Source organism: Mirounga angustirostris, unplaced genomic scaffold (assembly GCF_029215605.1).
Source record: "Mirounga angustirostris isolate CCGP_5_RB_7025 unplaced genomic scaffold, mMirAng1.0.hap1 SCAF_2, whole genome shotgun sequence".
Classification (NCBI taxonomy): Eukaryota; Metazoa; Chordata; class Mammalia; order Carnivora; family Phocidae; genus Mirounga; species Mirounga angustirostris.
The window spans coordinates 130,879,512-130,951,600 of NW_026991710.1; the positions used below are offsets into that span (position 1 = coordinate 130,879,512).

Sequence of the window (72,089 nt, forward strand, 5' to 3'; positions counted from 1 at the left end):
CTTGATCAATAAGTAAAGAGATAAGTAAAATATACAGTAAGTGTGATATCAAGCAAAATAAGGGTGCTGGGATGGAGATGGTATTTTACATGATTTACATGACTTTCTCCCAGTTTGTTCCTAGAATAAAGGTCTTAAGCCCCCAGTTCCTCACTTACTAGAGGAACTAGTTGGCATTAGGGAGAAATATCTTCTAATGTCAGAAATGTCACAACTGATCTGGTATTTACTAGAAACATGGTGTCCGGCTGGGTCTTCTGGTCTAGCTCTTATCTCAGGACTTTTTTAGCCATTATTCCTAATGTGTATCATTAATTCCAGGCACATGAGCTGGCATCAGCAAATAAGCTATTATCTTCTCTCACCCCAAGTTTCCAGAACCTCTAACCCAAAGGCCTGACTCTAACCATGTGCTGGATAATGTGGCCATCCTAATTTTCCTGAGGGAACACATCCCCAGTAACTTTAGCTTGCTCCCTTTCACCTCTTCTAAATCTGGCACATTTGCCTAATAATTCTAAACATAAAGTGTTCATACACTCCTTTTTTTCTGGTCAATAGCATTATACATGCAATCTTCAAGGACAAGGAAGTTACCTCAGCACCTCAGGAGTCATCCCCGCTCTTCCCACCCCGACTCCTTGGATAACCAAGGAGACTTTTCAACAGCTCACTAGCTGAGGCAGGAAAAGCAAGTGGTTAAAAAAACACATTTAACCTCCAGCAGGACACCTCTAGTCCATTATATGGCCCCTAGTATTTTTATGCTCTTCTAAAAATGTGACAAAACCTTGACATTTTGTAGATAAGAAGACTGAGGCTTAGAGAGTCTTGTTCAAGCCACATGAGTGTTAGTTAAGCAAAAGAACTGAGATATAAATGTGGGTCATTCTAATTCCAAAGTCCGTGTTCTTTGCAATTTTCATTTCCACTGTTACAAGCTATTACCAATCAAGTTTCATTCTTGGGGATAAGGGAGAAAAACCTAGATTCTATGGATTTTTCCCCCAGGGAAATTGTACGTATCTATAGTGATACTGAAATGAAACATGGAAGAAATATTATTCCAGCCTTTTGCAGAGTTTCTCATGAAGTTCAGTAATTATTACAGAGTTTTCTATTCAATTGTTCTTTTCAGTAATAGATCATTAGGGAAAAGGCTAAATGGTATAGATGATTCATATTTATTTCAACATTGAGAAGAACTGTTTTACTAGCTTATTATTTCCCTTTGTGGATTCATAAGCTCAATCAGTTTCATTCTCTTTAAAGATAAGAATATTGCAGAAAACAAAGAATACCACAGGGCAAATTCCAGTTAATTTGTAGAAGATGAACTATTTCACCTTGTGTTGGTTGTTTGCTTAAGAGAATTTTTTCTGATTAAAGAATTATAATTTAAAGTGCAGGAGTAGATTTTCCTTCCACATTATTTCACAATTTATCTCTTTTCTCTTTCACCTATTGTGCCATAAGCCTGACTCCCATCTTGGCTTAGGGACTAATAGTTGGTGCATCCCTTTGAAAAACTAAGCCATGCCTTTCTGTCCTCCAAATTCTCAACCTAGAATTTATTCTGCGGATCTCAGAAAATTCACAATACATCTGTAGAAAAATGGGTTTGAAGCATGAAAGTCCAAGGCACAGGTGCCGAGGGGCACTCCTAGAGATGGGACTGTGGCTGCTGAGTTTCTGATGATGCTCTGTCCTGTTGCTGCCATGAGCCTCCTGAGGCCATGGGCCCTTCTCTTTTTCACTGGCTCATTCCTACTCAGAGGGGAGGCGAGAGACATGAGAACCTTACAGCCACATAACAGTATGATTCTCCATCACAGGACCAGCTAGAGGAAAAGTGTGAAAACGCCCTATCTTAGGAACTATTTAAACATAGGTATTAGAGCTGTACATTTGGAAGGGTGGCCTGGGGGTTGTAGAATTACACAATCTTGCAGGGAGAAGGGGGCATAAAAGACCACATTGCTCACTCCTTGTCACACTTAGAACTACCTACGGATCACACAAGGATGTTTGTTGGGCACTGTTTTAGACTGTTAGATTCCTGTGTCACATCCTAATAACATTACATTTCTCTGAGTCGCTAACAAGCTTCCTAAGTATTACTTAGTTAGCTCTGAAACTCAAAAAGGATATGAGTAGGTGGTTAAATGGTGAGATGCACCTCTGAAACCATGGAATTCAAAAATGACAACAAATAATTCCTGAATGATAATTTTCATCCTAATAGTCTGGGTAAAACCTAGCCAGACTCTAACTCTTTTACAGATTAAAAACCTATTCTATTTTCTCCTAAATGGATGGATTGCAACCTGATTTGATTTTGCCTCTTGCAGACGTTCTGTGTCTGTGTCCCTGGGGAGAGACAAAAGGGCATGAAACAGAGGTCATCGTAGAGGACCTCACTCGGACTTGAGGCAGATATCAGTCTCCGAGGACCTCACTCGGACTTGAGGCAGATATCAGTCTTTAGGAGGCAATGAAAGATCTGCTCCTGGAGTCACTACTGCCCCGCCCTCCCAATTCATGAGAGTGCACCTGAGAAGTGAAAACAATGTTTCCCTCATGATTCCAGGATAGATGAAATGAAAAAGGATGGCTTTCTCCCAACTCCTGGGTAATTAATTTAGTCTAATGTGTCTGTTCTAGCATCCAAGGACTGCAGTAATAGGCGCCATGTAAATATACAGCTAGCTTGAGAGAGACCACTGTATTCAGACAATCTAATTACTGCTTGGTCTGCCCAAAGTTAACAGTGACTTAAAGCTCTCATTCATTCAGACTACTAGTATCTTACATGTTAGAGCAATTTTTAGTACTTAATGTATTTTTACATACCCTTTGAAGAAGCTAGTGCTTAATGAATGTATTAAACTTGTTTTCATGAGCTTAACATGTAGGGTGGGTCAGAGTCAGGATTTAGAGGCAAGCCTAGAGACTTCAAGTCTAGTTTTCTTTAAAAAACATGAGGGCAGGGATGCCTGGGTGGCTCAGTTGGTTAGGCATCTGCCTTCAGCTCAGGTCATGATCCCAGGATCCTGGGATCGAGCCCCACATTGGGCTCCTTGCTCAGTGGGAAGCCTGCTTCTCCCTCTCCCACTCCCCCTTGCTTGTGCTCTCTCTCTCACTCTCTCTCTGAAAAATAAATAAATAAAATCTTTAAAAAAAACCATGAGGGCATATATAATTAGTGTTCCCAAATTCCTCAGTTATAGGGGAATTTTAAAGGTCTGGTCACAATAAAAAGGTTATTTGGCTCAAACCCTCACCCAGATATTATAGGACTCTGAAGTCACTCTTACCTCTCATCAGGGCTTGGTTCCTCCTGGAATATACTCCACAATCTCCTTTCTCTGGTTATAGTTCAGGGACAGTTCATTGGATGTAACACTAAACCCTAGGGTCTTCATATGATTCATTTTCTTTAGTAAATCTCTCATTCAACTAATGTGTATTGAGCATGTACAAGGGGCTAGGCATGGTGTTGAGAACAAAATCAGGAAAAAGAAAAAGACTCATGCTTTCTTTGAGCTCACAGTAGAGTAGAAGATTCAGAAAAGCTAAACAAGATATTATGCATTGGATATGGGATATAGGGATATTTCAGGTTGAGATGGAAGCACAAAGATAAACAGTCAATCCAGACTAGCATTGCCAGGGAAGACTGCTTGGAGGAAGAATCTTCTAAGCTGGCCTGTAAAGGATGAGTAAGAGTCAGGTGACTAAATGGAGATGAGATGGAAAGAAATTTCCAGTCCAAAGGAAACAGCAAATTGAGCAAAATTAATCAGTTTACTGTCCAACTCTTCCCCTGGAAGTCATAAGCCTTCAACAGATTCTAGAATTCCAAAGTAGTTACATCAGACAGATTCTGCCAGCACAGTTGTTGTCTAAATGGAGAGACAGATTCTTGGTAGTTCCTATTCTGTCATCTTCCCAGAATCCTTTCCTGCACTCACAGGTATTTGCACAAAAGAAATGAAAACGTATGTCCACAAAAAGCCTTGAACAAAAATATTTATAGCAGATTTATTGATAATCATCAAAAACTGGAAACAACCAGATGTTCAATGGGCATCCAATCAACAGTCCAGTGGATAACCAGGTGTTATATATTCAACAATAGAATAATGAGTAGTATTCTACTCAACAATAAAAAGCACCAAACTGATGATACATGTAGCGACATAGATGAATCTTAAAAATTTAAAAATGTTATGTTGAGTCAAAGAAGCAAGAAATGAACAAGTGCGTACTATGTATTTCCATTTATATACAATTCTGAAACCACACAAATTAACCACAATAATAGAAATCAGACCAGTGATTGCATGGGAGGCAGAGGGAGGGTACTGGCTGAAAAAGGACATAAGAGAACTCTCTGGGATTATGGATGTGGGTGTCAGGAGGGTATGCATTTCTCAAGCTGACTGAATGATAATCTTAAGATATGAGCATTTTATTGTATGTACATTATATTTCAAAAGGAAATCATTATTTTAAGCTCACTAAAAATCACCTCTGTAAATTTTACTTGACCTTGTTTATCAGTTGATTTTGAAAATACATGTGGGGATGAATTGGAAACATAAAAGGGGTTAAAATATGATTTTATAAGTTTGAATTCAAGTCATTTAATATGTTTCATTCAGGTTCCATATGTATAAAGCTGAGATACTGATATTAACCAAACTCATTGGGATGTCTGGAGAATGAATTAGTTAAAGATCTCTAAAATACTTAGCAATAAAGGCAAATTATTCTTTACATGCTATGTAGTTTAATCTGACATGTAACATGAAAATCCATCATTATTTTCCATGGTTGTTACCATAGTTTATGTTTCATTTTATCTTTAGAGTGGTAAGATTATGTAGGAGGTAGGTAAAAGTGGGGAGAGGTCATTGTTACTTTGCATAATTGATATTGGGTCATCAAAGAACCTTCTTGGAGATAAATTTGTGTAAATATCATATTATTTTGGTTTTTATAAACAGGAGACCAATGTATTGAGTTAGATAGTTGGGAAAGGGGGAAACATGCTTCACTGAGCAGGCAGGAGATGGGCATTGACTGGAAGCTGGTGGAATTAAAGGAATATTTGGCCAAGTACCATTTCGTAGAGAACTAAAGGACAGAGCTGTCCCTAATAGCAACAATGCTTATCAAGCCATGGAAGAATATAGAGAAACTTTAGATCATGCCAGAAAGCAGAAAGGTAAAGAGGATCAGGTATGATGTAAACCATAGGGCACATCAAGGTATTGCCCAATTCCTTATGAATTACATTCAGATAAAGCAGATATATCAGGAGATGGCTGCTAATGCAAATAAATATTTAGAAATAAAGACATTTCACCTGAAAATCACTCCAGTTTTTAAAAGGCCAATTATAGTTGGCAGATATATAAACAAAGGAATATTTAGGAGGAAGGACCTGACATTTAGTCTATTTACACAGATGACATCAATACATATTGTCAAGCCTGTCACCGGATATGACATAATTTGTTATTGATACATTACACTTCCAAAAGTGTTCTTTAAAAACACAGTATGCGCCAGAACAAAGAAAAATTCCTTGTTCCAACACTGCTGACTATTTTCTTGGGCAAGTTATTTCAACTCATAGAGCCTCAGTATCCCCGTCAGTAAAATATGGAGAATGGTAGTGCCTACCTCACAGGGTGTATAGGAGGATTAATGATAAAATGCATGGAAAATATTGAGCGCAGTGCTTAGATTAAAGTGAGCATCTAGTAGGTGCTAAATTCTAATATGGATATACACACACATATAATATAATTAGAAATATTTGGCAAAAGAAGATATACATCAAACTTTACTTGTTACTCATGGCAGAGACTGGCTGAGGATTTATCGAACATTCCCCTTTCCTCCTGGGTCTACAGCTAGCTTACCTATGCTAACCTCCCCTGGAGCAGCGAGAGGCCAGGTCCTGAGTTCCTCCCTCTGGGATGGGTAGAAGGGGTGTGCATCACCACTTCCAGGCCTGGCGTATGAGATCCTTCCATGAATTTCTCTACATGTTCTTTTTCCCTCTACCAGCTGCATGTTGGAGCTCACTCGCTAAAGGATGGAAGACACTGGATCTCTGACTTCAGGGACTGAAGGCCACCACCACCAACATTCTCCAAACCCCCAACCCTGTTTCTCAGAGTTTTAAGTGCATAAAGAATAAACTTCTACTGCCTTGAGACCACTGAAATTCAGGACTCCATCTAGTGGAGCAGCTAGCATTACTTTGACTAATACACCAGTACACTAATAAATATTAAAGGCAAATATTATATAAATTATGGAACACTGGTTTCACCATTTTGCTGTATGACTAGCACAAAAGTGTATCAGTCAGAATTTTGTTTGGTTCCAAGTCATAAAAAGCCTGTTCCTAGCAGCTTTAAACATCCAGGGATTGAATTTCCTTACAAGAACATAGGTCAAAAAAAAAAAGAACATAGATCCAGAAGTAGCAATTATTGCCTTATTTTGGCAGCCAGTGTGTCTGGGAACCTCTTGCTTTTCTTGCAACGTGAGTGCTGCAGCTCACACCCTATGTTCAAGACGGGAAGAAAGTAGAAAAGCCCCCTGCGTCTGTCTCCTTCTATCAGAAAAGTCGAAACTTATCTAGACTTCTCAGCAAACATCAGCTCAAATCTCACAGGCTTCTGCCAGTGTGTCCTTTGTCACCACGAGCCATAGGAAGGATGGAAAATTTCTATTTAACCAGGTACTTTGTTGCCCTAGACATAATTATGGTTCTCTTATCAAAGGAGAACGGGAAAATAAATATTCGTTAGGTAAGTGACAATGTCTGTAATTCTATGGGTAATAATGAACTCCAAACTGTTAAGTTTTTGGTTCCACATATTTGTCGATATGGGGGATAAAAAGACCCAGAAAAAATTCAGAAAGTAGTCTATTTTTACCAAATGCCAAAAGTTAACAGAAATAATCGTATCTGTGCAAGGGCTATTTATAACTTTTGCTTCCAATGTGGAAGACCACTTGCTGCATGAAAACCCAGCTGTGTTCAAGTGGTTGGTTCTTATTCATGACACAATAAGAAAGAGATAAAACATAGATGTGTACAAATACTTTTAAAATGATGTGGGGAAAGAAAAAAGAAACAAAAAAGTAGTTATAAAAGTTTTCAGGGCTAAACCCTCCAAGTCTCCTGTATACTGGCTCATTCAATTAACTTTTGACATTTCAATTTAACTTAGTTTTAATTTTTAACTAATCAGATAACAACCTCCTTATTTAGTTTGAGTATGTGATGGCAGTTGAGGAATACAGTAGCTTCTTTTTTAAATTTATCTTGCTGGATGTTTCTAATTAAGCAAATTTCCTATATGACTCATAAGTAAACCTTTCACCCAGTCAAAAACATCTGGAAGCCACATTTATATATTTATGACAGATTTCAGTTGCTGTCATGACTCATGGCTGATAATAATTATCATTTATTTGAAGATTGACATTTCCTTCCTTTTCTTGATGTGGGGGTAGTTTAAGCTGAGACATTCAGCAACTAATGAAGATTTTGGTGTACTATACATGAAGACTCAGTATTCATATACTCTGTTAATTTTCCTTGCAAATGTTTCTTTCAACATAAAAAATAATTGTGTGTGGATACATTTAATTAATATATTTTCTGTAATTACATGTTAGTATATGAATCACAATTATTTAAATGAGTTTCCAAGTAGACATATTTGTTACCTAGGGAATTTTATCCAAAGCCATGCTTTTTTTTTTTTTTTTTTTGTCTGTAAATATTCCAAATAAACATTCATGTTGCCAGCTTTTATGACTGGTTAATTTTTTTTTCTTTTTTTTAAAGTGAGGGCAGACATGTGTAACATTGACCTGAAAACCTTGATGCGTAACAAATCTTTACTGTATGTAGGCACTGAATTTTAATTTTATTACTCAAGATATTTTCTCCTTATTAGATTGTGCTTGCTGAGGAGGGAAATACTAATATTGTGTGAATGGCATAGATAATTCTCAGCTAAATTAGTTGATTTCTGTTCTGCCTAAAAGGACATGAGGCATAATTCTTTTTCATTTTTGTTAAATAATTATTGCAAATAAGCTATAAATTCTCCATCTTAAAAACAAATAATCCCAGCCTTGACCCCACATCTCCTTCAGCAATGAAACCCACTCCCATTTCTCTGTTTCTGGTTATAGCCAAGCATATCGACAGAGTGGTGTATACTTATAATTTTATTTCCTTTCTTCCCTCTTTCTCCTAACCAGGTCTTCATCCCATCACTCTGTTGAAATCTTATTTTCAGGTTACACGGACTTCTGTTTTACCAGACAGGTCCATAGTTAGTCTCCTGATCACTTGATGTATCATAAAGATGTGACACTGTACATCATTCGTCTCTGGAAACACTTTATCCTGTTGATTTCCAGGGAACCCACCTCTCTTGGATTTGCTCTTAACCACACTGGCCCATGTTTCTCAGTCATATGGGCCATGTCCTTTTGTCTTTCTGACCTTGAAATGTTGGGTCACTCTAAGGTTTAGTCTGGGATCCCCTTTCCTTCTTTGTATAATGCTCACTCTCTAGGTGATCTTATCTAATCCCGTGACTTTATAACATACCATCTGTATGCTGCCAACGCCCAAATTTATATTTCTGGAGTTTCTTCCCTTTGATTTGAATATTCAAACTACACGGTCTCTCCTTTTGGAATTAGTATTCACAGAAAAACTCTTTGTTTCCCTCCCAAACTTGATTTCCAAGTGTCCCCAGTTTGATAAATGGCACCACCAATTGATAAGGGACACTGAGTTTGATAAATGGCATTGATTCTGTTGTTTGGCCCATTTTTTACTCTTCTGTTTTTTCGCACACCCTCCTCCAGCCCATGAGTAAATTGTGCAACATCTCCCTCAAAACACATCTGGAATTTGATGATGTAGCACCTCCTTCAAGCACTATCCGTCTTTCTCCTGAACAATTGTAATAGCTTCCCACATCTATACTCTTGCCTCTTAAAGTATATTTGTGTATTATCCATCCAAACACCTTAGAAAACTTTCTATATCATAAGAGCTTGTGATATTTACTGGTCTTAATTCTTCAATTCTATAGTATATACTCAGAATGGAAACAAAGTCTACATCATGCCCCATGAGATCCGACAGGTCCAAATCCTGTTCTACAGGTACTAACATGGTTTCTCATTCACTCCTTTTAGGTTTTTGCTTAAAATTATTCTCTTTAGATAGACCTCTGATAATCCTTCATAGTTCTATTAGCTTCTGTTATTCTATCTCCTTAACCTGCTTGGAGGTTATTATACTATGAAACTGATGGACATTACATTACATGTGTGCTTGTTTGTTTGTTCAGTGTTTCTCTTCCCTTCTAGAATATAAACTACATGAGGGCAGGAACTCTGCTTTATCCATTCAGGTAGACTCTATAACTAGACTCACACTTGGCACGTCCAATTCACTTACTGAGTTTCCATATTGTATAGAATCATTAATATTGCCAAAATCATTCCTCTATCTCATGACACTACATCCCCCCCCTTTGAATTTTTTAAGTAAGTTTATCCACTTAATGTTAATATTATGCATATTTTCTTTCTTCTTTAACAAAAGGAGGCATCATTAAAAATTTTGTCACCTAGCCTCTGTAACTCTATAACTAGCATGGAGAAAATGAGTTGACCTGGACAAAGATTTGTTCTGGAAGAATCACAACTTTGGTTATGTATTTCTGAGACATAAGACATCCATTCTTGGGGAACGGTGGAGCTGTGGGTTCAAGATGTTATATCTGACATCAGAAAAACAATGTTATTATTGACGACTCTGAGTGTTAAAGATTGCCTGTCTCAGGCTTGGCTAACAAAATTAATTTCATTTTCCATATATATTTAAAAACAAATTAATAGAGAACAAATTTCACAGTGAACTTGTATAACATTTCTTGGTGGAAGTGGAATACACCTATGGGTTCTAAGCCAAGTCAGTGTGTATTGAAAAACTAGAAATTAAATGTGATTTAGAGCTAAAGAAGAAAAGGTGGATATCACATTGCATAGGTAAGGGTGTCCTGCCTCTTCTCACAGTGGGTACAACCTTTGTGCAAGACAATATGGCAATAGCTTTCATCATTAAAATGCACGAATCTTTCAATCCAGCAATTCCAGTTGTCAGTGTTGTTGCTATGATGGTGCTTATCCATGTGTAAAATGACATGCCCAAGATTCTTCTCTACAATATCATCTGTAAGAAATGCCAATGAAGGGACTGGTACAGATCTGGACTGATTAAGACAAAGTGTTAACTAAAAACACTGAGGAGATCGCTTGGCAGGTATAGTTTATGGTTAAAAATCTCAAGGTTGGGGCACCTGGGTGGCTCAGTCGGTTAAGCATCTGCTTCGGCTCAGGTCATGATCCCAGGGTCCTGGGATCGAGCCCTACATTGGGCTCCCTGCTCAGCGGGGAGTCTGCTTCTCCCTCTCCCTTTGCCTCTCTCCCTGCTCATTCTCTCTCTCTCTCTCTCAAATAAATAAATAAAAATCTAGTAAAATAAAAAATGGATGAAAACATTAAAAAAAAATCTCAAAGCTTTTCAAAGACTGCATAATAGCTGAAATTGTTTCCTTCAATGACCTATCCAGCTGTCCAAGGCAGAATACCCCCACTGGCCCCAGAGAACAGCCAGCTAATCAGCAGTTTACCCAAGGAGAGGAAAGCAGAGGTCACATTTCCACATGGTTGGTGTTTTTTTCTTCTTTACTTTTCCTCTTATATAAATCCTGTTAGTTTTTTTTTTTAAGATGAAATCAATTTATTGATTGGTTTCCCTTGTATACAAATAAAATAGCATGTTAATGGTAATATAACTATATGTCTGATTTATTATTTGACACTATAATACCTGCAAAAGATTGGAAATAAATGGTCTTTTAAAAGGTAACTACCTCAGTAAATTATCCATGTAATATAATTGCATAAAACTATAAATAAGAATAAAGTATTTTTATATGCATTAGTCTGGAAAGTTTTCCAAGGTATAAGCACTGTGCAGCATAGTATGTGTAGTATATTATCATTTGAGGGTGATAACAAAGAACAGATAATTATATGCTTTTAATATTTATAATATTTTTGGAAGGACAAACAAAAAACTAATAACTGTTGCCTTTTGGAAAGAGACCTTGGTGGCCAAGAACAGCAAAGGGAGACATTTTTTACTGTGTACTCTTTTATACCCTATTAAATGGATTCTGTACCTTAATTCCAATGTGTGGAGGTTTTTCCACACCATCAACAAGAAATTCTGCAACACCAGCTGAGTGTTCTACAATTCAACTCAGTTCTGACACTCTGTACCCAGAGAGCATCAGATTCCACAGGTTAAGAGCTCCATCCTACATGAATCCCAACCCCTCCACCCCTCAGCCCCAGCCCCCACCACCTCAGATGCTAGTTGCAAACCCAGGTTATTATCACCTGTGCTTCTGATTGGAGGTTCCGACGGCCCCCTCCTTGGGTTCGATTAATTGGCCACAGTGGCTCATGGAACTCAGAGAAACATTTTACTTACTAGATTACTGGTTTAGATGTAGATGTAGTAAAAGGAACAGTCTGAGGATTCAGAAAGAGATCCATAGGGCAGGGTATGGGGAAAGGGCGCTGAGCTCCCATGCCCTATCCCAGTGTGTTACTCTCCCCAGATCTCTACATGTTCACCAACCTGGAAGCCCCCCAAACCCCATTCACTTGGGTTTTTATGGAAGCTTCATTACCTAAAACATGATGATGAGATCATCGGCCTCTGGCCCTTGACTCAACTTCCCGCCCCTCTCCCCTCCCTGGAGCAGGACTGAAAGTGCCAACCCTCCAATCACGTGGCCGGGTCTCCTAGCAACCGGCCTTCCTCCTAAGGTACAGTCACCTTATTAACGTAACAAAAGACACCCTGGTTGCTCTTACGCCTTAAGAGATTCCAAGAGTTATAGGAGCTCTGTGCCAGAAGTGAATACGAAATATTTATTTCTTATTACCACAATGTCGCACTTGTGAATCTAGGATTTTGTGAACCTACCAGCTATTAGCTCTGGAATACAATATTCAGTTTGCGTTTGTGCTTTGTTTGACAAACATTGATCTTCATAGGTATTTATTATTATGCAGAATTGGAGAATTGTTGGAAAAGGAGTGAGGAAAGTGGCACAGGGGCCAAGCAGCTTGCGGGAAGTGAAAACACAGAGATACTATTTTTTCATCACCCCTTGTCATGATGGACTGAAATGCCTCCTGCTCAATGTGGTGGGAAAAGAAGGCAAACAAGGCTTTCCAAACAGCAAGAGCAGTGCTGGTCGGCATCGAGGCTGGACTCGACACCGGGCATGAGTTGTCTTGGGATACCCTTGCTTCCTGGGACAGATCATGGCCCATACGAATAAACCTTCTGGAACTATGAGTGTGCCATGGGGTTCTGTATGGTGTGTGCTAGTTAAAGAGCATGTGGGGCCAGACACAAATTTGGGTCAGTCGGCCACTCCATTCCCTAATCTCTTCACTAGGCTTGGAGACTCCTGGCATCCATCCCTGCAACCGTATGATCCACCTCCATATCCTGCATCCCCAAATCCGTCGCCTTCAAGCCTATCTGAATAAAGGGCATCGCCATCCATCCATTCACTCAGGCTGGAATGTAACCCTGATGCCGCTGTTGATTTTTACTCTCATACCTCATATTCTATCCATTAGAAACGTCTATTTCTCTACCTTCCAAACATATATCAAATCCAACCACTTTTTATTACCTCCAGTGCTACAACCCCAGACCAAGTCTCCATCAGTCCTTATCTGGGCTAGTAAAGAAACCTCCCAACGGGTTACCCCTCACATAGTAACCTGAGAGAACTTTTTAAAGTGTATGTCACTTCACTTCACCTCAACTAAAACTCTTCCATTGCACTTGGAATAACATACAGACTTCTTAAAATGGCTCGGACTCTCTATATAACCTAACCTCCTCTCTGGCCTCATTTCCTTCCTCTCTGCTTCTTGTTCACCACCCACCATGTTGGCATTTTCCCTCCTCAAAGCCTCTGCACTCAATGTTCTTGCTGCTTGGACTGTTTTTCCAACAAGTCTTCCCAGGGTTGCCTTCTCATTTCAGGTCACAACTCACATGTTTTTTCTTCAGAGATGCCTCTTCTATCTTCCTGCTGAAAAGCAATCTTCCACAACGTGGTCATGCTCTATCACATTAAACTACTTTATCTTCTTCACAGTATTTATCAGAGACTGAAATTATTTCATTTGTATATTTGCTCAGGTGATTTTTGTTTGCCTCCTCCTGACTTTACTGTAAGTTCCTTGAAAGCAGGGGTGATTATTGCCAAATCCCTAATGTTCATAGAAGAGTCTCACACATGGCAGCTTGTTCACTGCTTGATAAATGAGCAGTTTTGCTATGGGACAATCAACATCTGGTAGCCTTGTGGAAATCACAATCACAAGCTTTAAAGGTGTAATTCTGAGATCTAAATCTAGTAATGAGATAAAAGTAGCCACAGAATGACCATGCCCTTCACTTACCCGGAATGAGGGCTCACTGTTGTGTCTAGTTTCAGCATCCACACTTGGTATATCTGAATTTAAGCTTTAGTTAATAGGTTATTCTACTGAGTTTCATCCTTTAGACTGAATGAGCCAGTGAGCCCTGGGCTTGCTTGCTTGCTATCTTTCCCCACTCCCTCCCTCCCTTCCTTCATTCCTTCTTTTTTGTTGCTGAATAGTACCATAGGAAGGATACCAAGAAAGAAAGAAAAGATTTCTCTTGATAGGGCTCAATCTATTTAATTGTGAATTCTAGAATATATATGAGGTTTTCCAACTTAATGCAGTCACACATACACATGCACACAGAGTTTCCATTTTTAAAATTTTTGTTTTGTTTTGGGCTGAAAAAAAATGATGTAACATTTATTTTAAGCTATTTGCAATAGTTATCATACTCATTTTAAAGCCATTTTAATTATATATAAAATAATTTATATAATTTTATCAAATAATAGGGTCCTTGTTCATATGTGTACTATATAGTCACTATAAACACATATGCAGTCTTTTATATTCTATTTTTAACATGCTCTTTTATTAGCCAAGAAATATTCATCTAGGCCCCACTGATAAAGTAGAAATACCAAGATGTGTAAAATATTGTTCCTGTCCTCATAAAGCTTTTAAGCTGGGGAAATACATAACGTTCATTCACCTACAAAGGTGAGACCTTCAATAACAGTTATTTAAGCAAGGAAACAGCATAAAAAAGAAAGTAACTAAGTTACTCTGGGTATATGTAAGATGAGTAGGGATCACAGTGGATTTTCCCCAAAGGGAATCCATGAGCATCACAGGTTCATCAATTTTAAGAGTGAAATGGCTCTCTGTACAAAAATACAAGTGAACATTAATCAGTTTCAGAAAGGGATTGGTTTTTATTCTTTTTCAAACCAACAGATTTTCTTATTGTGCATGATTATTGCAATCCTACCACGAATCGTAATTTTGTTTTAAAAGCTTAAAAAGGACCCTAAAGCCTATCTCAAAATTAAGTGGGCAAGAATATCCAAGAAAAAAAAAAAATCTGAAAGGAGGAGTTATTTAGGAGGTGTGGTTGAAATGTTTCTTTTCTTCTCAGTGTTCAATCTCGGTTTAAACCGAGCAGCTAGGACATTCCTCGAAACTGTAATTGAATCAAGGATGTGTCCTCTGGGATGAGCAAGTCGATCTGATCAGACCAAAAGAAAAGACATAGCTCTAAATAGGGGAGAAGTTTTCTCTATATCTCTCCTGTTTTTCCAACAAGTCTTCCCAGGGTTGCCTTCTCATTTCAGGTCACAACTCACATGTTTTTTCTTCAGAGATGCCTCTTCTATCTTCCTGTTGAAAAGCAATCTTCATGAATGAGTAAGCATTGTGTTTTGCTGTGAGGTTTTTTTTTGAATTGTGGTAAAATACGCATAAGATAAAATTTACCATCTCACCCATTTTTAAATGTGCAGGTCAGTAGAGCTAAGCACATTCACACTGTGGTGCAGCCAATCTCCATCTCCTTTCATCTTGAGAAACGGAATTTCTGTACCCATTAAACAACTCCCGTGCCATGTCTTGTAGTTCTGGCAATATAAAAAGGTTTCTAGCTTTGTTTAGGAAATTTCTTTTGTTTATTTATAGTGATGATGGGATCTGACAAAGTGATCCATGTCGTCTTTCTTTTCTTGCACACACACCGCAGGGAGGTTAATCCTTAGAGTGAAACCTCCTGACTATCTCAAAGCCTAAGTTCCACATCCTGTGGCTTTCCTGACATTTTTTTTTTTTTTTAAGAAAGACAATGCAAAGGGGGAGGGGGCGGAAGGGAGAGGGCCAGAGGGAGAGGGAGTGAGAGAATCTTAAGCGGGCTCCATGCTCAGTGTGGAACCCAATTCAGAGCCCCTCAGGACCCTGACATCATGACCTGAGCTGAAATCAAGAGTCCAACACTTAACTGACTGAGCCACCCAGGCGCCCTGCCTAACATTCTAATACCAGATACAAAGCATTTGACTAACTCCTTAAATATTATGAATTCTTTTTTCCTTTTATAGATTTAATGAGGTCCACCCTCTTAATAACAAAAGATTTTGTTACAAGAATGTTAGCTGTATTATTACTTACTATAGTAAACATTTATAAGGAAACAAATTGCCCAAAATAGGTTAAATTGTAGTTGCAGCATCAAAGATTATTAGAAAAAGCGTAATATGGAAATATGTTCATTATATACTGCTGAGTGGAAAACTCAGGTAACCAAATATATATAGAAACTCTGGTAACCAGATATATATAGAAATACAACACATATGATTACATGCATATATTCAAACTTCTTTTTATTCTTTAAAATAGAAAATGAGATCAAACTGCATATTTGGTTACCCGAGTTTTCCACTCAACTATATATATCTGTATATATAGAGAGAAATATAGATATATAGACATATATATAGACATACAACACATATGGATACACACACAGGTAGTATGGGAGAGAGACAGAGACACAGAAAAAACAGAAAGAGAGAGAGAGGGAATTGTATCTCTATTTTCTTCATCCTCCATTTAATTCCAACTACAGGAAAAAATGCACTGGAAATTAAAAGCTGGAAGAGTACAAAATACGTTAACTATGATTATTTTGGGGAGATGGGAATGTGGGTTATTTTTGCTATTTGCACTTTTTAACTATTTGATAATTTTATAATTGCATTACTTTTGTAATTTGTGTAGTATTTTAAGTAAAAGAAAGGTTTATATCCAAATTTTCAGTCATTTAAAAAAATTTTTCAGTCATTTCTAGTAAAAGGCGTATCAGCATAATATGATTATTTCAACTTTTTAAAAAAAATTCTGGTGTAGTTAGCATACAGTGTTCTGTTAATTTCAGGTGTACAAAATAGTGATTCCACAATTCTATACATTTCTCAGTGCTCATCATGACAAGTGCTCTTCATCCCCTTCACCTATTTCACCCATCCCCCACCCATCTACCCTCTGGTAACCCTCTATTCTCTATAGTTAAGAGACTGTTTTTTTTTTTCTTTCTTTGTTGTTTCTTAAATTCTACATATGAGTGAAATCATATGGTATTTGTCTTTCTCTGACTGGCTTATTTCCCTTAGCATTATACTCTCTAGATCCAACCATGTTGCTGCAAAATGCAATGATTATTTCATCGTTAGCCCACAGATAAAACTCATTCCACATTTTCCAAAGTTATGAAATGAAATTTGGCACAATCAAGAAATAATGTCACCCAATAAAATAAATCTTGAATGGTTAACTTTAATTCAGCACAACATGAAGTATGCTACTAAGAAGCAGACATTAAATACATCTCCTCCAGTAATTCTTAAAACAACATCTTAATTTAATACCAATAATTTAGTTAACATTATATGGTTACATGTAATATGTTTCAAAATAATCAAATCACATAAAATTTTGAAGCAAAAAGAATTCGGGGAAGTGTTCAGTTAAGCATTTACATAGCATTCATTATTCTGTCAGCCAATGTACCTAGGAAGCAGGGCAATTGATAATATCTTTGCTTTGTATAGCATGGAAGCATATGGGTCTAAATACCTGTTAATATAGCACTACTGAAATTAGAGCCAAGATGACATCAGGAAAATTTGTTTTCTGTACTAGTTTATTCTTGGGAACTACTTTGAGTAACATACAATTTCTCCCATTTTGTGAAATTCCTTTTTTCCACTGTATCTTCATCTATGACTCAGGGCTTGAGAAACTTCAGTCCTCCCCCACCCAGGAAGTAGTAGTGTAGGTGCCCAAAGAGCCTTGATCTGGTGGAGTAATGGAGAAGGCACTGGAAGAATAAGGGACCATCTGAGAGGATCACAATGAACCAAGTTGGAAATGACCATGGTTACAAAAGTTAGCGTGAAAAGTTTTACCAGATTCTCAAAATTGTGGAATGGTGGGCAGATTACAACTAGAAAACTGGACACCTGATCTCTTAACTCCAGATTCTTATGGTTAGTGGTATGGGCTTGGACAAGTCAGAATAGTCTTGTTCACCTTGGAAATAGGGTTTGGGCCAGTTTTATTAAAGTATTAAAAACCCTTCCAGATGCAGTTTTATCACTCTAAGGTAATACCACTGTGGACACTTAACTATTATCAGCTACTGCTTTGGCAACAGTGAAAAATATCAGTTTCAATACTATTAAAACAATAAATGAACCACTAACATTTTCAAAACATGATATGATACAAACCACTGAAAAATTGTTATCCCTGAATACTTCTTATCTTCTTTAAGAAAACTGCCTCTTCCTTCTGATCCAAAATGCCATATAGTTTCTCTTTATTTATGTAACACTATTTTCTTGGTTGCTATGGAAAATACATTGTGTCTAAAAGTTTATTTTTTGTACTGATAAGTCAATTTCTCAGGAAATTCTTTTCAGTAATGTCTTAAAATATTCATTAAATTCTTATTTTCTTTACTTTGAAGTGTTGGCATTCAAGGGATCAATACAATTTACAAAACTAGAAGTTTCATCTGAAAACCTATAGGCTTTTAGTGTCCTTAATTTGAATTCCCTCTTATTATAAATTAATGAAAACTTGATGAGCAAATATGTATATTGATATTTGATACTTTTAAGGACATATGGGGAACTCATACCCCTTACACAGATAAATACATTCAAGAGAATATTACCAGGCTTGATTCGCCTCTTCGGATCTCAGAAAGTAAATAGTACTTTACTTTCACCCAGCTCCTAAAACTCAGCTTTATTTCTGCTGCAGGAGAAGACAGGATTTTATTCAACTAGATAACTGACCAGCATGGGTCACTGTAAACTGGAAATAATATATTACTTATCATAGTAAGACAAACTTCCCCTTTTGAGGGAAACGACTTGCTGGGTCTTCTGCGAACACCTCAATTTCTCTTTTGATCCTACTTCACAAGCAGTGCTAAGAAATTAGTATTTAGATTTCTTTTTAGGAACTCCCTAAGACAGGTCACCTCTGTATTCTCCTTTGAGTGCTAGACTAGCCAGGAAAGCAGAGATTTCTTCTTGTATGCTAAAAATGTATGTCAAATAACCATTATGAACCCTGCCTATGTTAACTTTCTTCTCACATACATGAAGTGGAGAAATGCAGGGCTCTTGATAGGCAATAAATGTAAACAATGCCATATGCTTTAATTACTCATTTCATTCAATGCTCACAACAACTAAGGAACGATAATGGCAAGCTACTAAATATGATAATGAAGAAGAAAATAATTGGGAAGTTTAAGCAAATATTTAATATGAAATTTATGACACATACATTTATGATCTCATGTCCCTGATCTTTCTTCCTTTTACTTTCCTGAAATTTGCAAATACCTTTTTAGCTCTGAATAGCTAATTTGATACCAGAAACAACGATTCATTCTGGTAGGCACCATATATATATTTGGTGAAAATGAAAGGAGCTAAATCCCATGTTGATAATACATGTTGATGGTAACAGTTTCAAGTTCATGCAGTACGCTCCTAGTTCCTGGCAGTATAAAAAGGCTTCTAGTTTTGTTTATAAATTTAAAACAAATTTATCTGTAGCACTGATGTGATCATAGAAAGTGATCCATTATATCTTCCTTATCTTGCACATACACTGCAACGAGGTTAAGCCTCTGAGTGAAACCTCCTGAGTGACTATCTTAAAACCTATGTTCTACAACCTGCTGGCTTTCCTGACATTCTAACAGTAGGTACAAGGCATTTGACTAAATCTTTAAATATTATGGAAACTTCTTTCATTTCATAGATCTAATAAAGTTCACCATCTCTAAAAACAAACATATTTCTTAAAGGAAAGATAATCTCCAGATAACAATACATGATTTTAGGATCTGAGAGGTAAAATGTGTTTGTAAAGTTGATATAATACAGAGCATAAAAATGAGCATACTGATTCTGGAGGGAGAAAGACTTAATTCTAATCCCAATTCTGTCACATGCTAAATGTATGACAAGTTATTTCTCCGAGTCTCAGTATTTTTTATCTGCAAAATAACACCTACATTGAATAACTGTTGTAAAGATAAGAATTGACATTTGTAAAGATCCAGCAGAGGGCACACATTAGGTGCTTAATAAATAGTAATTATTTATTCTCATCCAGCATTGCATGGCATCATTGGCTAAAGTAGTATTTCAGCTCTGAGAGCATACATTTGGTCTGTGATAAACTAGCTGAGCAGTTCAAGTACAAGTTCAATTAATATAAAGATATGCAGTGATCAAATAAATAAATAAAGATTCTTTGGGCATTTTCTACAAATTGTCTTCCTATACAGCTGTCTTCTAAATATAAGCTATAAGACTCTGGAAAAAGCTAAGAGATCAAAAATTGCCTTTATCACCTTTATGGCTTTAGTCTGGAAAAAATTATTAACAGTGATAATGACCTTGAGCTCTTATGGAATTTCCATAACTACTGTATAAATATATTCACTACCAAGAAATGGGTATTTTTTTTTGGTACCACTGAAATAATAAAGTGAGATAGAATCTAGAAGACACATTTCAGAGGTCTACTCATTATAAAGTGCCTATGATTGTCACATTAAGGTCTGGAACAGATAAAACTCATATTAAAACATAAGGCAAACTTTTTAAACAAAATGCCTTGATGATTTGAGTTCTACTGAACTACTGCCTCAACTGACTGAAACTCTAACTTGCACAGTTTAAGTGCAACTGCTCAAGCTTAAGATCAGTTTTGCGAGGAAAAAAATACACACACACACACACACACACACACCCAGCGACAATTCCTTTTAAAACCTGAATCTAGATGCACACTCATTCAGAGATTCAATTATTTCAATGATTATAGTACCTAGATGGTTTCCTTTTCATTCTGGGGAATAAACACACTTAAATACCATGCACAGCTTAGAGAAAGTGACCATGGATCATCTGATTGTGAGGGCTGTGAGGACATGATAAAGAGTCATTAGAATGGTAAGAGCAATCTGATTACTACTTTCTCATTTGAGGCAGTTTACCTACAGTCCAAAAAAATGCTTTCAATCATTTCACTGATTAAACTCCAAAGCATCTTTTCCATTGCCAGTGGAAATGGCTGGCATTTAATTATAGACTCTTCTAACCATAAGTAATTGAATAAATAGTGGCTAAAATGGTGAACTGATAAATAACTAAATAATGTAAAAATGAGAATCATCAAAACACTTTTGAGAACACAGTTCTGCTTGGAGGGCTCCAGGGAGGAAGTGCCTCATTTTCAAGAAAGGAATGACGCTTCTTTTGTTTTCGTTCAATTCTTTCCTGCCTTTCTTTCTTTTCCTAAAAAAAAAAAAAAAAAAAAAAAAAGAAAACTATAAATTTATATACGTATATGAGCATTATTTTCAAATCAAGTTGCTTGCTAAAGAACAAAGTAATCTATTATAAGACATTTAAATGTCACTTCCTATTTAACTGGTTATAAAGGAATAGTGGCTGAGAATATTGCTCATTTATAAGTATACTACCAACAGGTATTAATGTACCACTTGATCACTTATTTTTTCATATTAAAAGTGACAATATTTAAACAAAATTATGAAAAATGGGAAAAAAAGACCTATAATTCTATAACTCAAAGAGTATAATTATGAGAAGTTAGTGATGTCTTTCTGAGAACAGATTCTCAGAACTAAATTTACTGGGTGCAAAGGTTGAATATGTCATGACAGCAGGGATACTTAAAAATTTTTATAAATAGTTGAAAATTAAGTCTCATGTTTCTTTGCTTCTTTATTATTAAGCTTGAGCACATTTTTATTTCTTTAGCCTTTTTGTGAATTTTTTTGCTCAATTATCTGCCTCATCTAACTATATGGGTATCAGTGCTTTTAATGTTTGGCAATTTTATATTTTCATATGATAAATATTATCTTTGCAAAGCCAACATTTTATCTACATTAATTTTAGTCCTTTTTAGCAAAAAAAATTAAGAAATATTAATATTTCAGCCAAGACAATTGTTTAAACAATAATGTAATCAAAACCTGTATGCCCATCTGCCTTATGAAAAAAAAAAAAAAACGACCAATACTTTTGAGGGTCTGTGTTCATTCCTTCATCATACTGCTTCCTCTTCGCCCCACTGAGGTAACCATTACTCTCAATTTGATGCTTAGCATTCCAGTGCATCTCTTCATACCTGTATTATAAATGTTATTAATCCCAAAACAAGTAATTTTGTTTTGCATGTTTTTATTAGAGTAAAAGGTAACATGCTATATATTTTTTGCAACTTCCTTTTTTATTCATCTTAATATCTCTAAGATCCAGCTATGTGAATTCTAGCTCTAGTTCATTGATATTCCATAGAATATTCATAGAATTCCAGCATGTCAACTTATCACCATTTGTTAACCTATTTTTGTTGTAATTGAAAACATGATTTTTTTTTCTCCATGTAAAGACAATACTATAAAAATCCCTGTTTGTTTCCTTGTACTTACAAGATTTTCCCTCCATGTATATGCCTAGGAGTGAAACTGTTGGTTTTCTAGGGTATTAATATGTTCAACTTTGCTGGGAAATGATTTATTTTCCAAAGCGGCTGTAGGAATCCACCCTCCAAGCAGCACCTACACTGACTTTTTATGTTAATGCATTAATGATTTTAAATTCAATATCTGTTCATGCTTTCCTTTGTTATTTCTATAGCACTTCTCGGTTTAGAAAAGCATCTTATCCCTGTAAGACCTGATAGTGTCTTATTTTCTTTCAGTTCTTCTACTGTTTGGCATTTTATATTTAATGCTTAGGTGCTTTTGAAGTTTCTATTGCTGTTTCTTTGAAGTGATTTCATGCCCAAATGTCACACAAATAACCCAAGTTATAGTTTCCTTGCATCTATTAATTTGTGTCACTTTATTATATGGCACATCTTTACTTGTAACAGGTTCTGAGAGATCCTGGGGGGGGGTGTCTATTATTTTACTGGTATTACACTGCTTTGATTTGTGTTCATTCATTCAACTGTTAAGCACTGAGATCCTACTGTAGGTCAAGCAGTATACATACTGGAGACCATGCATAAAGTGATTCTAAAATCCAAACACACAGATTTGGTCCTTGTCCCTCAGGGGATTTTCAAAACGGATAGTTAATAAACAATTAAAAAAAACAACAGATCATTTCAAATGGTGAGAATTTCTATGGAACATATAAAAAAGTTGTTGTGATTGTTAAAGAATAAAAGGGAGTACTTACGTTCAAAGAAAAGTGGATTCAGGGAAAGTCACTTCAAAGTGAGACAAGACGGGTAAGAGAAGCCCCTTGTGAGAGGCACTGAGGAGAGAGCATTCCAAGTAGAGCGAACAGTATGTGTGAGGGCTCCAACATGTGGGAGACACATGGGATGTGAGAGGAAACAAGAGAGCCAGTGTGAGCCAGCACGACTCAAACTGAGCGGAAGACAGGAGGGAGTACCAGACGAGAATAAAAAGGCAGGTGAGTGAGGTGCTGTGGGGCCTGCAGGCCACGGTAACATCTGGAACACAGGTTAAGAGAAGTCAACAGTGACACTGAGGAGGAAGGCAGAGAAATGAGAGACACCAGGGGAGCAGGGCACCCAGGGGAGAAGACAGTTGCCACAAGGGGAAAGCGACCATGCAGAATGTTTGAGAGGTCTGGGGAATGTAGCAGAAAACAGCACAACTGGATGGCTAGATGGTTTGGCAAAACTAACTTTCCAAGAGTAGTTTCAGTATAGTGATGGTGAAAGAGACAAGTCCGGAGTGTGCTGAGGGTGAAAAGGGTATGGAGAACCAAGAAGGGTAAATAAAAATTGTAGAAGTTTAGCTATTAAAAAAAAGAGCAGTGAAATGTGGAGCCACATCTGGAGGCAAATGAGGAATTAAGAATTATACATTTTGGAAAGTGATAGGAATAATCCAGGAGAGAAGAATGCTGGTTCATGGGAGAGTGGAATGGTAAATTTATATTTTACTGCTTGATGGAAACAGTCCTACACTTCATCTTATTTTGAAAATATTATCGTTCATATTCTCACATGTTTATTATACTGGATGAATTTTAGAACCATTTTGTTTCCCTGCACACACTCCCTTCAAAGACATGAGTATGCAAGGATTACTATGAAATTTAAACATTAATCCAGGAATGCTTGAAATGTTAGTAGTACTTGCTCTTTTCATCCTGCAGCTCAGATTGTCTCTTCATTTCTCCAAGTCTCTGCTAACACTATAAAGTTTGGTGGTTTCCTTATATTGGTGATTCTCTCAAAGAGCAACAGTATCCAGGAACCCTTAGACAGTGTTGCCTCTGCTGACTAGATGGCTTGGGAGGGGCAGCATTTTGGTAAATTATGAGGTGTCTAGGATTCTTTCACCAGCATATGTATGGAATTGAGAGGTGTCACAAGGAGAATACCATAACGCAAGGCTTCCATCAGCATACAATTATTTACATACAACAAAAGGAATGAAGAGAGGTATGAAATTCCTATTTTCTGTCTTAACATTTTCCTCCAATGCTTGCTACTCCTACTGAAGCAAAGAGGGAATCTCCTTTCAGAATCCTAATTGAGAAAAACAAAACAAAACAAAAAACCCAAAACCAAAAAACTGTAATTGGGTCACTGTCAATCATTTTATATATTAGAGAGAGGCAGACCCTCCAACTAGGGAGCAGAAAAGCAATGACTAGGCTATGTCCACAGAAACTGACTGAACAAACCTCTTTTTGTCCATTCCATTTAACATGGGGAGAGAGAGGGAAACATGAAACAAGTTTGCTCTTACTAGTAGGGGCTAAGAAAGTCAGAATAGGAAATAAGCAACTAATTATCAACCTTAATATTAATTAAGATGATCAATAAGGCTATCTGGAATAATCAAAAGAACCTTGTTAACAGTCCTTCTGAGTATTGACTGTTGGAGTGTGAATTTTTTACTCATTTTCTTATTAATGGTAACTATTAATTAATCTGGGAACCAGCATGAAGAAGAGAGTCTTACTGATCTTTGGCTGTAACTCCACCTAAAACAATAACCAATCCAATGCTCACTACTCAAGCCAGATTTTTATAACAAAATTTTGAGATGTAACTTTACATTGAAATTGAAGTTCTTAGGAAAGATGGCGGAGGAGTAGGAGACCCTATTTCAGCTGGTCCCCGGAATTGAGCTGGATATCTACCAGACCACTCTGAGCACCCACGAAACCAGCCTGAGATGTAAGAAGATCTGGATCTCGACAAACAGAATATCGCAGGTGGTTGGTTTTGAGGTACGAAGCAGAGAGCCGTGAACCTGCGGGCAGATATCGGAGGATAAACAGCAGCGGGAGGGTGCCTGGCCATGGGGATCCTACACCGCCTGTGAGTGACAGCCTCGTGTGCTGCAGACAGGGCACAGACTCACAGACCGGTAGCACTGGGAAAGGACTTTAGGGCAGCCCCCGGGGTGGAAAACCAGACCGGCGGGGTCGCGCGCACATGAACTGCAGCCTCCGAGACAGAAACCCGGTGCGCCAGGGTCGAGCAGGTGAACTGCAACCCCGGGGGTGGAAACCCCAAGCGGCAGAGTCATGTGCGTGAACTGGGAGCGGCTGGCGGTTTTAGAAGCACAAAGGGCAGAGAGGTACCCTGACCTGGAGGCAGGACTGGGAGCGCTGCGGAGGGGCGCACAACCCAGGACGCTGCAGTTTATAGCAGCACGGACAGAAACGGAGACGGTGTGGCCTGGAGAGCTCACTGAAGAACAGACTGAGGTCTCTCTGCTCTGAGGCAGAGGGTTGGAAACGGTCTCTTCTGCTCTGACTTGCAGAAGAGACGCGGGAAGCCACCAGGGAAAGGCGCCAGAGAACAAAAGCCCCAAAGACTGATTCCTGCTGAGCACATCCCCCGCCACAGGGGCGCAGGGCAACTCCGCCCAAACAGGGTTGCCTGAGTAACAGCGCGGCAGGCCCCTCCCGCAGAAGACAGGCTGGGAAAACAAGAGGCCAGCAACCCTAAGGTCCCAAGAAAACAGGTGCATCTTGCTTGGGTTCTGGTCAATAATTTGGACTCTATACATTCCCTCAAACACCCATCAACAGAATGACTAGGAGGAGGAGCCCCCAAAATAGAAAAGACTCGGAGATTATGACTTATGCTGCAGATTTACAAATGGATGCAGCTATAACCAAGATGTCGGAGATGGAATTCAGGCTAGCAATTGTGAAGACAATGGCTAGAATGGAGAAATCAATTAATGGCAACATAGAGTCTCTAAGGGCAGAAATAAAAGGGGAATTGGCAGAACTTAAAAATGCTATCAATGAGATCTGATCCACTCTAGATAATCTAACAGCTAGGGTAACTGAGACAGAAGAGAGATTAAGCGACCTGGAAGACAATACAATAGATAAAAAGGGAAAAAAGGAGGCCAGGGAAAAAGAACTCAGAATCCATGAAAATAGAATCAGAGAAATAAGGGACACTATGAAGCGTTCCAATGTCAGAATAATTGGAATCCCAGAGGGAGTGGAGAGAGAGAGAGAGGACTAGAAGATGTATTTGAGCAAATTGTAGCTGAGAACTTCCCTAATCTGGGGAATGAAACAAACATTGGAGTCCTAGAGGCAGAGAGGATCCCTCCTAAGATCAAGGAAAACAGGCCAACACCCCAGCATGTAATAGTAAAACTTGCAAATCTTAGAACCAAGGAAACCATCTTAAGGACACTTAGGGGGAAGAGATTCCTTACGTACAGAGGGAGGAACATCAGAATAACGTCAGACCTATCCACAGAGACCTGGTAAGCCAGAAAGGCCTGGTAAGACATATTCAGGGTACTAAATGAGAAGAACATGCAGCCAAGAATACTTTATCCAGCAAGGCTTTCATTTAGAATGGATGGAGAGATGCAGCGCTTCCACGACCGGCAGAAGCTGAAAGAATATGTGACCACTAAGCCAGCCCTGCAAGAAATATTAAGGGGGGTTCTATAAAAGGAGAAAGACCCCAAGAGTGATCTACAACAGAAATTTACAGGGACAATCTATAAAAACAACGTCTTCACAGGCAACATGATGACAATTAATTCATATCTTTCAATAATCACTCTCAACGTGAATGGCGTAAACGCTCCCATAAAACGGCACAGGGTTGCAGATTGGATAAAAAGACAGGATGCTGTCTACAAGAGACTCATTTTGAACCTAAAGACACATCCAGACTGAAAGTGAAGGGATGGATATCCATCTTCCATGCCAGCGGACCTCAAAAGAAAGCTGGGGTAGCAATTCTTATATCAGACAAATTAGATTTTAAACTAAAGTCTGTAATAAGAGACACAGAAGGACACTATATCATTCTTAAAGGGTCTATCCAACAAGAAGATCTAACAATTGTAAATATCTATGCCCCCAACATGGGAGCAGCCATCTATATAAGCCCACTGTTAACCAAAATAAAGAGTCATATTGATAACAATACGTTAATTGTAGGAGACCTCAGTACTCCACTCTCAGCAATGGACAGATCATCTAAGCAGAAAATCAACAAGGAAACAAGAGCTTTGAATGATACATTGGACCAGATGGACCTCATAGATATTTACAGAACATTCCACCATAAAACAACAGAATACTCATTCTTCTCGAGTGCATATGGAACTTTCTCCAGAATAGACCATATACTGGGTCACAAATCAGGTCTCAACCGATACCAAAAGATTGAGATTATTCCCTGCATATTCTCAGACCACAATGCTCTAAAACTGGAACTCAATCACAAGAAAAAATTTGGCAGAAATTCAAACACTTGGAAGCTAAAGACCACTCTGCTCAAGAATGTTTGGGTCAACCAGGAAATCAAAGAAGAACTTAAACAATTCATGGAAATCAATGAGAATGAAAACACATCGGTCCAAAACCTATGGGATACTGCAAAGGCAGTCCTAAGGGGGAAATACATAGCCATCCAAGCCTCACTCAAAAAAACAGAAAAATCCCAAATTCACCAACTACCTCTACACCTTAAAGAACTAGAGAAAAAGCAACAAACGACGCCTAAGCCATGCATTAGAAGAGAAATAATTAAAATTAGAGCAGAAATCAATGAATTAGAAACCAGAAACACAGTAGATCAGACCAATGAAACTAGAAGTTGGTTCTTTGAAAGAATTAATAAGATCGATAAACCACTGGCCAGACTTATCCAAAAGAAAAGAGAAAGGACCCAAATTAATAAAATTATGAATGAAAGGGGAGAGATCACGACTAACACCAAGGAAATAGAAACAATTATTAGAAATTATTATCAACAACTATATGCCAATAAACTGAGCAATCTGGATGAAATGGAGGCCTTCCTGGAAACCTATAAGCTGCCAAGACTGAAACAGGAAGAAATTGACAACCTGAATAGGCCAATAACCAGTAACGAGATTGAAGCAGTGATCAAAAACCTCCCAAAAAACAAGAGTCCAGGGCCTCATGGATTCCCTGGGGAATTCTACCAAACATTCAAAGAAGAAATAATACCTATTCTACTGAAGCTGTTTCAAAAAATAGAAACAGAAGGAAAACTTCCAAACTCATTCTATGAGGCCAGCAATACCTTAATCCCCAAACCAGGCAAAGACCCCATCAAAAAGGAGAATTTCAGACCAATATCCCTGATGAATATGGATTCCAAAATCCTCAACAAAATCCTAGCTAATAGGATCCAACAATACATTAAAAGGATCATCCACCATGACCAAGTGGGATTTATCCCTGGGATGCAAGGGTGGTTCAACATTCGCAAATCAATCAATGTGATAGAACACATTAATAAGAGGAGGGAGAAGAACCAGATGGTCCTCTCAATTGATGCAGAAAAAGCATTTGACAAAATACAACATCCTTTCCTGATTAAAACTCTTCAGAGTGTAGGGATAGAGGGAACATTCCTCAAGTTCATAAAATCCACCTATGAAAAACCCACAGCGAATATCATCTTCAGTGGGGAAAAGCTGAGAGCCTTTCCCTTAAGATCAGGAACAGACAAGGATGCCCACTCTTGCCACTATTTTTCAACATGGCACCAGAAGTCCTAGCAACAGCAATCAGACAACAAAAAGAAATAAAAGTATTCAAATTGGCAAAGAAGAAGTCAAACTCTCTCTTTTTGCAGATGACATGATACTTTATGTGGAAAACCCAAAAGACTCCACCCCCAAATTACTAGAACTCATCCAGCAATTCAGTAATGTGGCAGGATACAAAATCAATGCACAGAAATCAGTTGCTTTCTTACACACTAACAACGCAACTGTAGAAAGAGAAATTAGAGAAATGATTCCATTTACAATAGCACCAAAAACCGTAAGATACTTCAGAATAAACCTAACCAAAGAGGTAAAGGATCTATACTCTAGGAACTACAAAACACTCATGAAAAAAATTGAAGAAGACACAAAAAGATGGAAAAATATTCCATGCTCATGGATCAGAAGAATAAACATTGTTAAAATGTCTATGCTACCCAGAGCAATCTATACCTTCAATGCCATCCCGATCAAAATTCCAATGACATTTTTCAAAGTGCTGGAACAAACAATCCTAAAATTTGTATGGAATCAGAAAAGACCCCGAATCGCCAAGGAGATGTTGAAAAAGAAGAACAAAGCTGGGGGCATCACATTACCCGATTTCAAGCTATATTACAAAGCTGTGATCACCAAGACAGCATGGTACTGGCACAAAAACAAACAAACAAAAAAACAGACATAGAGACCAATGGAACAGAATAGAGAATCCAGATACGGACCCTCAACTCTATGGTCAAATAATCTTTGACAAAGCAGGAAAAAACATGCAATGGAAGAAAGACAGTCTCTTCAATAAATGGTGCTGGGAAAATTGGACAGCCACATGCAGAAGAATGAAACTTGACCATTCTCTAACACCATTCACAAAGATAAACTCAAAGTGGATGAAAGACCTCAATGTGAGACAGGAATCCATCAAAATCCTAGAGGAGAACATAGGCAGTAACCTCTTTGACATCGGCCACAGCAACTTCTTTCAAGATACATCTCAAAAGCTAGTGAAACAAAAGCAAAAATGAACTTTTTGGGACTTCATCAAGATAAAAACTTCTGCACAGCAAAGGAAACAGTCGACAAAACAAAGAGGCAACCCACAGAATGGGAGAAGATATTTGCAAATGACACTACAGATAAAGGGCTGGTATCCAAGATCTACAAAGAACTTCTCAAACTCAACACCCAAAAAACAAATAATCAAGTCAAAAAGTGGGCAGAAGATATGAAAAGACACTTCTCTGAAGAAGACATACAAATGGCTAACAGACACATGAAAAAATGTTCATCATCATTAGCTATCAGGGAAATCCAAATCAAAACCACACTGAGATACCACCTTACACCAGTTAGAATGGCCAAAATGGACAGGGAAAGAAACAACAAATGTCGGAGAGGTTGTGGAGAAAGGGGAACCCTCTTACACTCTTGGTGGGCATGCAAGTTGGTACAGCCACTTTGGAAAACAGTGTGGAGGTTCCTCAAAAATTTAAAAATAGAGCTACCCTATGACCCACCAATTGCACTACTGGGTATTTACCCCAAAGACACAGATGTAGTGAAAAGAAGGGCCACATGCACCCCAATGTTCATAGCAGCAATGTCCGCAATAGCCAAACTGTGGAAAGAGCCGAGATGCCCTTCAACAGATGAATGGATAAAGAAGATGTGGTCCATATATACAATGGAATATTACTCAGCCATCAGAAAGGATGAATACCCAACTTTTACATCAACATGGATGGGACTGGAGGAGATTATGCTAAGTGAAATAAGTCAAACAGAGAAAATCAGTTATCATATGGTTTCACTTATTTGTGGAACATAAGGAATAACATGGAGGACATTAGGAGAAGGAAGGGAAAAATGGGGGGGGTGGAATTGGAGGGAGAGATGAACCATGAGAGACTGTGGACCTGAGAAACAAACAGGGTTTTGGGGGGGGGGGGGATTGGTTAGCCCAGTGATGGGTATTAAGGAGAGCACGTACTGCATGGAGCACTGGGTGTAATACGAAAACAATGGATCGTGGATCACCACATCAAAAACTAAGGATGTATTGTATGGTGACTAACATAACAATAAAATTAAAAAAAAAAAAAAAAAGAAAATTGAAGTTCTTAGACTTCCATGTGGGGTATTTTTCCATTCTTTCTGCAAATAAATTGCAATAAGAAATTGGTAATTTGGAGGGCTAGATCTGTAACATATTGTGATTGGATGTTTTTATAAGTAGCATTATATTTGTCGAGATTATACTACATATCAAAACAAGTTATTTTCATTTTCATCTTTGATTGATGAGTTTTTGTTCTCCAGAGGGCTGATGAGAATAAGAAAGTGACTAAATACCGTAATAAACATAATGTACCTCACGGTGACTTAGTCATTAAGAAAATTCTATTCCATCTTCAAGAGTATGTGAAAATAAAACTGAAAAACATGTACATTTAGTTGCCCTGAGTGATCTGGCACAGTTGGTATGTTTCCTTGATAGAAGAAGAGTTTAATTTTTCTTAGAAGCAAGCACTCTTTAAGAGTTTAAGGAAGCCATCATGAAACACTACCTTCCTCATTCAAACCATCCAACCAATTTTGATCACTTTATTTTCTTACTGTTTTTCTGCAAGGAATTAGCATAAAGCAGCAGTAAAATCAATACGTAAGCAAGAAGAAATTCTGTTGGTATTTTACTAGGATTACATTAAATTTGTAAATTACTTCAGGGAGCACTGACATCTATAACATCATTATAAGACTGAGTGTTTCTATCCAAGAGCAGTTTTGATCCATGTTCTCAAGTCTTTATTTGGGTCCTGCGGAAGTGCTCTAAAATTTTCTTCATAGTGGTCTTGCACATTTCTTAAATTTATTCCTAAGTGCTTCATCTTTTTATCCTATCTTAAATAGCCTGCTTTGTGTCCTGCATGCCTCTCTAGCTACTGCTGGTTCTAAAGTTGATGTGAAAAAGTAAACAGTAACAGTCAGAAATACTTTGAAAGAAGAGCTATGAAGAAAGATTAACCAAAACAGATATGAAAATATATAAAGCCCTGATAATGAAACAGTATGGTACTGGAACATGTACCATGAGATTTGAGATTGACCACAGAACAGAAAGTCAAGAAACACCCTAAAATCTGAGAAGGTATCATATAACAAAGGCAGTACTTCAAATCAATGGGTAAAAGATAGGCTATTTCATAGGAGATGAGTTGGAAAAAATAAAGTCCAAATCATGTATCTCAGTATTATCAAGGTAAATTACAAGTGAATCAAATGTTAAAATGCGAAGATATTAGGTCATAATGTTACTAGAAGGAAAATGGGAGCATTTCATTTAACCTCGAGTTATAAAGAAAGTTTTTTTCAACTACACTTGAAAATCAGAACCCAAAAGACTGATAAATTTGACACCAGAAAATAAAATAAAAATTTTCATGGCATAAAATACTATATGCAAAGTTGAGAGACCAACAAAGCAATGGGAAAAAAGTAGTTGTAACTCCTACCAGAAATGACAGGCTAATTGCCCTGGTATATAAACAAGCTTCTAAAAATCAAGAAAAAGACCAAGAGAAAAATGTGCAAAGTCTATGAATTAACAATTTACAAACAAAATTACAAATGGCCCTTATACAAATGAAAGGCTGCTCAAGTGCAGTCCTAACCAGAGAAATACAACCACAGAATACCCTGGACAGGGACGCCTGGGTGGCTCAGTCGGTTGAGCATCTCCCTTCAGCTCGGGTCATGCTCCCAGGGTCCTGGGATCCAATCCCACATTGGGCTCCCTGCTCCGCGGGGAGCCTGCTTCTCCCTCTCCCACTTCCCCTGCTTGCGTTCCCTCTCTCGCTGTGTCTCTCTCTGTCAAATAAATAAATAAAATCTTAAAAAAAAAAAATACACTGGACAGTACTTTTAACTAGCAGATTGATGTGAATTCAAAATAGGTTTGACAAGAATTCCTACTGGAAAGAAACTCAACTGGATCCTAAAGCCAGTGGAGCAATTTTACACGTTTTGATTGCCGCAACATGGGATGTGCTAGCCACTCATACGAATGTGTCCCGTACTCATGTATAAAGTACTTATTCATATGAATGCCTTACTTGGTCAAAAAATGATAAACATGCATATTTATAATGATACTTTAAGACAGAAACCAGTATTTTGCTTAGCACCAATGAAAAATAACTATAAACATAGATACATTAAAACAAACAAAAAATATAAAAAACAAAATAATGTTAAGTCCAGCTAGACATTTTCCTCCCAAACTTCCTACTTACTTTCTTTCGCTAAACAACACCAAAACGAAACCTCCTCCTTGGGGTCATTAGAAAGAGCAAAAGAGAACTTAAAAAATGGAATAACCATCTCACTATTCAATTCAGTATTACTATGTGTCATGACAAGTCCCACCTAAAATAGTCTGGCATACCGTCGGCAGTGCACTTGTCAGCTCTCCATCATTTTTATTTATTTATTTATTTTTTTAAAGATTTTATTTATTTATTTGACAGAGAGAGAGACACACACACAGCAAGAGAGGGAACACAAGCAGGGGGAGTGGGAGAGGGAGAAGCAGGCTTCCCGCCGAGCAGGGAGCCCGATGTGGGGCTCGATCCAGGACCCTGAGATCATGACCTGAGCCGAAGGCAGACGCTTAATGACTGAGCCCCCAGGCACCCTCTCCATGATTTTAGACGTAAGAATCGTTGCAAAGGAAGAACAGGTGTGATTGGTAAGTGACTGACTGTCGGGATGCAGATAAGGGAGAACATTATGCCTGAAGTTTTAAGTCTGAGTGCTTGAGGGAACAGTAAAAGAATCAACAGAAATGAGTAAATCAAAGACAAAATGACAGACATGTGGAGAGAACGGATTCCACAACGCAGCTTCAGGTAAAAATGGTCAGTAGGCAGAGACAAAGAAAATTGGATGGAAATGGATGGAAAAGTCACAAGTAAAGTACATTCACAAGACACAAGAGCATTAACAGATAATACCTACCAGCCATTTTTCATATTCATCAATAGCTTGCTTATCTTTATCTTTTTTCTCTGCTCTTTTCAGTTCTTCTCTTCTTTTCTCATTTATTTTCTCTTTCTCCTTTTCTTTGAAAAAAGTGTCCTTCTTTTCATTCCTATGTAGGATAGTAGAGAACACTGGACGGTTAACGGGGGAGGATATAATAAAGATTCCCTAATACATCCTTGCCATAATGAGATGGCGATGCGTTAGTAAGTTTCAAGCAAATAATCTTTTTAAGAGCCTAAAGTGTTATTCACTTGAAATCTACCAAAATAGCCCTCCTTTGGGATTACCATTTCTCAACTGCGGTTAGGTTATCTTTCCTTTTCTCAGCAATCGTTTCCTCCTCTTTCTGCTTCTTTGCTCTTTCATATTCTCTCTCCTTCTTATTTTTCTCTCTAAGATATTCCATTTTTTTCTCCTTCCATCGTTCAAAGGCCTGAAAAAGTTCATAACGATTTTCTTGTTAACTGTGAAAGTGATCACGGAAGAAGAGCCACAGCTCATCACTAATCTACAGTAGTCAGAGAAGGCGACATGATGCAGGCAGGGACGCCAAGCCACTGAGTACCTGCAGCGCTTCTCCCTTTCTCACGGCATTTTCTTCCTCTGTTCTCTTCTTGTTTTTTGCCTCAAGCCTTTTTTGGGCAGCTATTTTCTTTGCTTCCTTTTCTTTCATAGCCTTCCAGGCCTCAAAGGATGCTAACGCTTCTTCTCTCTTAGCAGCTCTTTTCTATTTCAAAAAAATAAGAGACGGACGTGTGTGTATAAACAGACGGACAGACAGCGGTAGATACAGACACACACATACAGATTGTGTTGAATTCCCTTCATAGTCATCATTTCTAGATATTGTTTTTCAAAGCAGGTAACTTCTTTAGAATGGTTGGGACAAGTGGATTTAGAAGAAAAATGTTATCGGAATTATTCATTGCAGTTTAAAATGTCCTTTTCTAAAATCATTTATCAGATATTGATCTGCTATTCACGGGAAAGAACTCTTTTTTGGAAGCGTACTATACAAATGTTATCAAAATAAACTATAATAGGCTGAGTGCTACTGCAAAATGCATAATAAAACATTCCATTACAAGAAAAAGATCAGGAAAGTTCCAGGCTTATAAAGTAAGTCAGAGTGAGGTCAACCTGCCAAGTCACGCAGGAAGCCCTGGATCTTTGCTTTGAACCCGAGTTTGGACTGACATCAAAGCATAAACCTGTTAAAAAATAAACGCAGCCCGAATGTTGAAACTGGGTGCCAGACCGGAAAAGATGTAGGTGAGGGTTCGGTAAGAATGTTATTACTTGGCTTACCGCCATCTAATCCCATAGTATTCTTTGTCTTATTGCTTAACGTTAAATGACATGAAGACTTATAAAGAGAAAACATGCTTTAGAAGTAAAGGTACAAGCCACCTCACCGAGGTGCGAACAGGACATGGGAAGGTGTTGGGCAGTGGGCACAGCCATCTAAGGCCGCAGAGGTGCTGATGGGGATGCAGGCGCACCCATGCATGGCTGCTCCATGCGGTCCCAGGCACTGGGGACCTGGGGTTCCTTCTAAATCCATTTAGTACTTGGCGTCAGAGGGAAAGGCTTCTAGTTTAGAAGTCGGGAGGGAACTAAGCCTGTTTGGGCCCCCAGGCAGGAGTTAGAGGTAGAGACTGAAGTACAGGCCAGACTGAAACAAGAGTCAGCTACAGTGAGTGGGAAGGATACTGGTCAAGAGCCTAGGTAAGAGCTAGTCTTAAGGATACATATAAAATTCAAGGTGGAGAAGAGGAAAATTGGAGGTTCCTACCTGATGACCCTTTACGTTCTTGGCTAAGCTATAAGATTGAAGTCAATTTTTAACAGTGAAAAGTAAAGTAAGAGTGAATAGGAGGTCACAAGTAATAATAAGTTCCTAATCAGTCGTGTCAAATCTATTCCACACATATAAAACCAGAAATCTCTGAGCATCTGTTTTTATGTAAGATGGCTATATTTATATCAAACTAAAAATGTGTGAAGTACCAGAGAAATAAAATCAGTGATCAATTCTTTTATATTACATGTTATTTTGCCATTTAAAAAAAGACTGGATTTAGAAATTACTCAGATATTTTACTGACTTAAAAACCCAGAATATTTTCCACTTCTATATTTCAGAATACCTGTTCATTTTGGATCCTTAAGTTTTCACTTTCGATCCTTTTAATTCTGTGCATTTCATGTAAATACACATTTTTCTTTAATAACCACTCCTGTGAAAACAAGAAAAACAATATGTAATATTCAGGATGCCTGGGTGGCTCAGTTGGTTAAGTGTCTGCCTTCAGCTCAGGTCATGGGATCCAGTCCTACATCAGGCTCCCTGCTCAGCGGGGGTTCTGCTTCTCCCTCTGCTCCTCCCCACACTCATGATGCCTCTCTCTCTCTCTCTCACTCTCCCTCGAAAAAATAAATAAATAAAATCTTTAAAAAAAAAGTATGTAATATTCAGTTTCCCAAATGAATCAGAATTCTTATCCATTTCTGAAATATTTGACAGAATTTTTATTTTATTTTAAGATTTTATTTATTTATTTGAGAGTGAGGGGAAGAGATAAAGAGAGAGAGCAGGAGCAAGGGAGAGGGGCAGAGGAAGAGGAAGAAGCAGACTCCCTGCTGAGCAGGGAGCCCAATGCAGGACTCAATCCCAGGACCCTGAGATCATGACCTGAGCTGAAGGCAGACACTTAACCAACGGAGCCACTGAGGCACCCAAGAAATTTTAAAAGAGCAAAACACAAAATTTAGAAGTTCTATATAAACTAGTATCATTTTTCTTTTTCTGATAATATTCTAATATATAAAGATGAGCATGAGTTAAGAAAATAAACCTTATCTTTCTTAGTTTTAACAACAGACTTCAAAGATTGAATATAATGGCTACATAAGTTAACATTTTTCTCTGAAATTTACAAGTATAATTTTCTAAAGTGTACTATTTTGTATAACAAACAAGACAAAAAAAAAAAAAAGGACCTCTTTTGGAACTGTGTAAAAATCAGGAAAGTCTTTTTCTGTTAAGCTTAATGCCAAGTCTCGGGAAAAAATTAAAACTCTTTTTATTCTTAACAATATACATTTTAAGGAGAAAAAGTATAAAAACACATATAGACCTTAACAGTATTTTTGCTTTTATCGTATTTTTGTAAGTTGCTATGGCGTATTCTCTTAAACAACCATGAATCAGTTAAGCAAAGCTTGGAAGGAAAAAATTTAATAAAAAAAACCTTTGGGTTGCTGAGGTATTATAAAAGAACATCTCTCCCAATAAATTAAGTATTAAGCCACCATTTCTGACAGGGTCGTTTTATTCCTTGATAAACAGGTAACCTTATTACGTGATCAGTTCTTCATTTTTTGTTAGATGTTTTCCTTTTTACCTGGTAAACAACTGCCCTTATGCTGTCTGCTCTTTCAGGTTCTACATTCTGTTTCTGTGAAGGCTTTTGATCCAAGACTTTCAAAGTCCCTAAATAGTGAGAAGAGGTGGTTGTTGATGGAGGTCTCCTTATAGAACTAGATTTCTTTAAAAATTCAGAGGTCATTAACCTGAAAAGATCCAAATAAATCAACATAAAATATTACAGTTGCACTTGGTAGAAGAAAAATTCATTAGAATTTGCAATCACTATATTTTAAATTATATTGTAAATTAATAAATTATAAGTACTTTGAAAGTGATGATAAAAAAGGACAATGATAGTTTTTTCTTAGTCTACTAAGAGATTCAAACTGATTGCTCTTTCAAGGTATTTATAATTAGAACATTTTTAAGAAAAATGGACTACATCTCAAGTTACATGGAAAAAATAATATTAATAAAGCAGATTTTAAGTCTCTTGTATCATTTTGTTACAAAAAACAACTCTAAATATAAAGTTAGAATAACATCCTCTATTTCGGGGGTTGGCGGGAAAATATGGCCCATGATCTGGTTTTGTACAGTTTATTTCGTAAGTTTCTGCACCACAGCTGTTTCCCTGCTACACCAGCAGAACTGAGTAGTTACAACAGCGACTGTACGGCCTACAAAGTCTAATACATGTAGTAACTGGCAATTTACAGTTAAAGTTTGCTGACTCTTGTTTTATTTGATTTATGGTAATTTAAAAGACTGAGAAGGTTTTGAGCAGCATTTATGAGTTAGGCATTCATTATCCTCAGTGTGAATGAAGCAATATAGAGTCTTATCATTTCAATAAGCCAACTTAGTCCATAGAACCTCAAGGTTTTAAGTACAGTTTCCATGTGTGAGACAAAGGTAGTTAATAGAGAAATATAATGCTGGACTTCAGCTCTATTACTGTGTATGTGCTGTCTGAGGAAAAACAGGAAAGCAACTCTATCCCAGGAACTATGTAGAGTATAGAGAACCTCTAATCAACTCCTTTTCATAAAGGAATATGATCAACTGAGGAGTTTTATCATGAAGTAACTACTTCATTCAATTCATGAGATGGGAATTTAAAGAAAGTCAGATAATACCAAATGAAATTCACTTTACAGAAGTTAAATTAAAACTAGCTTTATTGGAACATACACTCGGATAATGATAGCTTTATTACCTGCCAGATGCACTGGATGCTCTATTATTTGTTGACTTTTTATTCTTCATATTTCTGTCTTCAATGGTTTTCTATTAAAGAGAAAATACCATAGATGGATTACTCACCATAATTATCACAGTTAGGCCTAGAGGCCAAACTGCCAGGGAATCAATGTTCTTAAAGCATCTACTATGTGTCAAGTACAGGAGCCTCTGGAAACTCGTAAGGATACTACATTTTAGAGAGTGTTGACGGACATGAAACACAAAATCGAAAGTGAGTCACGACGGAGATAAACTAGGGTCCAGTGACAGTCACTACGGTGAGGGGTCATGTTAATGACAGTGACCAGGGAAGGCCTCCCCGAGGTCTTGACAGCAGCGCTAAGACAAATGATGGGAAGAAAGAGGCCACATGAAGGAAGGTCTGTGGGAGGAAAGAAAGAAGCAGTGAATGTTAAGAGCCTGAGAAGGGAAGGAGCTTGATGACTTTGAGAAACAGAAAAAGGTGAATGACGCTGGAGCACAGTGAATGGCAGTGAGAGTGGACGAATATGGTCAGAGAAGAATCACGTGAAGTCCTGAGGAGGCGGGGAGGAGTTTGCATTTTATTCTAAGGAAGACAATCCAACCAAGAGACTTTAGCAGGGGAGTGATGTGATTCAGACTTGAGGAAGATCCCACAGGAGGGAGTATGGATAAAGCCAAGGATTCAATCAGAAGAAATGTTACGATCTTACTTGTTATACAGAAATTGGCTGTTGTTATTTAGAACGCCTCTATTAGACATTTCTAGGAGCATGTCTATAAGTTCCAGAATACCCTTTTTCTTTTTACGGAGTAACCTCTTTACTTTACACAGTTAGACAGGTGCTAGCGTTGAAGTGAGACCACAGATGTAAGCACATCACTAACTTGGCATGAGTGACTTTTCCTAAAGAAAGTGGTTAGGAACAATAAATCTGGAACATGGTTTAATGAACCTTCCCCATAAATTTTAACACAAAGCACTGATATTCTGTATTATACAAGTCCTATTCAACCACAGGTTTTCAACTAGCACTGTTATCTTCCTCAATAGTAAGTATACATAGTTACCAGCTAACTATAGCTATAAGGAATAAAGACTAAATTCAAGAGAAATAAAAACTAAAAATGCTATACCATAAATCTTAAAAATATAGTATTCTGGTACATTATAGTTAGGTGACAAGTAATCCTACACACTGAAACTGTGGTTCTCAAGGTTATTATAATAATAATAATAATAATAATAATAATAATAATAAGTTTCTGATAATAATCTTGTCCATCCATTTAAACAAGCAAGATGTTGATAAACATTTCTTAAAGATTTTCCTTAAAATTTGTAAAATGTTTAAAAATGATATCTAGGGCGCCTGGGTGGCTCAGGTGGTTGAGCGACTGCCTTCAGCTCAGGTCATGATCCTGGAGTCCCAGGATCAAGTCCCACATCGGGCTCCCTGCTCAGCAGGGAGTCTGCTTCTCCCTCTGACCCTCCCCCCTCTCATGTGCTCTCTCTCTCTCTCATTCTCTCTCTCAAATAAATAAATAAAATCTTTAAAAAAAAATGATATCTAAAGGAGTAACTTTCACTAATTCAAAGCCTCAGAAATTGTTCCAGATAGCTGCATTTTTTAACATGAAGACCTATAGAAACTTACCCACTTAACAGTTTGTATTTCTGAGATATTTAAGAGTATATTATGATCATATACCTTTGATAATTTTTAAAGAAACACTGACTTATATTCACTGTAAACCTTCCCCGAAGTAAAATTCTACTGATTCTATTGTCTACCTAACAACATACTGTTATCAAAAGATGAGTTTTCCACAGTCGATTCAAAAGTACATAAGTGGCAGATAAAATATTTAAAAGGTCTATTTTGAGTTTAAAGCTGTAGTATAAAAGGTATAATTTCATATAAATACCTTTGAAGATTCAGTTGTGTCAGTAGATATTAAGATACTCTGAGATTTCAATAGTGGTGGATCAACTGTTAAGTCATCCATAATCAGTTCAGCTTTCTCCTCTTCTTCTTCAAGGTCATCAGTAATCACTTGACTTTCCTGGGATTTCTCAGTTGGAGTAGTAACAAAGTCTATCAAAAATGAATTCTCTTCATTTTCATTTGATTTCATGTGGTTTTCAGGGAGTTCTTCATTCTGATCTATTTTGAGACAGAGTCACAAAACTAAAACTCTCTTCTGAACTAATACGGTGGGTAATAGATTCATTTGCTTTCTACTAAATGAGGATTGTTTATAATCTCTTTGTCTTGCAGAATAAAATACAAGGAGAGCTATTATATTCAACTTGAATAAACTTTTCTCCAAAGTGATCTACGAAAGAGAAAATGGCTACTCAATCTACTAAAACATTTGACATACCTAATACTTAGAAAAAACCATCATATTAGTAAAGAGAATGGAATAACTACCCTAAACCAAAGACACACCAAAAGCTCCTGTTGACGACAAACCAGGTAAGTAGGATGGCACTATCTATTCTCTTCAAAGCCTGTGTTTCTTAGCTGGAACCAGAGGCTGTGTAAGCAGAAGGCACACATCTCTGTTACCATAGGTACAAGCGGTGCAGTTGTAAACCTGTAGGGGTGCAGGAGAGCCAAGAACTCATGCAGTTTCAGAAGAGTCATCACACAGGATAAAGTTTTATTCCTGCTGAGATGCAGTGTTGCCTCTGAGGCCTGCCTTTAGTAACAGGCATTAAAGGTGGCGCCTGTTGCTCTTCCCTTTCGTGCTCCAAGGGACAGTCTCAGGCTCTGGCACGAGAAGATTCAGTTTTGCTATCACAGAACTGCTTCCATTATTCTGTCTACCTCACTTTGGAATGTTCGATAGAAAGAAATCAGTCATCACCAACTTTCAGTTACTACTAAGAGCCACCTACTGGCCAACTTTGGATCTTTATTGTCAAAGTCTTTCATTACAGCCATTTTTGAAACTTGTTTCGAAGTAAGCGGGATTTAAAATAATTTTGTAATTAGAGTTAGACATTTTCATTTAGAGAGCACTCATGACTCCCAAGTATCAGTAATGGATTCAGTAAATGCGTTCAGTAAAAAGAACAAGGACTGTGGAGCCAAAGATTCAAATTATGGCTCTGTCACTGACTTGGGGTATGTTTCCCAATATCTTTGCATTTCAGTTTTTCTCATCTGTAAAATGACAAATATTATACTACACAGTAAGCAGTTAATAAATGTTACACATCTCAGTCCTAGAGACAGCGATGCGTTTTAGCTCTAAATTACCAGTCTATAGATCTCATTAAGCTATAAGTCCTAGGACTAAGGAAAGAAATACATTGACAACTAACCCCTCACACTTACTGCGTGCTTACTGTGGTACTGTTCTCAGTGCTTTACATGTATCGTTAACTCATTTAGTTCTCACAGCCACCGTGTGGGGTAGGTTGCTCTTATGATCCCCATTTTAAAGATCAGTACACAGGGCCAGAGAGATTTGTTACTTTGCTCTTGGAACTGTGTCTAGTTCTGCATCTAAAATCACATGGTTAGTAAATAGCACAGTTGGGATTAAAACAGAGGCAAATACAAACCTGTCATTCCTATAACTATGTATTCTTTCTTTTACAGATAGGATTCTAAGTAATATAGAGTTCACACATAAACTAGGCTGTAGTATTTTGAAATAACCACCTTTTACGGATGCTTTCCCCCCAGATCCTGGTGAAAAGGAATCTCCAAGACTTTCTTTAAGGGATGATGACGATAAACTTGTCAGACATGGATCCTGTTTAAAAAAAAAAAAAAAAAAGGATTTACTATGTAGGTTTAGTTCTTAAGATTTGTGGTAGGGCAACAGCATTATTAAGACAATTTTATAACTCTGAAATCATCGTAATTAGGAGTTTGCTGCTGAAACACCAAAAGCATTAAGCCTATGGAGGCTAACATGCTTTACATTCAAACCTTGGGGTCTTGAATAAAAGGGGTCACTAAAGAGCTATTCTAGTTCTTGAACCGACATCTCGATATTTGTTTTCAGTGATTTTCAAAACTCGTGCTCTCAAATCAAATCTCATAAATATTTGAGACAAGGATTTGATATCTTTTTCTCTAATTCTTATTTCTAAGAAAGCATAAAGGAGACGGTAGGCAAAAACCCTTGGTGTCAAATATTACTATTCGTCCAAATGAAAGCAATTTATAAAACCAAGTAGCCAGCTACTACCAAATATTTACCTAGAAAAAGTACAGATTTCATGCACTTGAGTTTTCCTTAAAATTCTGAAAATTATATCTGAAATGAAATAATTATATTTGTGTGCCTGAACTAAACATCTCTTTAGAGAATAGTAATCTAGCCTAAAGTTGATGGTATCATAATGTAAGAAGTTTGGCTTTGTTGTATAAATAATAAATTCTATTTTTCATTTCCACAATATTTTATAGTACAAAGACAATTATTTGTCAAAAGCAATAAATAGAAACCATCTTGGAAGATGGCAAAAGAGCTGAAACACAGGACACTATCTTTGCAGACAAAGCTTTGCAGAGGAGACTGGCAAATTAGTAGCTTTCTGCCTGAGTGCATTCACCCATCTGTGCAGCTCAAGTACTACAAGGTTACAGCCTTACTGGACTAGCTTAAGGGAGCAGAAGATAGAGTTTAGGACAAGAAGATCAGCCAGTAAGTTTGAGAAAGAGCTGCAGTGGGCATGAGCCCCCAAATTTGCATATTAAACTCACCCAAAACCCTTTGTTCATCTATGCATGGCATAGAAAAGACATCAGAAAATATCCTGTGAAATCATAGCAATTAGAAACTGAAAGAACTAAGCAGAGATTTCTGTTGATACCCATGGCAAGGGAGACAGAGTTGGGAATTTCAGTCCAGCCACAATATCTGTATACTAAAACACATATTCAGAGGAACATAACAGAATCGAGAATCTCTATAACATATCATTCATAATATCCTGTATTCAATCAAAAAGTTACTAAATGGTGAAGAAATGGAAAATGGTGGCACACACTCATAAAAAAAAAAAAAAACAACAACCCCAAAACCCCAAAAACAGTCCTCAGGATCCAACCTAGAGATGACCCAGATGTTGCAATTAGTAAACAAGGACTTTAAAATAGGTATTATAAATATGTTTAAGCACTTAAAGGAAATGCACGCATGGAAGCTGACACAGATGGGATCTTAAAGATACGAAAAATACAAACAAAAACCAAAAAAACCAATGGACATTATAGAGTTGGAAACTACAATATTGAAATAAGAAATTTGCTGGATAGACAACAGCAGATCGGGGATGGCAGAACAGGGCAGTGAACTTGATGACAGAGCAATACAAATTATTCAATCTGAAAAACAAAGGGAATAAAGACTGAAGAAACATGAACAGAATTTTAGAGATCAGATGAGACATATCAAAGATTTCAGTCCTAAAAGGAGAGAAAAGAAAACTAGGGCAGGAAAAATATCTTAAAACTTCCCATTTTCATAGAAATTATCAGTTTATAGATCCTGAAAGCTCAATGAAATCCAGTTTATAGATCCCGAAAGCTCAATGAAGTCCAAGCGGAATAAACATTTTTTAAAAACCCACACCTAGGGTGCCTGAGTGGTTCAGTCGGTTTAAGAGAGGGGGCCAAGCATTCCCCCAATAACAATACATAGTAAACTCTATGATGAAATCCTGAAGTCACATTTACTCCCATTCTGGCAGATCCCCCAAAATACAGGACAGTGTCATGATCATTCAATATACCTTTGTTGAGTGAATAAAACCAAGTGAATAAAATGACACTGGCTATATTGTCCTTAGCCATAGATTATATAACTCAAAGATATGTGAATAAAACTATAAATTCTTATGATGAAAGATTAGACAGTATTGCGTCGATTCAAAAGGGCAACATTTTTTTTTTCACATTCTACTTTCTCTGAAATCGGATGATGCATTTTATAATACTGGTGTATTATAGATTAATTGGCAGAGTTTTCTTCTTTCTTAGCAGTACATAAAATAATGCTACATCTTTGCCATATCTTAGAGTTGGTGACGTTTTAGACTCAATGGAATATTGTATATTAAAAAAAAACTCTTTAGGGGCACCTGGGTGGCTCAGTCTGTTAAGGGTCTGCCTTCGGCTCAGGTCGTGATCCCAGGGTCCTGGGATCGAGCCCAGCATCTGGCTCCCTGCTCAGCGGGAAGCCTGCTTCTCCCTCTGCCTCTCCCCCTGTTTGTGCTCTCTCTCTCTGTCAAATAAATAAATAAAATCTTAAAAAAAAAAAAACCTCTTTAGATTATTTCCCTATCAATTGTTGAAGAAAACATGTATAACACACACATAAACATACGCGCACGCGCGCACACACATGTACACAAATATTCTCTTTTCCATAATCAGGCGCAAAGACCTCAGTTGAAGAGCACAATTCAGTGGTTCAACAGTAGTGCTAACCTCTGGATCGAGGGTTCCGGAGAATGATTTTTTCTCAGCTTCTAGTTGACTGTCACTTAGCTTTGGAAGGGGGGGCGGTGCAGAGTGTGCCTCCAATTGTTCATGGAGGGCAGTTGTCTTATCTTCTCCTAGCCCCTCTTTCACGTCCCCAGGGCTGTGTTTCTTCAACATGCTCCGGGGCCGAGGTGAAGGCTTAAAGGGGTTGTTTGCTTCAAGGTCCCTGCTGCTTTCTGTTGAAAACACAAACCATTTTAACGTGGGCGTACAAAACAATGCCCATGACTTCCCTCCCGTGCCTATGCACCGCGGCTCTCTGTCCTGGGCAGTCCTTCTCTACACAGGGCTCCCGTAAGCACAAATAAGCAATAGTCTGTAATCCAATTCTCTTTTTTAAAAGTAGCTGCCATCCTGGAAGGAACTAGTATACTTGTTCCTTGTGACACTTGTTACAAGTTAACTCTTCGATTTTATGAACTCTCATAGCATTCGAGAAAAAGTAAAAAACAGAAAACAGAACACCAGCTGTACCCCAGTTTCTGCCTCTATAACAGGAGGGGGGCTCATCCATAAACCTGGAGTGAGGGCTGCCAGGCCCCGTACACATTACTCACATTACCGGACTTCCTAATCAAGACAGTGACAATGGCCCTGTCCAACGATTTTACAGGATGGGAAGGGAGGTGGTTCTAAACAAAAGAAAGTCCAAGAGAAAGGTAAGTTCTGTTCCAAGTATGAGGATGATGTGAGTACTGGGGACAGAAGTGCTCGCTCTCCCAGGACGGAGGAATGAAGAACTCCATTTATGAGCTGCAGTTCTCTGAGTCCATAAAACTTCCCTGGAGTTATTAAAACTTCTCAGTTACTATTTCCATTACTTCCAAGTTTAAAACAACAATCTAATGCTGGTATACTTCCAGCCCTCAAAACACAAGAAAGTTTTCTACCTAAATTTTTGCCTAAATTTTACCTGTTATGCATATTCATTTCTCCATTGTTTACCAGTGTTTTCTTCCGACAAAACTTCAAAACTGAAATAATCACCACCTTCCTCCTCTTTATCTACACATGGGCTTATGAATGCTACTAGAAGATTCCAACATCATACCAAGCTGGCACTGCTATAAATGCTTCATTGGCAATTTTAGCGGTGGTCTAAACTCTGGCCAAATGTTCAAGCCATCCCGGATTCCTCCCTCTGTTCCCCCCGTATCCAACGCGTCAGCATACCCTACTCATTGTTCTTGCTACATCTCTCATTCATCCCACTTTCTGCATCCCCACCGTCAGCTCCTCATCCGCTCTTTCCTAGATTCCTGCCTCAGAGGTATTTATAAAATGACCATCAGATCACAAGGCTCCTCTCCACAAAATGCCTCAATGGCTCCCCAGCGTCCAATCCTGCAGAATAAGAGCTTAAGCGCCTGTGAACAAGATACGAGGTCTTAACGGTCTTCTCGCTGGCTGCTGGCACTGCCTCGTCGGCTGGCACACCCCCTTTGGAAACTGTGTTCTGGAAGTGCCGGGCTCCCTGCTGTCTCGCGGCTGCGCCGCAATCCCTCTTGGTACCATACTTTTACCCAAGCCGATCCCTCCGCCTAGAATGTCTGCTTCCTGCCTCTTCTCCTGACAAATGCTTGCATGTCATTTGAGCCTCAGTGTAAGCAGAATATTGTATAATGCCTGAAAGAAGGTGTTGAGTCAGTTTTTGTTAATTGTGGTAAGAACACTTAACCACAGATCTACCCGCTTAACAAATTTTAAGCGCACAATACAGTATTGTTAACTAAAGGATCGGTGTTGTACAGCAGATCTCTGGAATACAGTCACCTTGCGTTAAGTGAAACTTTACATCTATTGAAGAGCAGCTCCCCTCTTCCTCTCCCCACAGCCCCCGGAAACCACCATTCTACCTTCCGTCTGTATGAGTGTGCCTATTTCAGGTATTTCATATCTGAATCTTGGCTCTGACACTTACTAACATTGTAACCCTACACAACCATATAACCCTCCACAGGCTCATTTTCCCATTTGGTAAAATGAGTTAAGAATTCCTAAGGCACCTGTGGGACCTGGGTGAAAAATAAAGTGCATAGCACAGTACCTGACTCATGGTAAATGCTCAGTGAACATTAATAACTGTGGTAAACTTTTCTTTTTCTTTCTTTTCTTTGTGTTCTTTTGTTTTTTGTTTTTTTTTTTTTTTTTTGGTTTATCACTCCTGTTTTCTTCAGGGTAGTTTCTCCTCTTCTCCATCTTTATAATTCTAGTGGGTGAACAAAGATTTCCTCCGTACCTCAATGAGAAGGGTGGGCCCCCAATGCATACCAGCCTCCCAGCTTATCACAGAAACTTCTCCCCTGTCCACAGCAGGAGGTCAGGTCAGTATTTTTCTATTTAGAGTTGGAGGGTATGCCTTTAAGGTCATGAAGCTGGAAGGATATCATTTGGGGACTACTCCTGCCAAGTGAAGGGATGTCTGAGACAAACAGACCAATATAGGTCCAAAATATAGGAGACCAAAAATATAGGATCAAGGGATGGAGTAACTGGGCCAGTGACAGGGGTGGGAGGAGACAGTGAGAAGGTCTGGGAATCAGGGAGGTAAGACAAAAGTAGAGAATCCAAATGACATGAAAGTACTGTTTCCAACTTAATCACACCTAAAGAGAGGTCTTCTCACATCCCTGCTCAATAAGGTGATAAATTCTTCTTTCCACTGAAGTTTGAGTTGAGTCATTTACAACCAAGACTCCTAACTAGGGGTACCATTATTTGTCAGTTACAACTATTTTGCCATTTCCTCCCGAAAGCCTTCCCTGATGCCCTCAGGTAAATTTAGTTGCCTACTTTCCTGTGTTCTTACTACACCTTTTATATACCTTCACATTAAACTGCAAAGTCTTTGCTATGGTCTGAATGTTTGTGTATTGCCCAATTCTTAGGCTGAAATCCTAACCACAAAGGCGATGGTATCAGGCGGGAGGGAGGTGATCAGGTCATGAGGGTGGAACCTTCAAGAAGGGGATTATAAAAGAGCCTCCAGAGAGTTCCCTTGCCCCTTCCACCACCAAAGATACAATGTGAAGTCCGAGACCTGGAAGAGGGCTCTCACCTGACTATGCTGGCACTATGATCTCAGACTTCTAGCTTCTAGAACTGTGAGAAATAGGTTTCTGCTGTTTAAAAACCCATCTAGTCTATGGCACTTTGATACAGTGGCCCAAATGGATTAAGACAGTCTTGGAGGATTGGTATTATATCTTTTTTTTTTGGTACCATGCCTTTTTAATGTCATATTCTTAGTTATCATCACAGTGCTTGTACCATAGTGAAAGAAACTGTATTCATAATAAATACGTATGGAAAAATAAAATGATCTGCTTATGAACAAATGCGAAATAATAATAGCATTTAGAAAAGTGCTTAATTTACGCCAGACTGTTCTAAACACTTCAAATATATAAACTCATTTAATTGTCTCAAACCACTAGTGCAGGTTCGACTATTATGCCCACCTTACAGACAAATAAAATGAGGAACAAAGAGGTTGTGTGCCCATGGTCATAAACTCTAGTTTGTGGGATTAAAGCAAGAGCACCCTGGCTCCAAAGTTCATGACTTTAGTCATTTTAATGTTAAAATAAAAGCAACATACCCTGTAAAAATTACTTTCTGCAATCACTCCCCATGTGACAGTTACTCAATAAAGTGAAAGAGTCTAGTTATTGCACTTTTAACAAAAGACAAGCAAGAACAAAGGAAACTTTCAGGTTCCAATATTTTTATAAAGCATTAATTGCTACTCTGCAATGTGTTACCACATTAAAAACATTAAGTTCCAAACTTTGTAAGAAAAAGTCTAAAAATTTAGAAAAGGATGAAATTTAGCTTGTGAACCACACTCTTTCTTTCATGAATGAATCACTCACTTATTCATTTATACATTAAAATACTTATTGAAATGTATTGTATATGTCAGGCACTAATCTCAATTTTTTTTCTTCAATCTGAAGAGCCTAGGAATAATGACTTTAATATATTTTATACCAAAATTCCACTCCCAGAAGTATTGTCAAGTTTTCAGAAAGAAAAAATACATCTATACATTTTCAAAATGCTTTCTTTTATAATTAAGTGTAAATGATTACCTGTTTTTGGTAATTATTTTTATATAACATATAGTAAATTGCCAATGGCTAATGATTTTAAAAATAAGCATTGCACATTTGTGTATAGTATTTAGAATCCTGGTGCCATCTTGTGGTTTAGAGACAGCATTTCTCTATTCATTTTAATTTGTCACAGGTTTTTTTAAAAAAGGTATTAAATAGGTGGATTATTGATGATTATCTACCATAAAGTTCTAATTATATACTTCTACCTATATCAGACCAACTTTTAGGTTCTGTATGCTTACATTTTCTTATTTACCTAATGAAAAGCTTTTCAGAATCAAGACAAATAGGATAAATATAATCCACAAAAATAGATTTCTAAAGTCACTAGGACTAGGAAACACTGTCTGTTCTATCCTTCTCAAAAATTCCCTGTTAATATTTCTTTATTAATGTCTCCAAGAAGTTCTCTCACAAAGAAATTACTTTAAAATTTCTATAGTTCTGTGTTTTTCCAATAATACCAATGCACAAACTGTAGAAGGTACTTTGGGAAATGGTGAACTACTAGATTATTCACCAAGTCCCATTATGTTCCCTTTCTCTCTATTTTTGGTACTATTTAGTACACTGGGAAGGTACATTTCAGCAATTTAATTGTTCCATTATGCCTTGTGCTTATATTTTTGGTAGAATTGTATAGTTTCTGAGATACACTTCAATAGATTCTCAAAACAATTCTGTAGAACAAGAAGAGCAGGTTTTATCCTCCTCCTCACGAGGACAATAAGGCCTACCCTATTCACCAAGGTCACGTATAATTAACATATGGTGGCTTTTCTGCTAATAGTCCCTGCTCCATTCATATTTGAAAGTTAGTGAGATTGTGGGGGAAGGAGTGGTTCCCTAATACATGTCTGAAATAAAGTTTTGTCTGATGTTACCAGTGATATCTAATATGTGAAGTATGAATATTTACCAGTAGAGTATTTAATGATGATATAAAGGAAAGAAATTTTTATGAAGGTTAGTATCGACTAATATTTTTTCTACAAAACAGGAAAAAATGACTAGAAGGCATCAAACCCTTAAACTTCTATGCCCCTGTTTCTGTGTGGTGGCTCAGGGGACCTCAGAGAGGCTGGTTCCTGCTTCACTCCATCTTTGCTCCATTGTGCCTACAGCTCAATAGAATTGTGGAGAAACTACTGTACTCCCAATCACATCAGGAACTCCCCTTCAGAAAACTGAGTTTTAGTGGACTTTCCCAGGGAACAGAGAAACTAAATGGTGATTTTCTTTTCTGAAGGAAAGTTGGAGGCTTAAATAACAACACCAACAACGAAACTCTCTCCCTTCACATATTCAAATGTCAAAAAACAAAACTCTCTCCCTTCACATACTCAAATGTCAAAAAAAATTTTCTGGTAAATGATGACATGGAAATGATTGTTTGAAGGACTAGTTCCTTCCTGCTGTAACTGATTTCTGGAGTGTAAGATGGATCAGAAAGGACTGCATCGCAGTCTCATCCCTAAAAACAAAACTGAAGCCCAAAGGCCTCGCAAGCCTGGACCCAGAAGCTTCGGGAGCCATAGCTGTGGATGACAAGGTATTCTGGCCTTCTATCAGGCACCAGCATAGATGCAAGACTGACATGTAACTGGACCTCAGAATTACGAGTTTTCTCTATGGTTCCATTATTTTGATTTATAACTTTAAAACTAAAAAATTAAGTCTATTTCTTAAATATTTACTAGCTACCATATAAAGATATTTTTTGATTATCTTAAAATAAGTTTTCAAGGGGCACGTGGGTGGCTCAGTGGGTTAAGCGTCTGCCTTCAGCTCCGGTCATGAACCCAGGACCCTGGGATTGAATCCCACATTGGGCTCCTTGCTCGGGGAGGGATGTCTGCTTCTCCTTCTGCCTCTGTCCCTCCCACCACTTGTGCTCTCTCTCTCATTCTCTCTCCCTCTCTCAAATAAATAACTAAAATCTTTAAAAAAATTTAAAAATAATAAATAAGTTTTCAAGAAATGCAATTATAGTAACGTGAATTACCTGAAGATGTGCTTTTGACTGGAAGAATTCTGGGTTTAGGTTTCATTTTCATTTTGTCTTTTTCAATTTCCTGGTCTTTATTTTGAGATTCAGATAAGGGAGTTCCAACCATGTCTCCACAACCATCAGGTGCCATTTCCTCATCATTTTTGGTGGAGAATACTGGCTCATCTTTCATTATGTCACTGTTTGATTTCTTGGTTTTCAAAAAAGACAGTTTTGGAGAATTCTTTTCTTCATCATCTGATAAGTGGAAATCATTCATTTTTTTCTTCTCTGAATTTTCATCTACTGAGGTGTCAGAAAAATCACCTAAGGAAACTAAAAAATGGAAGAGAAAAAATATTTTCAATAGTCTCTTTTAAAGTTGTGAAGGTTACAGAAATCAAAAAGATTACCCTAAAGACTAGAAATGAATTTACAACCATGAAAGGATGCAAGTATCTGCAGCTCTAAAACACAGCTAACTTAGGCAGTTTTTATTGCTATTTATGAAATAAAAATTCCAATTTCATTAATTTATTCAAAACTTACTTATTGAATGTGAATTGTGTGTCAAACCCTCCGCTTACCCTGAGAAGTCATTCAAAGGTTCCTCAAAATAACAATGGCATAGGATATTTAAATTAGGTTTTGGACTGTAGCGCTTTTATTTGCAAACGACTTCACTATATAAAATCAAAAACAATGGTAAGTAGAAGAATTTTACTAGTTATTAGCTAATTATATTATTGTCCATAAAAATTTTGGTACTACAATTTCATCCATACTAGAGTATTACGTTTTACTGTGAGAAGAGTATTAAAGAATGCCAACTTAACTATATAGCAATGCTACAACTACTGTTCTGATTATTTTCAGAGAACATTAAAAATCATTCACTGAATACTAACATACAAAGCACTGAATTTCAAGTTTAGAATTGTGTGTGCTTACACCTGAAACCTAAAATGTTAATATTTTTACATAACCAAAAGAGACCAAATTAAGTCATACCAGCACTGATATACCAGGTTTTTAAAACTGAGCCCCTATTACAGCCAAAAACATCTGATTTACAAAAAGCATTACAAAAGTGATTCTGACATGCACCAAAGTTTAGTTCTCTGGGCTCTAGTTTTTAATTCGCTATAGAGTCTCACAGGGTTGACACTGGTGTGTCCAACATGGTTTACAACAGACAGGCAGCCTTTTATTTCAAACCTGCTATCAGTTAATTTATATTTTCAGTATACACCGTTCAGAAACAAAGACAATCATACAACTTCTTCTGGAAGATTACAAGTGGCTTTTTACTCATTAAAAAGTTGGAAATTTAAAACCAGTGTATATACAGCTATTATTTTAACGTGATTGTTTTTGAAGGGATGAGCTAAACGTAACTAAGGAAGCAAAAAGAGGAAAAGTGGTTTACTTTTCCATATTCACACATACCAACGTCATCACTGTCAAAGTCATCTGAGTATTCGGAACTCCTCTGCCTGGCTGAGCGAGCTGTAATTGCTTTTATTAGCTCATCCTGAAACGAGATAATTAAAATCAATTTCCACCCAAACACAGAGTTCTCGTATTTAGAATTAATTCTTTAAACAAACAATTTTTGGTTAATAACTGCTTTCAAACTCAGGTTTCATTCATATAATGACTATTCAATGAAAGCCCACCTTATGCCATGCACCCAAGCCCTCAGACTCAATGTGTAACATCACAGACAAGTTCCTCCTCCTTATGGAGCTTACAGTTCAATTGGAAGAGACAGGCAATATCAAATAAATAAATTACAGGGTGTAATTAGGGCGGGAGAATAATAAACAAGACAGGACTCAATTTAGACAGGATTTATTACAAACTGGCATTTCGGAAGAAACTGGTACTTTTCAAGATCTTTTGTTTTAGCACATTGCAGTAATAAATATAATTAATACTGCAAACTTAGAGGCTGAGTTCAAATGGTGGTGACTGGATAGAGAAAACTGAAATGTTATTATAACAGAAAAAAAATATGCAAATTTGAAGTTGCTATATAACTTAACTTTTAAAAGTTGAGTTAAACTTTTAACTTAGTAATAACTTAGTAGTGAAGCTAGTTAAGTAGTCTGAAAGCCACACAGAAGAGTTGGTAATACTGGAGCCTAAACATGATCAACTGCAAAACCTCCACAGGAATGTAAGATATACTCCTGCATTATACAGAGCCCTTTCTAGAATCATTTCAAGTCCAACATTGCTAATACAGTGTTTACTTTTAAAATCACTCAAAATAAAAAAAATGTTTTGAAATACTTTACCTGGAAAGTAGTCCTTTTGGTGACTTTTGGACTCTTTGTATAAGCCAAAGTTGTGCTAAAAAACTGTTGTGCTTCATCAGACATAGTGTTTTTTTTGTTTTTTACTCTTTACCTTTATAAAACAGCTAATAAATAATTGGAATAATCCAAACTCTGATGGTGTCTGAAATATACAAAAAACAAATCAGACTTGTTTGCAAACTTGAGAATTTCTATTACTACCCTTTAGTGCTAAAAAAAAAGAGCGAGGGCGCCTGGGTGGCTCAGTCGTTAAGCGTCTGCCTTCGGCTCAGGTCGTGACACTTCAGCTCAGGTCGTTATCCCAGGGTCCTGGGATCGAGTCCCACATCGGGCTCCCTCCTCAGGGGGAAGCCTGCTTCTCCCTCTCCCACTCCCCCTGTTGGTGTTCCTACTCTCGCTATCTCTCTCTCTGTCAAATAAATAAATAAATAAATAAGCGAACAATTAAGAAAAGCATCTCATGAACATTGTACTACATATTCACTTAAATATGTAGAGTTCTTCTAAAGAAATATAAAATTTTCACGAGTTTATCAAAAAAATAAAAGTCAAATTGAAGTTATACTAAAATAGTTTTGCAATTATTTTAAGGATGAGCAAATAAACGACTGCAACAGCTTATAAAATGTTGCCAATTAAAATGCAACACCTTATTTTTCCCGTCTCTTCCATTCAAGAAATATAACATTGCCCATGAAACAGCCATACCTTATTCTAAAAAGACTACTAAGGAGATCGGCAGCATAAAAGCTACAACTAGAAGGACAACCAAAACAAACAAACAAACGCAAGCTTGCGTACAGCTCTAGTGAAAGACAAAGATCAATAATGCTAAACTGCAATAGCGACGTTTTTTTTGTTTTGTTTTGTTTTTCCAGTCGCTCTTCCCTCTCACAACAGTGCTCATGGGGCTAGATAAAACAAAACGAAGCTTCCATGACAGGCAGCATTAAAATCGCTGCACGAATGGGCCCGTGAACTTTTCTCGTGCTCGGAGTCGAGGCCTGGGCCTCAGCCACCTCGCCGTCCGCCGCAGCGCGCGCCCGGGGACCGCTCCCGCCCGGCCGGGTGGCCCTCGGGTCCCAGCCGGCTCCGCACAGCACCGCGCCGCCTGCCGCCCGCTCCCAGCACTGTCCAGGCCCGTGCAAACCGAGCGCTGTCCACGTCCCGTTCCTCCGAGACCCCCCAAGACCCGTGCTCTGTACCCACCGCAGCCGATCCTCGACGGGCTCCCGCTGCCTTAAGGACTGAGCCGCTGGCCTCCGGCAGGAGTCTCTCGCCGAGGCCTGGGCCTGCCGGCTCTGGGAGACTGGCACTGGGCTGAGCAAAGGGGAGGGACTAAAAGCGGAGACGGGAGACGGTTGCTAGGAAACCGCGTCTCCGGAAGGAAGTGGCTTCCCTACCGCCAGGTCTCCCGGGTACCCAACACCGCTCTTCCGCCTGACGCGTCCCGGAGGCAATCGCCCAGACGAAGGAAATGACATCACCCCTTTGGGTCCCGGGAAAGGGGTGCATTATCGTCTACGGTGCTACAGCTGTTGCCTAGGAGACAGGACCCTCCCGCTCCCACCCGGAACCAAGAGCCTCGAGCTTTCTAGTGGAGTGAGAGTCCTTACCTGCACCTGCTGCTTGAGCCAAAGCACATTTACCGTTTTGCCAGAGTTAGGCTGTGAAGTTCTACGAATCGGAATAGAGGACTGACAGATGGGACAGAATAGCTAGCTACACAGTGACATTTGCAGGCTAAGGAGAGGAACTGCTCCATTGAATTCTGGTACTTCCCCATACCCGTGTGATGTCAGGCAAATGATGCTCCAGTTTCCTCTTCTGGAAAAAAAAAAAAAATAATAATAATAAATAGCCACCTTAGAGGGTTGCTGTGAGCACTGAATGAAATAATGCAGGTGGGATACCTGCAAGAGTGCCTGGGATTACATTCAGTCAATATTAGATACACTTTTTATGCAACTCAGTCACAAAGGACCTGGACAGAAGTCCTCCCTTGTTGACACAGCTGAAAACCCCATTCCAAGTGTTTCTTTAATGTAAAGTTTCCCCCTTTGTATACGAAGTGGATAATCTGGTTAAAATCAAACCAGTCAATAAACAAAATGGTCTCAGACTGGAGGACCACATGCTGCTGAAGTAACCCAAATCAACATCACTTAATTAGCATAGGGAATCCTTAAATAAACAAAAGACAAAAACACTTCTTTAAAGACTTCAAAATAACATGGATTTATACTATTTTTAATTTAAAAGATATTTAATCCTAGCTAAATTGTCCAAATGAATGCATTGACTAGTAATTAAAGTTGTTCCTGGTATTTTTTCCCCATATCTCTAAAATTTATTAATTCTTCACTCATTCAACAATTATTTATAAACAAATCCCACTGAGATATATAGATTTAATAAATTAACATATTGAAAACTGTGCATAACAAGAAATATGAAATTTAGTTAAAAATTATGCTTTTAGCAACATTTACAACATTTACAATTCAATTTTTTCAAAACAACCAAAACAACCAAACATTAACAACAACATTTGCAACATTTTACAACATTTTACTTCTAGCAACATTTACAACAGTGACAATTCAATTTTTTCAAAATTGTATTCGATTCATATTCAACTTGTTTGGAAACTCAGTTTGATCAACATTTGCCTAATTTTGATGTTTTCAAACATTTTTGAGTGAGTCATTGCATAAGACAAATATTTCCTATTTCTACCAGTTACTGTTAACTTTCTAATTCCTGTAAGTTATTAATAAACAAATATGATTCCATCATGGTAACTGTACCCACAGTGAGAGGACAGAATCCCCAGCATCCTATTATGCGGAGTCCTAATTTGTTCATGTTGAATATTTATATTCATTCAAAAAACTCTGTTCATTTTTTATCCACCTGGCTAATATGTAGTTTTCATTTAGGTATGATTTAAGAAAATAAAATTCACAAAAAATATTAATGAAAAAGGCTTTAAGATCCTATCTTTTCCATAGAACCCTCTAGATTTTTATTTTCAACTTGGTACAAAATAATTAATAAACGATATCAAGCTATGCCTTACAAAGCTACAGTAAACAAAGGAAGTTAACCTGAACTCAACTTGATTTCTACACAAAACCTAAAGCACAGTATTTTTCTACTGTTACCTTAAACAGTAGAATATTATGCACATTATCAATATTTTTAGGTAGCTTCAGTATAATATGTTAATAATAACATTATATAATACCTGAATTAATACTATGATTTTATCTAACACATAGATAAAATAAATGCATAATTGTTGCATGAACTCATGAATAAACAAATAGCATTTTAAACTGAAAAATAATTCTTGAAACATTCCAAAAGGCCACATATACTCAATTAAAAAAAATAAAAACACTACAACACACAAAATTTCAGTAGCTTATGTAACATTTTCTCTTTATTTTATTTTTTCAAATATATACTTGATCTCAGACATATTTGCTTAGCAAGTATTTTTTGAGTTTATGCCCTTTTCATTTCTCAACCTTGTCTTCGCTCATTCATTCATTCATTCAGTACACCCACATCAATAACATTCTAGGTCATATTTGGGGAGTTCAAATGTAAACCAGAGTAGGTCTCTGCCTAGGGATCTTATAGACCAGAGACAGCTGGAAGGTTGGGTAAGCACATGGTGATTATACTTTGTGCTAATTTCTCTGTAAAGTACAAAGAGAGGTCTCAAGAGAGAGCAAAGAATTCTTCCTGGAGGCACTACAAAGTTTTCAGAGAGAAACTGAGTGTGAGTTGATTAATGAGTTTAGGAAATACGAGGGATCAGAAGTATATTTTAAGCAGAGGAAATCGTCTGTGAATATGGAGTCTATCTCATTGAAGATTTAAGCATTTGAACAAAGTGATAGTGTGATGCCTTTTGGGTCACAGGGGGAGGGAGAAGATCTATTTCCAATCAAGAAGCAACTGAGGAGTGACTCTTCTTCAAAAGTTCCCTGCCCTCCCCTCAGCAGGCAAATTATTTATTGTCCTGTGATTGGCAGCACAAGTTCGAGAGAGACAAAGGATCTTGTACTCACAGCCAGCCCTGGGTGAATAAATAAAGCACCTGTCTAGCATTTTGAGAAGTGCACTACAAAAAGCAAATCCTCATAGATGTCAACTGATAAAGATTATATATACATTAAACACTGAATGCTCATGTGAGAAGAGAATGAGAGTAAGCACCCAAGATGCAAGTGTGTTTCTCAATATCGGTGCCAACTTGTGGGGTGAGAACTTCTGGAAGGGAAGTGTCAGAATCTTGAGGAAGCCAGTGATAACCAACTACACTGATTAAAAGTGTTTATCAGCTTCTGATGAGTGAAGGAAACCCACCATTGTTAGTCTATTATGCCAGCATGTCTAATGTAACATCCTGAGACTCAGGTAGGTTTGAAAAAACATTATTCAACTTGATAATCAGGTAGTTATTTTCGTCTATGAAATGTCAGACAAGACTCATTTGTTATATTGACTTTATGATGTTCCTGAAGTTTTAAGAAATCTTCAATTTTAATAATGTTTTCATATACACAGTGACATTATTCTTATTTAGGAAGTTGAGCTAGTGTGTTCTTTCTTTCCTGATTGATTAGCCCACACTGCGTAAAATAGTTTTACATGTCATTTCTTCCAAGTGTAACTCCCTCTTTCACCTACCTTTTTGGAATTGCTCAGCCCCTTCCTGCTTTGTGCACCTTCCCCTTAAGACGAGTCCAGTCTGGGGATAGAAAAGACAAACTATTACTGTTTTGCACAAAAATTTTATGAGTTTTTGTGGAATTAAAACGCAGAGTTGAGGAAAGTCCAGGCATTGCTCAGTTGGAGTTTCTTTGTAAAGGAAAACCCCTTTGAGGATTTTCAAGAAAGAGAGGCCAGAATCCAGCTGTAGGTAATGTGAATAAAACAATTTCTTCAACACTATGGAGAAAATCTAATTTTGCTTTAGCGTCGCACTCCTGTGAGAATGTAATTTTTCCTTGTTTTTCTAATTTGGGAAGGCTTTTCCAGAAGGTAAAAGAAATCCACGGCTGCATTAGTAACCTACTTCCAAAAGATGGCAGCAAAGGCTTTAGATAAAAGGAACATAATCAATATTTTGGGGATATTTTATTATGCTTAGAGTGATTAAAAATTACATTAAAAAATGAACTACTTTTAAAATAATTTCATAAAGCTTTTTTTTTTTTAAAGATTTTATTTATTTATTTGACAGAGAAAGACACAGCGAGGGAGGGAACACAAACGGGTAGTGGGAGAGGGAGAAGCAGACTCCCTGCCGAGCAGGGAGCCCGACGCGGGACTCGATCCAGGGACTCCAGGATCATGACCTGAGCCGAAGGCAGTCGCTTAACCAACTGAGCCACCCAGGCGCCCTCATAAAGCTTTTTGAATGATCAGCTTTTTCCTTATATTAGAATGTTAGGAATTTAGTTTAATGTGACAAGAAAAATTTTTTAATAAATATTTTTAGAAGACTCACATACCTGCTCATACCCCAAGCTATTCTCTACTCTCCTGAACTCAGCCATGTTAATAGTAAGCATCTTTTCCATATCATTTTTTCTATTCACATAAAAATGTCCAGGTCACACCTATTCTTCTATAACCTGGTCTTTTCACTTGAGTATCTTTCATGTTAATTAAAATTTGAATGGCACGTTACTTTATGGCTATACAATTATGGATATTCTAAGATTATTACTGATGGCTCTTTAGATTGCTTCCAATTTTTATGAGCAGCTTTGAAATAAATGTTGTGGCATATTTATTTATTTTGAATAAAATCCTAGAGGTGGAATCACTGGGTCAAAGTATATGTACATTAGTTGGCTTTATATTTATTGCCAAAACGCCTTCCAGAAAGGTTTTCACAATATACGCATGAGAATATAAGAACATAAGAATAGTGTTCACCTAAATTTATTCATGAGTTAGATGCCTTATTGCTCCCTTATAAGATGCAATTTTGTTTGCTAAAATTTTTTTCTCGTTTTATTCTGTGTAACTCCAGGGTTGACTGTCTCTTTTTAAAAAACTTCATATATTGGCACCAAATAAAATACTACATATCAAGTAAAACATTAATATAAAATATTTTCTTCAATTTTTAAAAGGAAACATTAATGGTTAGAGAAAGAAAGAATTATTTTAAAATGTAACAGAAAAATATTCTTCTGGGGGTAAAAATAAAATATTTCACATTTCCTTAATTCCATAACTATTATTCCTAGCATTAGGAAGGCACTATTTAACATAGTGCTCTTAAGGAGATCCAATAGGTCACAGGAACTAAAAATAACATAAATTAAAGCTCTTCATGTTTAAAACAAGCAATGATGAATGCTAAGGCATTACTAAATAGTTTATGTAACTTCAAAGACTCTACATTTGCCCAATCAAGGATTCAATTTTAGGTATTTTATATACATATAGTGTAGCCAAACTTAGAATAAACTTTCATAAAAACATTCTATTATACAAGTTTCTTAACCTTAAAATGAACTTTTGTGATTCCTGAATAAATATATAAGGTGATGCTTTTATTCCTTGACTTGGATCCAGATGTCAACCTTCCGTTTTAAATAGCATGTCCATGCAACCCATAGCCAACTGATTTTTTTTCTATTATGGAGAAAAAAATGAAGACTGTACTCTATAAAAATCCGATGCAGACTTCTTTTTTTTTCTACATTATGTCTTATAATGTCTCTTTTCCTTCTCTAATTAAAGCCCACAAAATTTTCCCTTTAAAACAGCCAATACTATGTCTCTTAGATAAGATAAATTTTCCCTATTAGCTGCCAGTGAATCTATTTTTTTCCTGTTTTTATTATGTTGGTTTTGTTTTACATTTTTGAAGTGTTATGTGTCAGGGGTTGGTAAAGGGAAGTCTAAAAAGTTACAGATAGTGCAGACTTTGTTTTTCTTCTTCTTTCCTTTCCTTTCTTTTTTTGAGAGGGCTGATATTGCAAAATCTAAATCTTTTCGAAGTTTGGACTCACCTTTTTAAAAAGGAAATCTCACTGTTTTAGATGGAGTGAGACAACGAAGTAATGAGACATGATTTTACATCTGGTTTATGAATATCAGTTTCAAAGTTTATATTTGCATATGTTTTAGATTCTTTTCTTTTAGACAAAGCAGTTCAAGAACATTATGTCTCACTTAGAGAGTTCTACTGTCTAAATGAAACTGTGCCCACCCTGCAAGAATAAATTAGAATCCTAGAATGCCATAGAAATAATAAAACAATTCTTGAATGCCTTTGACAATATTAAGGGAAAACACCTGTTGGAATACTCCCAATGACATAGAGGGAATACACCCACATCTGATGCATGTTTTCCATTGTTAGACAGCTTTAATTATCACAATTTTATTCTTCATACTTAATCAAAGTGTGCTACCCTACTTTATATACATTGATTCTAGTTCTAGTCTGCAGAATTTCAGAGAATAAATCTAATCCTTCTTTCACATGACAAAAATTTCATTTTGGAAAGATTTAGCATACTCCCTCCCCCTATTTACCATTTCCCTTTACTGCTATTTTCTGTAGTTTCAAAAACCCACTATCATCCTGATTGTTCTTTTCTGGACAATATAATTTGATTCTGTCCTTCAGGAGTTGTGTCTAAAGATAAGCAGAATAACCTAGATGTGGTTTAACCTATACAAAGGAGTGATTCCTTTTTAAGATCTGAAAACTGCTAACAGTCTAAGCTTATGTTGACGTCTTTCTAGAAGATGGGTTCCACCATTGGTTGTAGACTTGGTGTTGTAGACTTGTCTTCAACCAAACGCTGTGATTTTTTTAGGTACCATATGATTCAAAAGAGTTTTTGAATCAAAATGTAGGATGTGGTATTTTAATATGTTAAATACTGTTGTCTGGTTTTGGGCATCCCTTTTCAATAGTTCACTCTATAGAAAACTTACTGAGTTCTTATTTTGTCACCCAGCATACAATTTTTCACTTTTGTGTCATCTTTAAATTTAATAAGGATATGTACATGGCAAGAATATTTACTAAAAATATCATTAGAACATTTAATTTATCCATATTCATGGATGTCTTTCTAACCAGGATTAATGCCAAGTTCATTTTGCTATTGCCCCTTTGGCAGTGGTCTAGAGAAATAGAATCTACTTCTTTCTCCTTCTTAAGGCAGCAGTAGCAACATCAGGGCTCCCTTACATTTGGTTCTCTTGTCTTTCAGTAGCACTTGGCAATTGCAATTATAATATTGCTTTATGTGATAGACTGTTAATAGGCTTAGTAGTCACGTAATATGATTGAAACCTAAAACATTGTATAGAAAATCATAAATGTCCAAGAAATGTTTAATTGAATGAAGCCTCAATGGAAAATGCCCTATGTATTTACTATAATCTGTAGTTTGTCATTTCTCTCTGCAACAGTTTAGTGAGAATTGCTTTTCCTTTCTAAAAATTCCTCAACACTATGTAGTAAGAAGTTGCTATGACTGAAGTCAAAGAGGTACTGCCCGTGTTCTCCTCTAGGATTTTGATGGTTTTCTGTTTCACATTTAGGTCTTTCATCCATTTTGAATTTATTCTATGTATGTTGTAAGAAAGTGGTCCAGTTTCATTCTTCTGCATGTTGCTCTCCAATTTTCCCAACACCACTTGAAGAAACTGTCTTTTTTCCATTTGATAATCTTTTCTGCTTTGTCTCTTGAGGCAAGAGAAACAAAAGCAAAAATAAACTACTGGGATCTCATTAAGATAAAAAGCTTCTGCACAGTGAAGGAAATAATCAACAAAACTAAAAGGCAGCATTTGAAATAGGAGAAGATACTTGGAAATGACATACCAGATAAAGGGCTAGTATCCAAAATCTATAATAACTTATCAAACTCAACACCCAAAAAACAAATAATCCAGTTTAAAAAATGGGCAGAAGATATGAATAGACATTTTTCCAAAGAAGGCATCCAGATGGCTAACAGACACATGAAAGATGCTCAACATCACTCATCACTAGAGAAATACAAATCAAAACTACAATGAGATGTCACCTCACACCAGCAGAATGGCTAAAATTAACAACACAGGAAACAATAATGGTTGGCAAAGACATGGAAAAAGGGGAACCCTCTTACACTGTTGGTGGGAATGCAAACTGGTGCAGCCACTCTGGAAAGCTATAGAGGTCCCTCCAAAAGTTAAAAATAGAACTGCCCTAAGACCCATCAATTGCCTACTTGGTATTTACACAAAGGATACAAAAATACTGGTTTGAAGGGATACATGAACCCCGATGTTTATAGAAGTATTATCAACAATAGCCAAATTATGGAAAGAGCCCAAATGTCCATTGGCTGATGAATGGATAAAGAAGAAGTGTTTATATATATACATACAATGGAATATTACTCAGCCATAAGAAAGAATCAAATCTTGTCATTTGCACTGACATGGATGGAGCTAGAGAGTATTATGCTAAGCGAAATAAGTCAGAGTAAGACAAATACCATATGATTTCACTCATGTGGAATTTAAGAAACAAAACAGATGAACACAAGGGAAAAAAAGAGAAAGGTAAACCATAAAACCATAAAACAGACCCTTAACTATAAAGAACAGACCGAGGGTTACTGGAGGGGAGATGGGTGGGGGGTATGAGTTAAATGGGTGATGGGGATTAAGGAGGGCGCTTGTTGTGATGAGCACTGGGTGTTCTATGTAAGTAATGACTCACTAAATTCTACACCTGAAGCTAATATTATACTGTATGTTAACTAACTGGAACTTAAATAAAAACTTGAAGAAAAAAATTCTTTAACATTATTATATTTAATATATTTAAAATTAATATAATTAATTTAATTACACATAATTAAATTATATATAATTTAAGATGATTTGGGGGGACAGGATTACACGGCAAAAAATTACTATTACCAGACATGTCAATTATTAAACTATTAAAGGAGATATTAATAGTTTTCTTTTATTTTAGCAAATAAAGAATTTAAGCATAGAGTCAGAATGAAAACAGAAATAGTCCCAATTGTTCTAAGATTACTTAGGGGACATTGATAGACTAGGCTTAGTAAATTTCAAAAATGTAAGAATTTCTTTTTTTATTTTTTGAGGGTTACATATGAATTATATCAAGTCCTAGGATAAGCTACATTTCTATTACAGGAAACACCAATAGACATGCTCCCATTTATTTTATTTTTTAACTTTAAACATTTCGTTATTGATGAGAATATTTATTTCTACTTGATTTTATAGTTAGACTTTTGTTGCACAAACATAAACACACACACACAGACTTTCATTGTTTTTGTACAGGATTCAAACTATCATTGAATAAGAAATCTTTTGTCACCTTGGGCATTGCTTTTATTTTTTGGAGTTTGATTTTGCCCTATTCTACCACACCACTCTCACCATAGTTATCCCAATAAAATCTCAACCATATTTCCTGTATCCATGTCAATATAAGGCTACATCTTGAAAAAGAGGAATAGAGGGGAACTTCAATTTTTTTTTTTTACCACTTTCAGTGTGAATAGAGTTGGGGGGCGTGCAAGGAGGACCACAGGGTGGTTGTCGCTGCTGCTCTCTGGAAGTTCACAGAGAACTGGTAGAACCAACAGAGTAGTGAGATCACGCACAGGAAACAATAAACAGGAACGGATAATCGCCTCACCTGTTCAACAGATCAGTTGGAAGTTAGAGATATCTGTCCATTTCTAAAATGGAGGTGATAGGAGTGTATGTAGAGTGGAAGAACATGAAAACCAGGGAGTGCTACCCAGAAGATGGAGAGAATGAAACACAGGGTAGGGGAGGGAGTAGAAAGTGCTTTCAACTACATCAGTGACTGTGCATGAGGAGGGGCAGCCTTTTCCAAACTGTGAGTGTGACCCACTAAAGAGTCATCACATTAATTTGATTGTAATCAAGATTAAAAAGAAATTCCTGGCATAAACTAGATTAGAATAGTACAAAAATACACAGACATTACAAACTGGAAAAGTATGTGCTATTTCAGAAAGACTGTATTCCCACACATATAATGAGTATATTATATATGGAAAATATATAACAAATATTTATAATATATCACATAATGTACAAATATAATACATATAAAATAGACATTTAATACACATTTGTATTGTATATATACATATGTTGAGGTGGTAGAATAAAATATATTTTTTTCAGTAGGTAGGGGCAAAAACGTTGACAGCCCCTGAAGTGTTGAATGTAGTCTGCTCCTTTAGGAAAGACAATGGGAGGAGAAAGATAAGAATCTCCCAGTTCTTGTATAACCTGAAAACCAGTTTCCCTAAAACCATAATACTTAATTTGTCTACCATTAAGGGAAGACAACTCCAATTTGTGTGACAGCTTTACAATTGGAAATGGACTAAGCACTCTAAATAACTAATCTTGCAGGGATCGATACAATTAATAGCATCAAAAAATGTGAACAAAAGTTAGAGAAACACAGAACTCCATGACTACACACCTGCTTCCAAGCCCACCCTCCCACTCTATTCAGGCAAACCTATGTTTTATTATTACACATACATTGTGTTTTGGAAGCATCTTTTAAATAGAAATGTCATTTCTTCCAATCTTCCCATATACCATCATTCAAAACTCTTTCCCACATTTATATCCTCCACAAAAACTTTCATAATTAACCAAATACAATCTGATAATTTCTCCCTGAGTATCCACCTTTATTCTTCACTGTCCAGATCTTAAAATAGAGATTCCATCATTTAGCCCCATTATATGTAGGCATTTATAGAAAAAGTAAAATAATTCTTATATATAACTTCTATGGATGCAGAGTTAGGGATATTGTGTATTCTGTGTGTATAGATATGATATAGATATTATATAATCATATGTCTTTCTATATAAATGTTACTTCAGATAAGGGTTGCATTTATTTCGATTTTTGTATTTGTTAGGTGAGAGGGATGAAATTTGTTTAACAGTCTTTCCCAAGGGCAGTGCAATGAACATAATAGAGTTAAGCTACTTTTAGATTCTGGTAATGATAGTAATGGTGCTAATTTTGTCCTGAAGAACAGATTGTTTCTTGAATCAGCTACCATAACTTCTTTCAGTAGTCTTATTCCATATCTTTTTCAGCATAGAGTATTTTATGATTTTTCTTACTAGGCTCCCTAAATAGGGCAAACTTAGACTACTTTGTAATATATTAAAAGTGCATGCAAATAGGATATTCAAAAACAGTACAGAGGACACTGTTCCAACAATTGCATGCACGTGTGTTAGAATAAATCTGCGAACTCACCTCCTCTTACCTTCTTGTATCCTGGCTTTTTCTTATTGTTTTTTTTGGGTGGAATATTCCCCTTTCAGTGGGCCAAGATATTTTACAAGATTAAATTGGACGTTTATGATTCAGAGATGGCATTAATGGTTGATGTTCCCTTTGAGTTTAGAACATTCTTATTGTTGGACATGTATAAATGGCAGGTAAATAAAGAAAAATAAATGTTTGAAAAAAATGAATCAGAATATATTTTAGAAAGGAAAAGATCAGAAACAAGGTAACAGGCAAGGTTGGAAATCAATTCTGTGAGGGCAAGAAAGCTGATTTATTAACAGGAATAATGCTGTACAGACTGCCCTCACATCTGCAGCTCTGCTCATTAACTCTTTGTTACAAATCAATAGGCATCAAAATCATAAATCTTCTTGATGCCTGTTAAAACTAGATATAAACCTATCAAATTTTATTCATTTATATGAGCACCTCTTAGATTTATGTACCGTTTTTGTGTCCTTATTCATTAATTTCTCCTATTTGCTTATTAAACTTAAATCTTCTGTATTCTTTGTTTTTTTCTTTTTATAATTTTTTAGCTAGATTTTTGTTTCATGTTTTCACTTTTCTTTACATCTTCAATTTTTTAAAATTTTTAAAAAAGATTTTGTTTATTTGAGAGTGAGAGAGCACAAGCAGGGGGAGCGGCCAGCAGAGCAGGCAGAAGGAGAAGCAGGATCTCCACCAAGCAGGGAGCCCAATGCAGGAGTGATCCCAGGACCCCGGAATCATGACCTGAGCTGAAGGCAGACGCTTAACCAACTGAGCTATCCAGGCTTCCCAACTTCTTCAATTTCAGTGTCAATGTTGAAAGGGGATGTTGCAAGTTGGCACTTTGTTCATGTGTCCTGCATAGTGTCATTTCGTCTGTTTTAATCTGTCAATTAAATCTGGGCATTAGGATCAGAACTCTGTGTTAAAATCCTGGCTCTTCCACTTAATAGCTTTGTGACTTTGGGTAAATTACTCAACCTCTCTGCAGTTTCCTCCTCTGCAAAACAGAAAAAAATGGGGATACCTCTCTCTGACTGCTGTTAAGAAGATTAATAAAAGTAACATGTAACACATTTATCCTAATGCTAGAGTCAGTGATGGAGCTGTGAATATGTAATTATATGTGATATACCTTTCAGTTTTATATCGTATATTCTATCACTTATTATATGCTATATAATACATACTATATGTTCCAGATAAACTCTTCCCATCCCTATTGTATAACTACAACCCAACTGCCCCTTAATTAATCAAGATCAATTATTGTCATGTTTGTGTGCTGGCAAAAGTAGCCCAAAATGCCCAGATCACAGTCTCAACTTCTACATGGGACCATTGTTTTATCTCCTGAGGGAAGCATTAATCTTTTGGGAAGCAAGACCTTTCCAACAGACAGAACCCACCATTTCAGGGATGAGAAGCACAGTCTTCAGGTAATTCATTAGGAGTAACAGTAAGACAAGACTTTTCTACTTCCTCTCTTGTTCCTGAGCCTGTGTACCTTTGGGAGAGCTAGCCATAGTATCTGTACCAGTTTAATGCACGTACTGCATCATGTGGGAGAGTATTCTATTTGGACCAGTGCAGTAACTGAGTCTTCCATAATCCATTCAACTATAATAGGAGGCCAGTTGCTTCTGAGTAAAGGGAAACATGATACAACCAGTGACCCCATGGGGTCAGCATAGCACATCACTTCTTTCTTCTGTAAAAAGCGTTCTTCGGTCAAATGCAGTGCTCTGATGGATACCATGATGGTAAATATGATATTCAAAAAAACCTTTGGGTGGTGTTGCTGGCAGAGCAATCTAAATATAGAAGGCAAAGCCATATGTAGAATAAGTATGTATATTTTAGTGATCACAAATCTCAACTTCCTCCATGATGGTACAGTCCAATAGAATCAAACTGTATAAAAGTGGCTGGTTGGTCTCTGCATATGGTGCCCTAGCAGGGGGTTGGTGTTGGTGTCTGCTTCTGGAAGGTTAGACATTCGACATTAACAGGAGCCAAATCAGCCTTGGTGAAGAGAAGTTTAATTTGTTGAGTTCATGTATAACCTCCATCCTTGTTGAGGATGCCACTTTGAATAAACATTGGGGTAGCTGAAGAAAGGCTAACATTCACAGAGCATTAGCTAATCTTATCCACCTGATTATTAATATAGTCTTCCTGGCTTTTATATATAACACTCAGAATGACAAAATACTAAAAATTGGGGCCCCTTCCAAATGGTCTATCCACAAACCCTCTTGTCATCAATACTGTAATATTTTATTTCCAAGAAATCTTCAGACAGATCCATAGCTCACTGTAGAGGAGCTGCCATCCCTCCCTTATTATACCAAGAGTGAATAAGCAGATCGACTGCCCACAGTGCTGCCCATTGGAGGATTTCTCACCCTCACTCTCCTTCAGGGGCTGTCATGCTGCACCAGTCCACTGCTGGCTGATATCAGCAGATTGCCTGCTTTTTTCCGCCCCCCCCCCCCCCGCCCCCTCGATAACTGGTCCTAGGGAATTCCCAAAGTGGTCTTTGTTTAGGTTGAGGAAGAGGTGAAATGCAGTTGGAGTAAGCAGATGCCACGAAAATACAAAGCAACTACTCCTGTAACTTCACATTTGCCTTCAGGACTTGCTTGAGCCCAATCTTGTATGGACTGCTTCCACTTGAAAATTGAGTGTTGTTATTAACTTCAACTTTCTAACTTGGCAGTTTCAACAACAATTCATATCTCATAAGATGATCAGTTTCTACCAGGAGCCAAGTCAGGGACTCTTTCTCAAAATGAGACTACTTGCGGAAATAAGCATGGCTATTGGGTCTGGGCCATGATTCTTCATCAAGACTTACCAAAAACTCCATATAACTTATCTACTTGCCTCAGATTGGGGCAGCAAACTCACTTGTTTTACATGTTGCTTCCAAAATTCACAGATAATACCTTTTTTGGTTGTTTTTTTGGTGGTGGTGGTGGTAAGGGTTACAAGATCCAGCAACATGTCTTTATGTTTGAAGGTAAGGTCCCAATACATCCAGAATATTAGGCTTCTAGACATTTTCCTGAGATGGGGAGTATTTGCAGAGATATACCTCTTATCCTCTTGTATACTTGTGTCTTACCAAGTCATCTAGGATATTTGCCACATCCTGTTCACAAGGTCCAAACAGCATGAACTTATCAATATGGTGGACAATAATGGGTAATTTGTAAGAAGGTGGGCCTATCAATTCTTTTGAGCACTAGATTATGACAAAGATAGATCATGTATCCTTAAGTTAAAAAAGAGAAGTCATGGTATTCTCTCTGCCATGTGAAAATTGTTCCCAGTGGGTTTTGGATATATATATTTTTAAAATGTTTTTAATGCTCAGTAGCTTCGAACAATGCCCCATGAACTCTGTGGACTTCTTTCTGTAATGAGATCACATCTCAAACAGAAGCTGCAGTTGGAGTCACCACCTAATAGGGCTACAATAAGCCATTGTTATTTTTTAGATAAATCTGTCTTCCACACAGACTAAATAGTTGAGTTAAATGAAGATTCAACAGGAATCACTACTCCTGTATCCTTCTAGTCTTGGGTGGATCCCATGATACTTACAATTACCTACCTACCAGGTAGGCAGTATTGTTGTTTTACTTATTATTTGAAAAGGAAGATCTGTTCCAGGGTTTCCTCTTAACCTTTCCTACGTCAGTCACCCACAAGCCAGTTTCAGTGAGCCAAAGTGGGTCTTCTGCAAGTTGTAGGGTATGCCTATGTCAACTGCAAATTCATGAATTAGCAGTGGGTTGATTCTCAGACTAAATGGACTTACAGCGAAACTGACTTGGGTAAAATATTCATTTATCCCCTGACCTCTGGAAACCTCTCTTATGATGGAACGCCATGACATTTTGCCCAGATATGAACTTTATCTCAGAACCAGTGTTCAGTGTTTATCTTCTCCCAGTGCCGGATAAAAATGGTTTTAGGTCCCTTTCAGGAAAAGTAGAAGGAAATTTAGAGCTCATACTTGTGACCCTTTTGCCTGATCCTCAGTGATACTCATCCTCCCCTCAAGTGGATTTGAATCTGTGAACTGGGTCAGGTCTGGGAATTGACTTAGGGATGTTGTGGCATCACATGTCTTTAGAAACCTAGAGCTGTCTATGCTTGTGTTTGTTGTAATTGTAGAGATCAAGTGAGACTTCTGTAGGCTGCCCATCTGTCTAATTGGCATCACCGATTAGGTGCCTCTGAAGATCTTTACAGGTTACTTCATTTTCATTACTGCTCCAACTTTCCTGCTTATTACAGAATCAGTGCCCACTTCGTATCCAGAAATTAAGCGCTGTTACTTGGCCTCTAACATTCTCAGATCCTAAGCCCTCCCCAGTAAAATTAGGAAGTATGTTCCATGGTGTAATATCTACTATCATATCTGGCCTGCAAAGAACCATGTTAGAGCTCTTAAAGGATAATGGAGCTCCCTTCACTGATAAATGTCAGTGCTGCAGAAGAGTTCCTTCTGGATTCTTCAGAGCATGTATTAAAGGTTGGTTGAGTAAGCTACACATAATAAAGCTACTCAAACATTTCCATCTCCTTATTCTTTAGATTCCTTCTTTGGATTATACAAGGAAGTTCTGGAATCTCAAGTTCATTAAATACACAATACCATCGAGTCCAGATTTTTATCAGACAACAAACTATTAAAACTATTTCTAGTGTTTGAGCTAACACATTAAACAAAGACCCCTGATAAATACGGCATCAAAAAATTCCATCTGACAGAGTGTTACGCTAGTTCCTCCCCGGTTTAACACTGATAGAATGCAATCCCACAAATATTCTCCAGGTTTGTGCTGAAATACGTTGAAAAATACTGTGATTATTTTGATCTTCATGCTATCTTTTCCTTTTCCATACTTCTTACTTGTTCATATTCAGCATATGGGAGTCTAACTCTAGTTACAGATCTAGAGCCATTAAGAAGTATGGAGAACAGGGACGTCTGGGTGGTTCAGTCAGTTAAGTGTTGCCTTCAGCTCAGGTCATGATCCCAGGGTCCTGGGATCGAGTCCCGTGTTGGACTCCTTGCTTGGTGGGGAGCCTTCTTCTCCCTCTGCCTGCCACTCCCCTTGCTTGTGCTCTCGCTCTCTCTGACAAATAAATAAATAAAAATTTTTTTAAAAGATAGTTTAAAAAAAGAAGAAGGGTAAAGAACACATTTTGAGGCATAAGAAAAATGCCTCAAAGAAAAGGCAATGAAGGATTTCCAAGAAAGGAAATCTAATGGCCTGAGGCTAAGAAAGTCAAGCTGTTTCTCTAGGACAGTCACAGTGGAATTTAAAGGATAAAGATCACCGGATTATTCTGAATCTACCCAGATTTCTCCAGTCCAGTTCTTTAGGACCCACACTTTCTCAACCATGACTTTCATAAAGAAGACCTGTTCAGACTATGAATTAAAGTAGCACCATAATTCAATTTGTGCTTTAATTATAAGCAGAAGCATAAAATTTAGATTTGCTTTAGTAAACAGTGGCCTTGGGGCAATGAGGGAGAAGATAGTCTTGGGTAGTCATGGAAGCTCTCTGAGGGGCCCAGAACTACTTCTGGTAGCAAATATTCCATGAGCCAGGGTTCAGTAAGAAGAGCAGAAACCATTCCAAGTATTTAAAGCCAGAAGGGATGTCATATAGAGAATTAGGGGGAAAAAAACAAAAACAAAACAAAAATGAAAACAAACAAAAAAACTATAGAAAAACCTTTGGGTAGGAAGAGCAGAGGAGCTACTACAAATGTTAAGGAAGTCAAGTGGTGTGAGAATCATGAGGAACATGATATCATGCCCGCAGCATGATAATGGCTGGCTCACTGGAGGCTCCCAACATGTCAGGCCGGCAGTGTTCTCTTTCGCATACTGTCTAGTACTTCCAATAATACGCTCCAAAGGAATTACTTCAACTATGAAATGTCTCTCTGCTTGACTCCCTTTGATGGGGTAATCAAGACTATTGTATGCCTCCAGAAAGAACATGTAATTTCTTTCTTTATTTTTTTTTAAAAGATTTTATTTATTTATTTGAGAGAGAGAGAGCACAAGAGGGGGGAGCGGGAGAGGGAGAAGCAGACTCCCCGCCAAGCAGGGAGCCCAATGAGGGACTCGATCCCGGACTCCAGGATCATGACCTGAGCCGAAGGCAGCCACTCAACCAACTGAGCCACCCAGGCGCCCCACGTAATTTATTTTGATGTCAAAATAAACAAAAAACTAAAAATAAAAAAGAATTCAAGAACACAAAAGCAAATACAATATAAACATTTTCTATTGTGGTCTGTTTTTATTTTTAGTCCCTTAACTGTT

At 37.4% G+C, this 72,089-nt stretch overlaps 1 protein-coding gene across 1 annotated transcript; it reads right to left on the reverse strand.

The window, feature by feature from the left end:
• Positions 1–16,993: 16,993 nt before the first annotated feature.
• Positions 16,994–54,694, reverse strand: MAP9 (microtubule associated protein 9). Its single transcript, XM_045880253.3, has 14 exons — positions 54,538–54,694; positions 53,308–53,470; positions 52,454–52,538; positions 51,020–51,340; positions 44,840–45,069; positions 42,059–42,152; positions 40,308–40,546; positions 38,371–38,441; positions 37,186–37,354; positions 35,929–36,018; positions 34,344–34,505; positions 34,066–34,211; positions 33,752–33,884; positions 16,994–20,987 (listed from the first exon to the last, which is right to left on the reverse strand). The coding sequence occupies exons 2-14, from the start codon at positions 53,389–53,391 to the stop codon at positions 20,865–20,867; spliced, it is 1,947 nt and encodes a 648-aa protein (XP_045736209.1). The 5' UTR covers positions 53,392–53,470; positions 54,538–54,694; the 3' UTR covers positions 16,994–20,864.
• Positions 54,695–72,089: the final 17,395 nt, after the last annotated feature.

What these genes read in the sequence shown, in the direction of transcription:
- MAP9 (XM_045880253.3), bottom strand. Translation starts at nt 53,391, where the DNA reads ATGTCTGATGAAGCACAACAGTTTTTTAGCACAACTTTGGCTTATACA. An exon ending in GGGGAAAGCATCCGTAAAAG is followed by an intron (nt 40,547 to 42,058) that starts GTGGTTATTTCA and finishes GTCTCAAAATAG; the next exon opens with ATCAGAATGAAGAACTCCCT. An exon ending in CTAACCGCAGTTGAGAAATG is followed by an intron (nt 33,885 to 34,065) that starts GTAATCCCAAAG and finishes TATCCTACATAG; the next exon opens with GAATGAAAAGAAGGACACTT.